General features: G+C 37.4%; 8 protein-coding genes across 8 annotated transcripts; 2 read left to right on the forward strand and 6 right to left on the reverse strand.

Annotated features, from left to right (window-relative positions):
• Positions 1-3,028: 3,028 nt before the first annotated feature.
• On the reverse strand, positions 3,029-3,970 carry LOC136668044 (olfactory receptor 4E1-like). The gene is made up of 2 exons (XM_066645289.1): positions 3,603-3,970; positions 3,029-3,485 (listed from the first exon to the last, which is right to left on the reverse strand). The coding sequence occupies exons 1-2, from the start codon at positions 3,968-3,970 to the stop codon at positions 3,029-3,031; spliced, it is 825 nt and encodes a 274-aa protein (XP_066501386.1).
• A 3,923-nt stretch (positions 3,971-7,893) lies between these two features.
• LOC136668045 (olfactory receptor 52D1-like) lies at positions 7,894-8,868 on the reverse strand. The gene is made up of 2 exons (XM_066645290.1): positions 8,487-8,868; positions 7,894-8,384 (listed from the first exon to the last, which is right to left on the reverse strand). Exons 1-2 carry the CDS (start codon positions 8,866-8,868, stop codon positions 7,894-7,896), a joined length of 873 nt encoding a protein of 290 aa, XP_066501387.1.
• Positions 8,869-10,392: 1,524 nt separating this feature from the next.
• Positions 10,393-13,058, reverse strand: LOC136668047 (olfactory receptor 52N2-like). The gene is made up of 3 exons (XM_066645291.1): positions 12,297-13,058; positions 10,596-10,647; positions 10,393-10,490 (listed from the first exon to the last, which is right to left on the reverse strand). Exons 1-3 carry the CDS (start codon positions 13,056-13,058, stop codon positions 10,393-10,395), a joined length of 912 nt encoding a protein of 303 aa, XP_066501388.1.
• Positions 13,059-15,838: 2,780 nt separating this feature from the next.
• On the reverse strand, positions 15,839-16,777 carry LOC136668449 (olfactory receptor 4E1-like). Its single transcript, XM_066645972.1, has one exon. The coding sequence runs from the start codon at positions 16,775-16,777 to the stop codon at positions 15,839-15,841; it is 939 nt and encodes a 312-aa protein (XP_066502069.1).
• A 6,758-nt stretch (positions 16,778-23,535) lies between these two features.
• LOC136668122 (olfactory receptor 8G17-like) lies at positions 23,536-24,765 on the forward strand. Its single transcript, XM_066645403.1, has one exon. The coding sequence runs from the start codon at positions 23,536-23,538 to the stop codon at positions 24,472-24,474; it is 939 nt and encodes a 312-aa protein (XP_066501500.1). The 3' UTR covers positions 24,475-24,765.
• Positions 24,766-28,812: 4,047 nt separating this feature from the next.
• Positions 28,813-29,754, reverse strand: LOC136668048 (olfactory receptor 5AP2-like). Its single transcript, XM_066645292.1, has 2 exons — positions 29,387-29,754; positions 28,813-29,269 (listed from the first exon to the last, which is right to left on the reverse strand). Exons 1-2 carry the CDS (start codon positions 29,752-29,754, stop codon positions 28,813-28,815), a joined length of 825 nt encoding a protein of 274 aa, XP_066501389.1.
• A 3,097-nt stretch (positions 29,755-32,851) lies between these two features.
• On the forward strand, positions 32,852-33,793 carry LOC136668049 (olfactory receptor 5AC1-like). Its single transcript, XM_066645293.1, has 2 exons — positions 32,852-33,203; positions 33,333-33,793. The coding sequence occupies exons 1-2, from the start codon at positions 32,852-32,854 to the stop codon at positions 33,791-33,793; spliced, it is 813 nt and encodes a 270-aa protein (XP_066501390.1).
• Positions 33,794-61,467: 27,674 nt separating this feature from the next.
• Positions 61,468-62,409, reverse strand: LOC136668050 (olfactory receptor 52N2-like). Its single transcript, XM_066645295.1, has 2 exons — positions 62,042-62,409; positions 61,468-61,924 (listed from the first exon to the last, which is right to left on the reverse strand). The coding sequence occupies exons 1-2, from the start codon at positions 62,407-62,409 to the stop codon at positions 61,468-61,470; spliced, it is 825 nt and encodes a 274-aa protein (XP_066501392.1).
• Positions 62,410-71,793: the final 9,384 nt, after the last annotated feature.

Genomic DNA, 71,793 nt, shown 5'->3' on the forward strand with positions numbered 1-71,793 from the left:
AAAACTCTACAGGATGCTTGTGATCTCCGGGCCCTTAAAAGTCACTGCACCTCAAACAGGAATGCCACTGTCAAGGAAATAACAGAATGGGCTCAGGAATACTTCCAAAAAGTGGTCAGATGAGTCACGATTTGAAGTTCTCAATGGAACACTGGGACGCCATGTCATCCGGACCAGAGAGGACAAGGATAACCCAAGTTGTTATCAACGCTCCGTTCAGAAGCCTGCATCACTGATGGTATGGGTTTGCATGAGTGCTTGTGGCATGGGCAGCTTGCATGTCTGGAAAGGCACCATTAATGCATAAATGCTCCCATCTAGACGTCATCTCTTTCAGGGAAGACCCTGCATTTTTCAACAAGATAATGCCAGACCACATTCTGCAACAATCACAACATCATGGCTACGTAGGAGAAGGATCAGGGTACTGAAATGGCCAGCCTGCAGTCCAGATCTTTCACCTATAGAGAACATTTGGCGCATCATAAAGAGGAAGGTGCCACAAAGAAGGCCCAAGACGATTGAACAGTTAGAGGCCTGTATTAGACATGAATGGGAGAGCATTCCTATTTCTAAACTTAAGAAACTGGTCTCCTCTGTCCCCAGACGTCTGTTGAGTGTTGTAAGAAGGAGGGGGGATGCCACACAGTGGTAAAAAATGGCCTTGTCCCAACATTTTTGGGATTTGTTGATGCCATGAAATTTTGAAACAATATATTTTTCCCTTAAAATGATAAAATGATTCTCTCAGTTTAAACTTTTGATCTGTGATTTGTGTTCTATTCTGAATAAAATATTAGATGTTGGCACCTCCACATCATTGCATTCAGTTTTTATTCACAATTTGTTTAGTGTCCCAAATTTTTTGGAATCTGGCTTGTGTGTGTGTGTATATATATATATATATATATATATATATATATATATATATATATATATGATAACAGTATTGTAAGTACAAACTGAATACCTTCTCCAAATTGGGGCTTTTTACCACTGCTACACTGCTGTATTGCCGACAGAGTGTGGCTTTTATCCCCGCTGCTACTTTGCTGTTCATGCCAGCCCAGTGTGGCCGCTATCTCCGCTGTACTTTCAACCGAGCGGGCCTGCCTTCCCCACTGTTACTCTGCTCTGCTTGCCTGCCAAGTGTGGCTGATATCTACGCTGTTAAACACCCCTACCGAATGTTGCTGTTACCACTGCTGTACTCAGACGTAATTCATTCTGTTCTGTTTTGTGTTCTGTTTGCTCTGTTTATGTCTACTCCCCGTAGCTTGGTGAATAACTGGAAAGTTAGCTCGTTTACTAATGGCTCCTAAGCTTTAGCTCAGCACTCTCTTTGACTCAGAGAGGAGTCATGGCAGCCTTGTGATTGGTCAGGGTAATAGTGACATAAGCATTACCCACTTCTTTAACTAAGAAGTAGTCATTATGAATGAAATTATAATCGATTAGAGATTTGATGGTATATGTCTTAGTGAAACCTGGGTCAGAAATTATGAATATTTAGCACTAAACCAAGCCACTCCTACAGGCTATAAATATATACACAGCCCCAGATTAACAGACAAAGTTGGTGGATTATGTGTAATTTACAAAAATTTTTATATATTAACCAAAAACATGGTTGCAACTTCACTTCCTTTGAAATGATGTACATTAATTAACATAACTAGCCAACCTACAAATAAGATCACCCTCCTTAATAAATTTTCACCTCCATCTACTGCTGCCAACCTCGGACCACTCACCACACAATCATCAATTACACTGAGGAAGAAATGGAATTGGAATCTTCCAACTATTGTGGACCCAGATTGACACAGATTATCACCATTAATATAATTATTACTGTTATTGCATTAATCCCCATTACTTAAATCACACTTACAGCAGTACTCTAATTAGTACACTATAGTATAATGACAGACTTGACTGGTGATACTGTTCATTTCTATCAGTATTTTGATCAGAGGAGGATGAGTCTCCCTTGTGAGTCTTGGTTCCTCCCAAGGTTTCTTCCTCCAGCCTCAAAGGAGTTTTTCCTTGCCACTGTCGCCTTTGGCTTGCTTGCATGGGGCTTTCTGATTTGTATTGCTACTCATTCTGATACAAATTCTGTAAAGCTGATTTGTGACAACATCAGTTGTAAAAAATGCTATATAAATAAAAGTTTGATTGATTGAGTTGATTACATTTTAGAGAGATTAATTAAGATGCAATATAAAAGATATGTTAACACAAAATAAAATAATTCAGACAAAATCATGTTTTACAGAATTCATAACAAAATAACACTCAAATAGTATCTTAGCAGATACAGATAGCTGCTATGTGAAAATGCTGATGGTTGGTGATTAAAATGATATAAACATATAATTATAATTCCCTCTTGATTGTCCAACTGGAATTAATTTTACACAGCCATATCCCATATGCAACTTGAGTTTATAAACAATGGGAATTAAGGTTTAATTCCATGGTTTGAAAGGCTTTTGATTAAGCAGTTTTACAGAAGGCATAGGTTGATCTTTGAATTCAATCTTGGTTGAGGAAAGTGGAGATGTCCCTGATGGTGACCAGTCAAAATTCCTAATATTAAAGTCACAAAAAGTCAAATTTTTTTATGAGATAAAGCACACTCATCTCATTATACTACAGTAACATGCTACTGGCATAGAGACCTTCACAAAAAAATCCACTCTAGTGTATGAGCACATTTTGGACAAGAGGGTTGACACATTTTACAGCTAACAGTGTGCAAAATGTATTTAATATTATAAACAAATAATTTAAATAAATAAATATTAAAATTATGAGCCAAACATTTTACTGAAAAAGATAATTAAATTGAAGTAACAATTTCAGTACATTAAAAAAAATTAAACTAAAGTATTCTCTCACCAAACTGTTATTGTCCACTGTTTACAGGTTACACCTTGACAGCACAACCAGGACTGTCGCCTATAAACAGTTAAAATTAGAAAAAAATTACTTGAGAATCCTTGATGTAACATGGAAATTTTTATCTTGGCATCAGCTTTTCTGAATGTAAGATCTTTAATATAACATGTCTGATTTCAGTACACTGCAGAGCATATATGAGAGGATTCAGAATGCCTGGGACAATATGGAAGAGAAGGGCTGCTGTTTTTCTGTACTCTGCAACACCAGAGAAACGATGGAGAATGAACATAGAACACCCACATGACCCCATGATCATATAAACAGTCAAGTGTGTGCTACAGGTTTTCAAAGCTTTGCTGTTCACAGATTTATTTTTGCTGAAGAAACAAACAGCTGCTATTTTTGAATAAGTAAGTCCAATAATTGCAATGGAACAGCCAGCTACAGCTGCGGTGTACACAAGGCCATAAATGTTATTAATTTCAGAACTTTCACATGAGAGTTTGTAGAGTGATACATTATCACAGAATGGGTTTGCTATGAATGTTCCACAGCGATTCAGCCTTAGTGTGAGACTTAACAAAATACAAACGAGCAGCAGTGGCACACCCCAGGCTGATGCAGTTAGTTTAGCCACCATCTTAGTAGTCATAATAGTTGTGTAGTTCAGTGGATTACAAATGGCAACATACCGGTCAAAGGCCATAACAATGAGTATGTAGTTAGTAGCACAAGTGAACAAATGATAACCAAAAGCTTGGGTAACACAATCTACATAACTAATGTAACGCTCTGAGTCTGGCTTCAATATGTCAATCATAAATCGAGGGACAACAACAGAGTTTCCAAACACATCATTAAAAGGAAGGTTACAGAAGAGAAGGTACATAGGTTCATGTAAACTTCTTTCCATTATTATTAGCAGGAGGATTCCAGTGTTTGATATTACAATGAATGCATAAACAAACAGTAAGAAAAGAAATGTAGGATAAATGTAAGGTTCAGAGACAACCAGTCCCTCCAGCTGCAAAACAGGGCTATTATATGTCAGGTTTTCCATTTAAAATGAATAAAGCAGTTGATGAAATAAGACAAAAAAGAAAAAAAAAACTACAAACACTGTCAACACAAAAGTATTGGCAGATATTGTAAGTCTTTCTTTAAATATTTTTCAGTTAACAGATACATTTATATGTGTTGTCACTTCTGCTTTTCCATTTTCTCCATTGACACTGCAACATTGAAATAGAAGATATTTTGCTAAATTAATAATCATTTTCATGTTTAAAATACACACATTTTCTCCTTGACTAACTAATCTGTCAAAAAAATAACATTAGCATACCCCAGCACTGTTATTCCGATTTCTTTTTATTTACTAAGGAACTTAATGTTTGGAGCAAAACAACAACTGCCAGGACAGACGGCCTTTTATTTACGGACTCTAAAGAGCTCATGGGACTTTGGATGGAGTGTCATTACAGTAAAGCATTTTGGTTGGAATGTGTACCAATATGGGGGCATTACAATTAGTTTAGTGTTTCAATACCTTGTTTTGAGGTTTTTATGAATTTTCCGTGCTCTGACACACCCAGATAGGCTCATTATATAATTTATTGATACTTTTTCATTATATAATTTTAAATCATTTTGCAAGTCACAGTGAGGGTGTGTTGGTGAGGGCTAAAGGGAGAGATGAGCTGGCAGTGTTTTTTAAAAATATCAAAGTGAAAATACATCCTCATATAAATAAGGAATTATTATAAATTATCTCAAGCACATTCAACATATTTTTGTCTGAGCCTCCAGTAAAAGACTAATGTTGAAAGGTTGTATATACCAGATGGTTAATTCAGTTGCTTGGCTATAGATTTACCAACTGAACAAAAAAAAAATTCCCTAAAAATGCATTTATGATTAAATAGTAACTAAAAACTGTCATCTATGTTCTATTATGAACAAATTATTGACATTTGCCATCTCCACATCATTGCATTCAGTTTTTATTCAGAATTTGTTTAGTGTCCCTACTTTTTTGTATATCCGGTTTGTATATACCAGGTGGTTTATTCAGTTGCTTGGCTATAGATCTACCCACTGAATGAAAAAGAAAAATCCCTAAAAATGCATTTATGATTAAATAGTAACTAAAATCTTAGTAAATATCTGATCATTTTTCTGTACAGAAAACACATATTGAGAAAAATCACATACATATTTGCCATTTTCTCCAGGGGAAGACGTAAAAGGTCACAATATGTGTCACATCTCGTAAATTTGTGTGCCATTTAGAATCCTGATTTTACCAATGGGAATTATGGCTTGGCCAGTTATTTGGATGTAATATATAAGTGGGGGCTGCACGGTGGCTCAGCAGGTGGTGTCGCAGTCACACAGCTCCGGGGACCTGGAGGTTGTGGGTTCGATTCCCGCTCCGGGTGACTGTCTGTGAGGAGTTGATGTGTTCTCCCCGTGTCCGCATGGGTTTCCTCCAGGTGTTCGGTTTCCTCCCACAGTCCAAAAACACACGTTGGTAGGTGGATTGGCAACTCAAAAGTGTGTAAATGTGTGAGTGTGTGTGTGTCTATGTTGCTCTGTGAAGGACTGGCGCCGCCTCAAGGGTGTGTTCCTGCCTTGCGCCCAATGATTCCAGGTAGGCTCTGGACCCACCGCGACCCTGAACTGGATAAGCGGTTACAGATAATGAATGAATGAATATACAAGTGGGAAAATTGATTATTTCTCAGATTCTGACGTCAGATTACTTCTTGAGAATCCCAGATGTTTAACCTCAGGCCTAGTATTTTTTGAGATCTGAATTTTTAAGACTTGAATTTATGGGTTTAAATTAAATTTTATATCTGAATATTTCACACCGTCTCAAGTTCCTAGTTAATCAAATGTTATATAATTCAAATATAAAACATTATTTGAACAAATATATTAACCCATTTTAAATATTCATAATTCAGATTCAAATACTATAGTGATTTAGATCATAAGTTTGTCCCCAAAGTCTTCTGGAGAAATATATCAAGGATCAGGAAAATGCTTTAAGGATGGAAGAGAGAAAGGATTGAATGACCAGAAATATATTTGATTCTGACTGAGACATGGCTGAACAGTAGCGTCCACAACAGAACACTTATAAAAGTTTAAACTACCAAAAATCCATATTACAGCACAAAGGGAAAGGTAGCAGATACATTAGAATAGGCTTTATTTATGCCACTTAGTTAAAAGGGACTTAGTAATACAAGCTCAACATCTGAGAAGATTTATACTGGTTCTATATTATTATTATTATGATGGCATGGTGGTGCAGCAGACAGTGTTGCCGTCACACAGCTCCATGGACTTGGAGGTTGTGGGTTCAAGTCCTGCTCTGTGTGATTGTCTGTGAGTTTGGTGTGTTCTTCCCGTGTTCGTGTGGGTTTCCTCCGGGTGCTCCGGTTTCCTCCCGCGGTCCAAAAAACACACACTAGTAGGTGGACTGGTGACTCAAAAGTATCCATAGGTGTGAGTTAATGTGTGAGTGTGTGTCGCCCTATGAAGGTCTGGCACCCCCTTCAAGGTGTGTTCCTGCCTTGTGCCCAGTGATTATATAAAAGTTTTGTGTTATTACTACCACACTAATGCTGCAAAAATGTACTACTTTTTATTAAAATACTATAAACTGACTTGAAGATGCCTATTGCCTAAGTGCCTATTTCCAGTAAATACCTGCACAAAACTCCACTTTCTTACAGGTACACAGGGCAATGTAGCACTAGGGCTGTCTCTTATTATTATTATTCTAATATTGCACTTACCAGCTAGGTGCCTGAGATTGGCCCCATTTAAATGAAAAATATGAAACACACAAACAGAGAGAGAGAAAGAAGAAGAGGAAGAGAGAAATCTGAAAATTGATGTTCAGCATCCAGTTTAAACTACATTTTTAAAAAGTCTGTATAAACTTGTATGTATAGCTATTTCTGTCTGTCACACAACCTAACAAAGAGTAAACAGATATTCACCTTGCAGTTAGCTGCTTTGCATTTAATGCTTTGCAACAGCTTAGTCTTAATACACAACCTTTGACAATACGTTTCAGAGTCTGGAGATTGAGGTACGGTCTCTACTTCAACTGCTTCAGACAAAATAAATTCAGGTTGAAAAGTGCAGTTTGAAAATGTAATGATGCCATATATTGCCATAATATTCGTTTTTTCAGTTTTTGATTTAAGGAAAGATAATTCACATTCGTATCAATTTGCATGTATATAATCTTGATTCTGACAGATATTAAAGGGGATAAACCTGAAAATTTTCGGGTCAAGAGAATACCGTCTCTCAAATTTTTAATCAAGACGTAATTTTTTGACAAGCAAGCCTTATTGGCCTCCACTGTAACCTTCAAACAAAGGTAGGCTGTAAGATGAAGTATCAACTTAGAACCTTGAAAAAATATTTCAAACTGTTGGTCATTATTTGTGTCTTGCTTCTTGCTTTTCATTACTTTTTTTTGCCTTGTGTCTTGCTAAAAAAAAAAAAAAAAAACATTTCCAAATGATTGGTTTTCATGTTATTTAATGTCTTCATGCAACAATATTAAAGTACATGCCAATATTTTATGACAGTACAAGAAAAGATTTTAAAAGATGTCAACTCAAAATACAAGCTAGTAAAATATTCTGTCATTAGTGAAATAATGACTCAGGTGTAAACAGTAAAACCTTCCTGTGTATGAATATAAAAGACAAATCCAGTTTGGTGTAACCTAAAACATTGCAATGGTCTGTGATATATAGACTTAAACACACACAAACTGTAGTTATATATGTGAAACTATTATTTGTTATATTAGTACTTGAAAACATTTCCAACAAATCCAATCAATCTTATGTACAACTTATTTTTCACCTTTAGGTGGGGCTAAGGGTTTAATTTAGAAAGCTTAAACGACACAAACATTTCCAACACAAAGTATAGTATGATGCATTATAAAGATGGTGAAAGGGGTCCTTTAAAATCCTCATCACAGTGCCATATTTTTGAGGGTAGAATTTTTAAAACAGCATGTCGTATCTCAGTAGTTTGCAAGACATATATGACAGGGTTGAGAATTCCTGGGCCAACATGGAACAACAGCGCCGCCCCTTTCCTATAGTCTTCAACACCAGAGAAACGATGGAGTATGATCATAGTAAAACCAGATATCCACATAATCAAATAGACAGTCAAGTGTGTGCTGCAGGTTTTCACAGCCTTGCTGTTCAGAGATTTGTTTTTAGTAGTGAGGCAGACAGCTGCTATTTTGGCATATGTAATTACAATGCACCCCATAGAAGAGCCAAGTAAAAGTGCTGTATACACAAGCCCATATATGTTATTAATATACGGATTCTGACATGACAGTTTGAAGAGTGAAGCATTATCACAGAACGGATTTGCTATTCGTGTTCCACAGTGATTCAGTCTTATTGTAAGAGCTAATAGTATACTCACACAGACCAGGGCCACACCCCAAGCAGATGCTGTCAGTTTGGTCACCATTTTCATAGTCATTATAGTTGTATAGCGCAATGGATTACAAATGGCAACATATCTGTCAAAGGCCATAACCATGAGAATAGTATGAGAAGCAGCAGCGTATGTGTGGTAGCAGAAAGCTTGCGTAACACAATCTATATAACTGATGTAACGTTCAGACACTGGCTGAAAAAGGTCCATCATTAACCGAGGGACAATAATGGTGTTTCCAAACACATCATTAAAGGGAAGGTTACAGAAGAGAAAATACATAGGTTCATGTAGACCACTTTTCATTGTTATTAGCAGAATGATTCCAATGTTAGACACCATAATGACCACATAAACAACCAGGAAAAATAGAAATGTAGGATAAATATAATGCTCAGAGACAACAAGTCCCTCCATATTTAAAAGAGGGCTATTAAATGTTAGGTTTTCCATATAGAATCAGCATAAAATCTAATTAAATTTTAAAACTAAAAAGGACATTGTACTTAGAAAATATTTAGAAATGTAAGTAAAGGTAACAGTTTAACATGGTAGCAGGAAGAAAAACATGTCTTATTCCAGTGTTGCTCCAGTACCTCCCATTATGATAAAATAAACAAACCACAAAATATTGCATACCAGTTATATATTGTAAAAGTCTAGTTAAATGACTACACCACAAGAACTGTATTAGCTACCTGGCCTGCCATCCTTTTATTGACATTCTTTTACTCGTGGGACACCAAAAGCAGTGTGCAAAACCATGTAGTTTACAATAACATGTGACACTTCACTCTATGTGCAGATTACAATGAAACAACAATAGCAGACAATCCATGGTATATTAAATATGATAAGCACACTGTAGTCACCATTTTTAAGACTCAGGAAAAAAATGACAACTGAAATACATTGAAATGTGTAGTGAAGCCAGCAAGGTTGATATCTCCTTATCTACCTTCATTGTCTGTAACAGCTTCATTTTCTTCAGGGTCTTGGTGGGTCCAGAGCCTACCTAAAATCAATGGACGCAAGGGAGGAACACACACAGGACAAGGCACCAGTCCAGAGGGCATCACATACTCACTCACACCAATGGACAATTTTGAATAGCAAACATATGTTTTTTTAATTGTGGGAGGAAACCAGAGCACCCAGAGTAAAAAAGTGCAGACACTGGGACAACAAACCAAATTCCTCACAGACAGTGAACCAAGGTGGGGTTTGGACCTGCAACCCAGGATCCTGGAGCTTTTTGACAGTGACACTTCCTGTTTTGCCCATGCTGCCTATTATTCCTTTTCTTTCAGTTTCTTTTGTTCATTGTTTATTTGTTAATTCATTCATTCATGCATTTATTCATTCATTCATTCATTAATTTGTATCCACTTGAATGCAACTGCTACACCATTTTAGGCCAAAGGGAATATTTCAAATTAAGAAGCATAAAAGCTGATTGTTTACAGTATAATAAATATTGAAATCAGAATATTGTGCAAAATGGAATTCATTGCTTTGCCTGAACATACTCTGTGGTTGGGCACGTTGAATTTAATGGAGTGTTGTCACATTTTGTCTCTCTTCTGTGCTTTCTGTTTTCTTTTTGTTCTTTTTTATGGATATTTGTTTTGGTCTCACCATGTGCTCATGTGTTCCTAAATTACATGCTGCTGGAGTCAATGCTTCAAGAGCCGCTACACACAGACGTATCCAGGACATGGGCTACAACTCCTTGTGTCAAGCCACTCATGATCCAGAGACAACACGAGAAGTGTCTTACCTGGACCAAAGAGAAAAAGGTCTGGACTGTTGCTCAGTGTCCAAAGTCTTGTTTTCAGATGAAAGTAAATTTTGCATTTCATTTGGAAATCAAGGTCACAGAGTCCTTGGAGGAAGAGTGGAGAGGCACACAATCCAAGTTGCTTGAGGTTGTGTTACATCAAGTCTAAAGTCAGCAAAGCAGTCTACCAGGAAATTTTAGAGGACTTCATGCTTCCCTTTGCTGGCAAGCTTTATGGAGATGTGGATTTCATTATCCAGCAGGACATGGCACCTGTCCACACTGCCAAAAATACCTGGTTTAAACACAGTATCATTGTGCTTAATTGACCAGCAAACCTGCCTGACCAAAACCGCATAGAGAATCTATGAGCTATTGTCAAGAGGAAGATGGGAGACACCGGACCCAGCAATGCAGTAGAGCTGAAGGCCACTGTAGAGGCTCAGAAGTAACTGAAAGAAAAAAAACACATATCAAAATATTGTTTTGTTATTTACCTATCTTCTTTTCAGTATAAATATTCAATTGGTTTCAGTTAACTCGAAAGGAGTAAAGGCTATTACCTATGTCTGCCAAAGGGGGGCGTATGATACGCAATTGATAGAGAATAGAACTGCGCACCACGGAGGAAGAATAAATCCTCTTGTTGAGAAGTTTACATCAGCTCAACACGTGTGCTCTCTTTATTCTTTATCTCAGGTTGGTAAAAACATGAAAATCAAGTGTACATGATGTTTTTTTTAAATACAAGATGTCACTAATTAGGTAGTTGCAGGTGGTGAAAGGTGAAAAGGTTTTGTGATAAATATCGTGTATGTAGTAAGTAAGTGTGAGCTAACCTTCTAATGCTAGCGGCAGTGCATAGGAATACATGGTGAGACAAGTTAGTCTAAACCAGTCAATGGATAAGGGACCTTTTGAGTATTAAATAATTAATCTATGAAACGTTTTCATCTAAAATGACATTTACTGAGTATAGTTACTAGATGTACATATTTTAGGTTATTTCCCATCACCAGAAAATGTTATTGGAGTCCAGTATATTCAATACTGTATATGGCAGCTAATTTGAAGTCATTTGGTAAGAGATGCCATTTAGAAAATACTTGTAATTCATGCGTTGATAAATATTATTTCATGGTTCATGATATGCATGTATATATATATATATAAATGTAAATATTTATACATGTTAGAAACAAAAACAAAAGAAAACTTTTAAGACATGTTATAGTCAGTTATTGATTTTATGTAGAAATGTAAAACCAAACATGAATCAAATGAAAACAGTTTGATGCATTGGGAGTACAAAACATGATTTAAAAGGGTGTTTTATTTGAGGTTCTATACAAGGCAAGAGAATATATAGGAAATATAAGATGTGTTAGTTGATCACTATACCTGATACATATTGCTTTGCTCTTGGAGTCATGACTATTACAGCTTATAAAAGCTCCGGCCATGCTTGTGCTGGACTGAACTGAGGCCGACTAACATGAATAGAATTTGAGATAAGTGCTAGATAATTGAAAGTTTAAACTCACGTTGGAAGAATAAATCCTCTTGTTGTGAAGTTTACATCAGCTCAACACATGTGCTCTCTTTATTCTTTATCTCAGATCACATGCTCCCTGAGGTGAGTCTTAGGGGGGCAACACCACTATCAACGCAACCTTCATAACAATGAGTGTTCATAACACTTCTTGTTATACACTCTATAACAAGAAAAGAGTGTAATAATGGAGAAATGAGGGAATAGAAAATTGTTAGACATAGGTGAATAACTGTTAAAATCCCTGATTTACCACAGCACCACTGGAAGACACTATCTGAGAGCAGTCAACCACATGCTCAGGTAGAGAGCCATGCATACAGAAAAGTGAAGTTATAAGAAATAAATCAACACAAATAACAGAAGTAAAATTAAAATCCAACTATTTTGGAGATTAACATCACCCATATTACTGGGAACAATCTAGAAACATGCTCTAGAACAGCGGTCCCCAACCACCGTCTAAATGTTAATGTTTTACTTTGAAAAGTGACTTCTGTGCGGAATGACTGCAAAAATGATCAAAATAATTAAAGTAAATGAACATGCCAAAACAATGAAATAAACACACAAATGAGTAGTGCATGTTTTCATAGCCTTCCTCTTCAGTCCACTGTTGTCACTGCTTAGACAGAGAATAGCTATCTTTATATAAGTGAATGCAATGCATGATATAGAAACAATCCAGAATATTGTTGTAGTAGACAAACCATAGATTTGGTTAATTATCACATTCTCACAAGATAGTTTAAAGAGGGATGGATTGTCACAGTAAGGGTAAGAAATGGTTGAATTGCAATGGGAGAGTTTAACTGAGAGGCTTATTAGAATTCCTGTTGGGATTATTGCCACTCCCCATGCGAATGCAGTGAGGGAAGCAACCGATTTATTGGTCATTATACTGTTGTATCTTAAGGGGTTGCATATGGCTACATACCTGTCAAATGCCATAGCCATTAATATAGTTTGATTAGATGTACCCAGAACATGAACCAAGTAAGCTTGAATTACACAAGCAATATAACTAATATACCTGTCAGATGCTTGTTTAAAAATATCTTTCACCATACCAGACACCACAACAGTAGCTCCCAGAGCATCACATATTGGGAGATTACAGAAAAGAAAATACATGGGTTTGTGAAGGATTTTATCCATCAAAATAAGGACAATAAGTCCAATGTTGGATACCATAATATATATATATATATATGCTAAAAAGAGAAAGATGAAAGCTGGATAAGATGAAAGGGGTGTAACCTTTAATCCTTCTATCATAAGTATTTGGTTTCTGTATGTTCCTTTTTCCATTTGAAGACTGTGGAAGAAAAGAAGTGAATATAATACATACATATGGCATTTAAATTTTAAGCAAGAACAATCAATGCTTACAATTAAGGGTCATTATTCACGTAAAAACAAGCATAACAAAAATTGTTTAAAGCTGAAACGGAAAACATTGCCATATACATATACTAGTATACTCAGTTAAGGTCCTTCACTACAGGTTTCCAAAGCTAGCCATTTAACATTATGAAATCTGTGTGTTTCATTTGCATTCAGAATTGCAGTATTTGTTTAGCTTATGTGGCCACTCATCAAGGTGGGTGCGTAAAAAGCACAGCTGTGCTCTGTGCCAGACAAGTCAAACTTATATTCTTTTTCTTTCCCCCAAACTTGTTTTTGTGTGCACTGAATGGTAATTTTAATTCAATTATTTGAATTTATATATAGTTTACACATTTATCTTTATCTGTCTTTCAAAGCCTTCAAAAATGTGTTTTTGCAGAGTGTTCTCTGAATATTAGATATGTGTCTGACACAAGTTTGTGGGGCAGCTGTGACCTAATGGTTAAAGAAGCAGGCTTCAACATTCATGGTTGGAGGAGACAGAGTAAAATCTTTTTACATTGATTTCCATTTAAAGTTATAAAGGTTTTTGTAAATGTAGATTTGTCTTAAAGGGTACCTCTACCATTGTGGACAGTAGCAGTACTCTCTTGTTGTTTACATTCCAAGTTTAAGCATCTTTTAAAGTGAAATGGTGTGTTTGAGGGGAAAAAATACTGTTGTTTGCACGTGAATGAGGTTTAAGTTGTCTGTACATTTTTATTCACTGTTTGAATTATCACAGAAACTCAGTTGTTTAGTTTTGAAGCACTTCCTTTAATGCAGTTAGCCGTCTCCCGAATTTGAAGGCATTCCACCTTAAGGGATCCAAAACCACAAGTCCATATCAGAATCAGATTTATTTTGGCCAAGTATGTTTTACACAGAAGGAATTTGGTTCCGGTTGATGGTGTCTTTATATGAGCGGAGAAAGACAGACAGAGAGAAAGAGAAAAACTGGCATACCAGAGCGAGCCTGTCTGTCTTTTCACTCATTTACAGACACTGGGGCTTAGTTAACACATCCAACTAGTTTCCAGCAAGCAAACAGACTGGAGAGCTAGCAAATGGTGAGGAAACAAGTTCTGAATTTTATAAAAAGTGTTTTTGTTCATAAACATGAATTACATCTTTAAGGGCTTTGGGGGTGGGGCTTAACAACAGAAGCTGGATTCCACTACACTGACATTCTGCACTTTGAGCAGATTAAAGATTAAAATTTTATTAGCCTGGTATGTCTGAGGATTGAAAATAACTTTATTTTAAATGTCTACTGTGGTCCAGCTAATGAACTTATTATATTTATATTTATTATATGAACAAATTATATTTATGTGTTTCTATTATTTTACCATAGGTGCTAATACCACAATATGCTGGAAAAATAAGTGATTTAATGGTCAGCATGAAATACAAGCCAATCAGGGTAAAAAATTTAATCAATAAAAAAATTGACATTTATGTAAACAGACAGACATTTTATTCTTTCTTACCCCTGTACCTTATTTTCACCTCAAATGACTGTGATAGTGCAATGGCTAACAGGTCAAACTCTATTGTAAATAACAAATACGACAGAGGTCAGCCTTGTCTTGTCCCTCTTAGCAAAGGGAAATATTCTGAGTGGTCATTATTTAAAAGCCATATCTATTAAAGTGATTCCCAACAACAATGGGAAGATGACGATAAACATGTACCACTTCTGAGGCATGAAATGCCACTCAGGCTTTTTTTCACACCACCCCTACCGCAATGCCCCCCAGGTTCTAAGGTACTAGAGGAGAGTGCTGACCGCCCAGTTTGGTTAAATGAGCTGACATACTACATCCGTGCTGGCTGGCAGTGTGCCATGTGTGACCAGATCAGTCACAGAACAGTGGTAACGGGTTAACTTGCTAAATGCATTTTAAACTGCTACAGGGCCTTGCTGAACAGCAGGAGAGGATTTGTTTGGCCTTTATTATATATGATGACTCAATGAGAGTCACAACTGTTCTGGTCAGCAATTCTACTCTAGTTTTATTTTTTGAGCTTGCCCCTACAGACTTAGCATGCTTTGCCTCACGTCTCTAACCTTAAGGCCACGGCTGCCCCAACGCATAACACAGCATGTGTAATGGATTTTCTCTATAGTATATATGGAGAACAACAGCCAGAGTATATATGTAAAATAATCATAAGAGAAAGTGACAATCCTCTTTTTCAGATGCCTTTTTGCCAGGATAACCTGACATGTAGAATTCAAACTCTCACGTTACATTCAAATATTTGTAAAATTTTAACAATCTGTGTCAGGTTTAAACATTAATTATGCAAAGGAATTATGTGTTAAAAAAAATATTGGGCATTTTAAAATTGACATTTTCCAAGGATTTATTATTTTTATGAAAAATGACCACGGATTTTGACTTTAAAACATATATATATAATTATTATAATTACTAAACATTCCCTATTATACAAGTGTGAGTAGGCAGTATATTTTGAAAACAACTGAGTCACTTCTAATGTACAGGGAAATTAAAAATAAAACAAAAAATACTCAAACAGTTCCTTTCCTTGCAAATACATTTTTATAATTTGAACATACTCTGAAACAAATTACATAGAACCAAGGAAATGTGACTAGTTACGTTTGATTTTCAAACCTACAACTAAACTACAGACAGAAATCTATATTTTGCAATGCATGTATTCTCTGGTCATGGCATCACCTTTTTTGAACGTACAATTTTCATCATAGCATATCTTAGCTCAGTAGACTGCAGGACATATATGACAGGGTTGAGAATTCCTGGGCCGACATGGAAAAGCAGTGCAGCCCCTTTCCTGTAGTCTGCAACACCAGAAAAACGATGGAGTATTATCATGGTAAATCCAGATATCCACATGATCAAATAGACAGTCAAGTGTGTGCTGCAAGTTTTCAAAGCCTTCTTGTTCAGAGTTTTATTTTTAGTAGTGAGGCAAACAGCTGTTATTTTGGCATATGTAATTACAATATATCCCAAAGATGAGCCAAGTAAAAGTGCGGTGTACGTCAAACCATATACGTTATTAATGTATGGACTCTCACATGAAAGTTTGAAAAGTGATGCATTATCACAGAATGGATTTATTATCAATGTTCCACAGTGATTCAGTCTTATTGTAAGAGCTAACAGTATGCTCACACAGACCAGGGCCACACCCCAAGCTGCTGCAGTCAGTTTAGCCACCATTTTAGAAGTCATAATAGTTGTGTAGTGCAGTGGATTACAAATGGCAACATACCTGTCAAAGGCCATAACCATGAGTACAGTGTGAGAAGCAGCAACATACATGTGGAAACAGAAAGCTTGAGTAACACAATCAGTGTAACTGATGTAGCGTTCAGATGTTGGTTTTAAAAGGTCCCCCAGCAATCGTGGTACAATGACAGAGTTTCCAAATGCATCATTAAAGGGAAGATTACAGAACAGAAGGTACATGGGTTCATGTAGACTTCTTTCCATTGTTATTAGTAGAATGATTCCAATGTTGCATACCATAATGAGCACATAGAATATCAAAAAGAATAGAAATATAGGATACCAGCTTTTTTCTGAGACGAGCAGTCCTTCCAACTGCAAAACAGGGCTATTAAATGTAAGGTTTTCCATTAAGAAATTATAAGAGAGCTGTTGAAAATAAGAAGGTGAAGCAGATGAATGTTACAAAATTTGTATCAGCCAACATTACAATCAATAATCATTATATATGCCATTGTATATATTACTCTTGTATGTTAATACATTTTAATTCCCCATTCTTCAAGATCTACTTTATAATTAACAATATCTTGTATTCATTTACATGTAATATACATAGGAATATATCAGTAGAAATGTTAAGGAACAAAATCACAGAAATTGTCTAGTTTGAGCTCTTCTGGATCAGAACATATATATTAGATGCTTGGCCACTCATCCTTTTATTAACATAGTGGTTGGCCCCAGGTGAGCCCGGGGGACCCTGAAGCAGTGTCACAAAAACAGGTAGTTGTTCAAAGGTTGTTCAGTCTCAATTACAGTTTATACAATTTATATTTTGTATAATTTTATTTTTAATATACAGAACTGAAATAATGTATGGCTGATTAGAATATTTTCATCAAAATGCAACCATTATTATAGAGTTTGTGGGGAATACAGCTGCTTTTATTAGTATCCAGTGGTCTCATTATATTACTATTATATTAAATGTGGTTTATCACATTTTCCCTGAGTGCGAGTAAATGCATACAATTATACCTACTCTTGACCTTGTGAAAATAGAAATGAAGTTGGAAAAAACAATTAATAATCATTTACAATTGAAGATTAATTTGTAACATTTTATAATAGAACTCCATTGTTAATAGGGAACTACCAAAGGACTAATCAGGAACAAATAAATAGTGCTGTGTTATCATTTTAATCAGTACTACAAATGAGGACCTTCAATAAATTTAGTAAGCTAAAATTTACAGTAATGCTTCATTAAATTGACAATACTTAGGTATGAGTCTTATGTAGTTCCTAGATAAATACTTATGGCTTCGTTACAAGGACAATGAGTTTATTACTGTTCACATCTATGTGATTTAATAATTTAATGACTTTTACATTCTGTCTGGGGAACTGATTTAATTAAAATAGCTTATTCCAACATCAACAGTTCAGTGACAGGTTAAAAATGTTTACCTTCTCAAATTAAATTGGTGAGTGGTACTGAAATTAATTAAGGTATATTTTGTTTGCTATAACATTTTTAAGAAAGGGCGGCACCGTGGCGCAGAAGTTAGTGTCACTGTCACACAGCTCCAGTATCCTGGGTTTGTGGGTTTGAGCCCCACTCAGAGTGACTGTCTTTGAAGGGTTTGGTGTGTCCTTCCTGTGTCCGTGTTGATTTCCATAGCAGGGATTTCTATTAGTGCTGTATTTATCTGAAGTAGAATGACTTGATACCAGGTATCCTTTTAAATTAAAACATTTGCAAACATTTGGGAGACTGGGGATGTGAGACTACAATGGCAGACAAAGGTAACCATAAATACTGGGATCTGTATGAAAACTGAATTAGTAATGGAATCAAACTGGACCTGACTTGGAGAGAAAACAATGGATAGCCTCTTGTGGATATGTGATATACCTGTGACAGTGTCAGAACCATGTTTCAATTGTGTTTAACCTTTATAATTTGAGTTGTAGCAACAAGAAACAGCCAAACCTGGAAAATACCAGAAGAGACAAAATAATCACAGTCAAGATGAAATAGAAACAAATACATGACTAGGACTGCAAAGCAATTCCAGTTCCAGGTGATAAACAAGTTGAAGCCTGTGGTGAGTGCTATGCCTGCCCAACCCTGCCTGACATGGCCAACCAAGCAAAGGGTTGACCAATGATGATGGCAGTGACCTGTAAAGATAAAACTAAAGATACTATACATTTGGATGGTCTCAGATCCTGGTTCCTTGTACAGCGCTTTCCATAATTATTGGCACCCCTAGTTAAAATGTGTTTAAAAGCCTTAATATAAATTAATGTTTTATTGCAGAAGCATAATCTCACTCTGAAAACAAAATTAGAAAAAACAACCTTCAACTCAAGTGAAAAAAACAAAAACAATTCCACAGAAGTTCCAAAAAGTTCCACAATTATTGGCATCCTTAACAATTTCTTGGAAATAAATGTATTTGAACCATTTATGTCATTTCTGCTGTAGTGTAAAAAGTGGATCAAAATATCTAGGGACCTTTAATTAGTAATTCATCACTTCCTGTTTCCTTGGGATATAAATATGGCGTTACACAGAGGCCTATTTCTCTTACTCACTTTTAAACATGGGAAAGACAAGAGAACACACTATTCAAGTAAGGCAGATGTGTGTCGACCTTCATAAATCAGGCAATGGCTACAAGAAAATAGCCACTCAACTGCAAATGCCCTTATCTACAGTAAGAGCAATAATCAATAAGTACAAAACATCTGGAACTGTGACGAACAAGTGAATTGAATCAAATGGTAGCATCTTGGGGTTACGAGGTCTCCCAAACAATCATCAGGCGCTATCTAAATGTCAACAAGCTGTTTGGGAGGCATGCACGGAGAAAGCCTTTTCTGAGTTATACTCATAAACGTAAACGGGTGGAGTTTGCCAAGCGGTACTTGGATTTTAACTGGGACTGTTTGCTTTGGTCAGATGAGACCAAGATAGAGCTTTTTGGCAACAAACACTCTAAGTGAGTCTGGCGTAACACCTAGGATGAGTACGCAAAAAAACACCTCATGCCCACTGTTAAGTTTGTGGGAGGATCGGCGATGCTGTTTCTCCGTTTCCCTGTTTCTCCTCCAAAGGACCTGGGAACATTGTAAAGATACATGGGATCATGAACTCTTTGAAATATCAGGACATTTTGAATCAGAATCGGGTGGCCTCTGCCCGAAAGCTGAAGATTGTCACTGGGTCTTTCAGCAAGATAATTACCCTAAACATGTGGCCAAATCTATTCAAAAATTGTTCACAAGGCACAAAATCAAGCTCCTCTCATAGCCATCTCAGTCCTCACACCTCAACCCAATATAAAACCTGTGGGGTGAGCTGAAGAAGAGAGTGCATAGGAGAAGACCCAGGACTCTGGACAATTTACAGAGGTTGTGCACAAAGGAATGGTCGAAGATCCCTCTTTTTGTATTGTCCCATCTTGTGAAGAGTTATAGGAAAAGTGCTGTCTTTTGGTAAAAAGGAGGTTGTACAAAGTACTAACACCAGGGGTGCCAATAATTGTGGAACACATTTCATTCAAAAGATTTATTTCTTAATTTGTGATTTTTTTTCCCACTACATAAAGGCACTTGAATTAAAGCTTAGATTTTTCTCTTTTTTTGCATTTTTGTCCTATATTATTACAAAAAAAAAGAATTTATTAGAAGACAAAGAACAATTCTTAACCAGGGGCACCAATAATTATGGAGGGCGCTGTACAGAGGCCTTGTAGACTGTGCATGGCCTTACAAGTTTGTAGTACTTTGAAATTTTGAAGAAGCTGTGGCAGCATTTACTAGTAAGCTGAAACACCTGCACAGAAAACAAAAAATGGCGAATTTACAGTCACCAATGTATAACGTTTTGGCTACTGTCAAAAACAAGGCTGTGACCTAAGTCACAGGGTTTTGGGACCACATGGAAGTTGTGCACTAGCACACTTGCCTGGGGCAATGGACAGTGTTGGCCCAACAGGACTGGCTAATCCTGTACTCAGGAGTTAGCAGGACAGAGCAACTGGTGTCATTTGTTTATGTTTGTTTGGGTGTAATATATTGTATCTGTGTTTAATTATTTGTGCTTATGCATTAGTTGTGTTATTCACCTGCATTCTATGTTGCATTCCCTGTGATTAAACTCCTTCTAGTGTGCGCATTTTAGCTTGCACTGTTAAGAAGCCAGTGCAGTGAAAAACGTGTTGCCTTCTTTGGTATCTTCTTTGGGAGCATCACAATATGATAAACACTTAATAGCTTTTAAATTGGATCCAGGGGGATTAATTATTATCTGACACCTATTGTCGGACGTAATTTTTGGCACTGTTACAGTTCTCTGTCTCTGTGGACATAGTCAGCCCCCAGTGTATCAATAAGGGCTGATTCATTACGATATTATTTGCTTGGACAATGTGCATTGTGATTAGTATTAGGAAACGATGGTACAAATGTGATGTAAGCACACAAAACACACACTCAGTGCATATGCCTTTGCTCTATTTTCATAAAACAGGTCATGATTTTTCAGTAAAGAAAAATGAACTAAACTAACATAAGACAACAGCTGAACAGATGCCTCAAACAAAAATAATAATAAGTTTATTAATTTAACGTATTATAAATGATTGTGATTTTATTGAACATGTGCAAATAAGACACAGCCATACAGTGACAAATATCCTTCACTGAAGTACATTTACAATGGCACTAGGAAGAAAGGAGCAGGGGAACAGTCAATTGGTTTATGGTAGGACCACAGTGTATGGTAGGACAGTGGGTAGTGCTCTGCCTGTGTCAGTGTCTGACATACACACACACACATACTTACAAAACACAAAATTACAATATGAACCCTCTAAATAGCTCACAACCAACCCCCAAAAAAGAAAGTGTGCCGCTGCCAAGCATGCTGGGAACGCTTTCTGAGAGGTCCCCAGCCTCTCCCATACACTGACACATACACTGTGACAATATGCTCTACAAAAACAAGCCTAAATATAAAGCAAAGCTCAAATTACTTATATGTATGTCTCTAATGAAAAAAGGCTCTCAATTTTGTCAGCAATCAGTAACCCAGTTATTAGTTATTAGGCCAAGTATGTTATATATATACAATGAATTAATTCTTGGTGAGTGCACATAGAAGTACATAAAGTGCTCAGACTATTAACAAAATGCATAAAAAAATTAAATACTATATTAATTATTCTAATAAAGTTGGATTAAATTATGAATAGAAATTAAATGAAAAAAAAAAATGTGGTGGTGGCGCATAAAGTGCCATCTTCACCGCGCTGATTACAGGACACCTGCTGAAGTTTGGCCAGGCTACAGTTCCAATGTTCGTGAAACAGCAGGTGAAAAAACTGCAATGTGGTAAAGATAAAACTAAACAGTATGGTGTATCAAGCTTAAAACAATGCTGAAGACAGCATTAGGTAGCAAGCTATACACATTAGCCACGTGAAAGGGGTGCAGACTCTCTCATGAGTATGTAGTGGGAATATTGGCCTTTTGATAGTGGTCCTGCTAGGAATGCTCCCTGGCATGGTGGGGGGCACAGTGAGGGATGGAGAATGACATACAGAGCCATTTGGTGATGGACACAGACACAACACTGCAGCGTGTGCACAAAAATAGATCCCCTAGTGTAATGTTCTCACAACCCACCCCTGATGTGATATAGGTTACAACAAAGTAAGTCCAGAAGAACTTCTTATGGGTCAAAAAAGAGAAAAATATTACTTATGAATTCCTAATCAGGACATCATGGAGAAAAGTTCCTACCAGACCTGCAGCCAGACTGAATCAGCAGAAAGCCTGAGTGAAGCCTGGTTACCATTCATTTTATGTAACTGATTCATCCACCTTCAGATGGTCTTTACCACCTTGTCAGCTGTCTGTGTGATTGTCCCAAGGAGTATGTCACATTTTTGTGAGTCTAGTGAGTCTGTTGTTCAGTACTCCACAAAATTCTCTGAGCCAGACATTAATGCCTGACATTCTGGGTATTATTTGTATAATGAGAGATTTTGGCTCTAATTCATTAAACAGTTATTAACATACATGTTGTTAAATTCTGTTTTACATCTGTATATTTGGACATGACCCAAAACTGAAAAAATTATGCTTTATTCTTTATTACAATCTTGACAAATTTTACATATCGTCACTGTAAAAAATGAAGAAAATATGTCTCCATTTTTGTCAGTGTTTTAGTTTTCTAAACCATTTGAACACAGAATGTTTCATATCATGTGAATATTTAATTATGAATGAACCAACAGAAATGGTCAAAACATTATGTGTAATAAATTTACGTATACATTTATGTATAATAAATATTTACATTGACTTTCCTTTAAACTGGAGGTTGTGGGTTCGAGTCCTGCTCCGGGTGACTGTCTGTGAGGAGTTTGGTGTGTTCTCCCTGTGTCCGCGTGGGTTTTCTCTGGGTGCTCCGGTTTCCTCCCACAGTCCAAAAACACACGTTGGTAGGTGGATTGGCGACTCAAGTGTCCGTAGGGGTGAGTGTGTGAGTGAATGTGTGAGTGTGTGTGTTGCCCTGTGAAGGACTGGCGCCTCATCAAGGGTGTATCCTCGCCTTGCACTCAATGATTCCAGGTAGGCGCTGGACCCACCGCGACCCTGAACTGGATTAGCGGTTACAGATAATGAATGAATGAATGAATGTATTTAATTGGACAGTGATGATTTATAAAACGTATTTATTTTACATTTATTAAGAATATATTAAAATGACTAAATTATTATATTTGTGACTGACAACGATTGGGCTAGATGTGGTTGATTTACTGGTTGGTAAACACTGCACAAAAACACACTTCTGTCACAACACTGAGAAGTCCCAAGACTTCTTGTCAGAAATCCCATGACATGATATTACCCTTTTGAGTCAGTACAGAAATAAATAAAAGGATAGCTGGCCTAGCATAAAATTATCTATGATGCATCAGTTCCTAAGTCTTTTTACCAGAAAAATATGAATGACAGAGCTGAGGCTGAGGACAGGGATGTTCTCATAAGACTTTTTATGGTTCATATTTGTGCTGAACTGATCATATTAACACAATTTGCATCCTTATTTCAACAGTTGTCAATATTATTGTTTTTCAATGGAAAACCTAACATACAACAGTCCTGTTTTGCAATTGGAATCACTAATTGTATCTGAGCAAAGCTTGTATCCTACATTTCTGTTCTTCCTGATTGTTTATGTGCTCATTATGGTATCTAACATTGGAATTATGCTGCTCATAACAATGGAAAGAAGCCTACATGAACCTATGTACTTTCTTTTCTGTAACCTTCCCTTTAATGATGTGTTTGGAAATTCTGTTGTTGTCCCTCGATTAATGATGGACATGATAAGACCTGCATCTGAACACTACATAAGTTATATTGAGTGTATTACACAAGCTTTCTGTTACCACATATACACTTGTGCCTCTCACACTATTCTAATGGCTATGGCCTTTGACAGGTATGTTGCCATTTGTAATCCATTGCACTACACAACTATTATGACTAATAGAATGGTGGCAAAATTGACTGCATCTGCCTGGGGGGTGGCACTGCTTCTTGTGGTTATATTGTTAGGTCTCATAATAAGGCTCAACCGCTGTGGAACATTAATAGCAAATTTGTTCTGCGATAATGCATCACTTTACAAACTCTCATGTGAAATTGCTTACATTAATAATGTATATGGCCTTGTGTACACAGGAGCAGTAACTGGCTCTTCCCTTGGAACTATTGGATTTACTTATTCCAGAATAGCAGCTGTCTGTGTCACCAACAAAAGCAAAACTCTCAACAGCAAGGCTTTGAAAACCTGCAGCACACATTTGACTGTATATGTGTTTATGTGGTTATCAGGGTTTTTCCTGACCATTTTCCATCGATTCACTGGTGTTGCAGACTACAGGAAAGGGGCTGCCCTGCTTTTGCACATTGGCCCAGGCATTCTGAATCCTCTCATATATGCCCTGCAGTGTACTGAAATCAGACATGGTATATTAAAAATTTTGCATTCAAAAAAGGTGATGCCATGAAAAGAAAGTTAAATCAAGATTTCCCCTCTCCAGTTTCACTAGATACTGTAATAACAATCAAATTAGTTTTAATGTTTTAACTGTTAAAATGTGACGCTGATTATGCTGTTTATATATAGTCCTAAGTTACTGGTAGTAACTAGTTGCATTTAATCAGTAATATGTACTCTGGTAAAAAGAAGTAAAAACAAAAATAGCTTGTACACAAACATATTTGTGAAGAGGCAATGTTTACTCTTTTGCATGATTCTTTTGTTTAAATTCATTCACTCCTATAGTTGACATACATCACTACAAAAATATATTTATAAGAGTAATTTTAAGTTAGGATGCTATTATTACACTTATTTTATTTGACTCTTTTAGCAATGGTACACATTTATATTGTACACACATTAATATTGTCACAAATCTGTTTCAAAAATGTTGCTTGAAATGCTGCAATTAAAAAATATTAAAATACATAATATATGTCATGGGAGTACTCATTATTTAACTCATTCTGTGCATGAAATGTCATATTATGCTTACTTGCAATGTAATTTCTTATTTAATTTTTAAAGCCTATTATTGAAACCACAATTACTGTTATTTATTGACTTATCATTTCTAACAAAGCCATTAAACCAGATTTTTTTACATACTAGATTATAGTTTGTTGGATATTTACTTCGATATTTTACATGTTCAGATATTTTTATGTTAGCCATTTAGACATTTGTCTAGGTTGTAAATAAAGAAAACTTAATCATTTGTAGATGTTTATGCAGTTTTGTTTCCGATATGTTGTGGCAACTGAGGACATACTTAGATTTGCTTTGCCAGTATTGGAGCTAAATCATTACTGTATCCATGCAAACATATTCATTTAAATTTCTATTAAATCTTAAAAAATATGGTGTGTTAGAGAAAGTCATAACTGGTAGAATTTTACTCTGCAATGTTCAGCTAAATGAATATGACTATTTATTATTTATACCCAAACTTTTAGATAATCATAATTGTGATCATTAATGGATTTCATCAGTTAAAAATAAATTTCTCTTTTTCTTATAGAAAGGTTTATGTCTATTCACATTCTTTTGATTTCTTGATATGTGAAATTATTTCTATTGGTGAAAGGTCTGGACTGCAAATGGCCAGTTCATATACCTGCATGTCACATAGTGCCAGAGTGTCCACATTTCTTCATGTTCAAAGTTTTCACATTACCCCATGTTATCACAGTAGGACAAAGGAAAGCCCCTGTATAAACACACATGTATCACATGCACTGTCTATATGATACATAATAAAGTAATAATCTAGTAAACCTGCGGCACGGTGGCGCAGCAGGTAGTGTCGCAGTCACACAGCTCCAGGGGCCTGGAGGTCGTGGGTTCGATTCCCGCTCCGGGTGACTGTCTGTGAGGAGTTGGTGTGTTGTCCGCGTGGGTTTCCTCCGGGTGCTCCGGTTTCCTCCCACAGTCCAAAAACACACGTTGCAGGTGGATTGGCGACTCGAAAGTGTCCGTAGGTGTGAGTGTGTGAGTGAATGTGTGTGTGTCTGTGTTGCCCTGTGAAGGACTGGCGTCCCCTCCAGGGTCAATTCCCGCCTTGCGCCCGATGATTCCAGGTAGGACCCTAAATTGGATAAGCGGTTACAGATAATGGATGGAGTTGGTCAAATGTGTTTATGCATATAAAAAAAACAACATGAATGTCTTCAGTAAAAATCGAAGGAACTTTATCATCTGCTGGCTTTGTGTCATGGCAAGAAACAGTCATTCCTATTAATACATTTGTGCTTTTATTTTTGCAGTTAAATTGGTTAATAATTTATCACAAAATAACTTAAAGTTAGAAAAAGTAAAAAATAAAAAAACAGTCAAGAAAGTTTTAAGAGAAAGATACTTTCCTTGGACCCACTCCTTTTTCCCACCTCCTGAAAAACATTTTTTTTACCCGGCTTTTGATGTGGTATAGTGCGTCAGGTATAGCTCACACACCCGACAGTTACAGCCACAATGTCACAACGCCTTTACACCCCTTGGCATGTCCACGTCCAAATTAATTATGAACCAGCCTTGACTTTTCTTCTGCAAAGCCATGCTGTTGAGATGGATACTGTGTATAGTTTGGCATTGTCTTGCTAAAATATGCAAGGCCTTCCATGAAAGAGAAGTTATCTAGATGGGAGCAAATGTTTTTCTACAACCTCCATATATTCTTCAGCAATTACAAACGGCACTAATGCAGTCCCATACCATAAGAGATGAAGGATTTTGATCTGTGTGTTGATAACAAGCTGTATGGTCCCTCTCTTCTTGAGGTGGCAGAACATGGGACGTATGTATCATAGATGGTAGAATATTCAAAGTCTTTGTAATTTTAAATTGAGGAACACATTTTTTTAATTGTTCCACAATTTTAGTTGCTGCCTCTCTAAAATGCTTTTTTATACCAGTCATGTGACTTGCTCTTACAGCTGTTTGTTTCATTAGTACCACTTACTTTTCTTTCTGTCGCCCCTGTTCCACCTTTTTGAGATGTGATGATGCCATCACTTTCTAAATGAGTTACTATTGTTCATAACATAAGGGACTATGAGATTTGCAAATCATTGCTTTCTGTTTTTATTTACATTTATATACATTATACACAGCATCCCAACTTTTTTTGGAATGGGGGTATAAATAGATATAAATAGACACACACAGTTCAACAATTTTATTTACATTGTTAATGAGAAGCAGGGAGTGTAAGGCGTCTCATAATAATTATCATAAGTCAGCCTGATAAATAAATGGAGAACAAGTGGTTTTCGGATGGTTTCTTGTGCTTATTTTTTGTGTGCAACACAGCACAGACTAATATTACACTCTGTGAATATGGTGAAAGTATGCAGCAAAAAGAAGGTGGGTAACCTGAGGGAGCTTGCAAGATGGTCAAGATATATTATAGGTACTAACATTTAATTGCAGAATAACTTTGTTTGAGCAGTAAAATGCTTAAAGAGCTGATCAGTGTATTCCTACATCATTTAAGCTTTCCAAGAATCTAGTGCAGAGTGCAGAGACAGTGGGCTCAGATTATTAACCCTGTAAACGGGGGGAATGAATGAAACAAAAGAATACGTGGCTTGTGCATGTAGTCTCTTATGCGTTAAAAAACAAAATATCCTAAGCTTGTATAATTTGTGTGCAAATAACACACCCAGGTTTAATCCCAAGCAGAGAAATGCATTGGAGTTTAACATGCTAAACATGCTTCCATCGGATCCCATAAAAAAATACTAATATAGCTAGCACAGGACTAACAGTCTTTCTCCTCATTATGCTCTCTTGAAGCTAACTGTGGGCAACTGTGCCCCAGGTGTTATAGGAATCCAACGACGGAAGAGAAATTGAGCATGAAATAAATGTATCCATCTTTCCCATTTGTGTACATTATTGCTGCACTCTGAGACCAGACAACCGGTACTCAATATGGTGTCCACGGCAAAAAAACAAAAAAATTAAAACGTGTGACTGCAACCAATGGTTTGGTTGTGTTATTGTTGTTATTTCTTTAAGATATAGAAAAATATAAAGTGTAGAAAATGGAAATGCCATAGCTACAGCACAATTTACAAGAATTTGCAAAAAAGTTTAATGATGTTTTTAGTTGATGTGGTCTGTTGCGTTATTGGTCTTAGATAAATAATAATAAGTGAGAAGAAGAAATAGTTATTGGATTCCAATGCAGTTCTTTGCAAGTAATTATTGTACAAATGAACAAAAACAGACCACCTTTCACCACGATTCATTAAACAGCCACATTTATACATGACAAAGTAAATACTGACAATGTTTAGGCTTAAGACCTAAACACAAGCAGTAAAAAGTAAACATTGTGTTTTAATATTGCTTTATGGTGTTCAATGGACTTCCTCATGCATCAACATTGAAAAATCTGTCTTGTTACAATATTATGATGAATGTGGGTAAAATAAATTTGCATAAAACTGCGATAATATTAATCTCATATTGTAATTGTAAATTGCCTAACTTAAAATGAAAGAAAAATAAACAATGAAAGTAATTGTGAAAAAAAAATGTGCTCAATTATATTTGAGCATGAAATATTGTATTGTATTGAAACCCAGAAAAACACAGGTCCATCAGCATGTTACTGGAATACATATAAGTAAGTAAATGCAACTAGACACTAGCTATAATTTAGCTCTATACATAGATAATACGTACATCTATACATAATCAGCATCATCATCACACAAATAAAGTAAAACCATTTGACTGTTATTATTGCAATGTGTGGTGAAACTGGAGAGAAAAAGAAAACCCTGATTTATCTTCCTCACCATGGCCTCACATTTTTTGAATGTAATATCTTTACTATAGCATGTCTGATTTCAGTACACTGCAGGGCATATATGAGAGGATTTAGAATGCCAGGGCCAATGTGCATGAGCAGTGCAGCCCCTTTTCTGTAATCTGAAACGCCAGAGAAGCGATGGAGTATGGTCATAATACACCCAGATAGCCACATAATCATATAGACAGTCAAGTGTGTGCTGCAGGTTTTCAAAGCCTTGCTGTTCAGAGATTTATTTTTGCTGGTAAGACAGACAACTGCTATTCTAAAATATGTAAGTGCAATACATGCCATGGAAGAACCAAGCAAAACTGCTGTATACACAAGGCCATATATGTTATTAATGTAAGTATTCTCACATGAGAGCTTGAAGAGTGATGCATTGTCACAGAACGGATTTGCTATGAATGTTCTACAACGACTCAGTCGTATTGTGAGACTTAACAAAATACCCACAAGGATCAATGCTGCCCCCCAAGCTGATGCAGTCAATTTGGTCACCATTCCTGTAGTCATAATAGTTGTGTAGTGCAATGGATTACAAATGGCTACATACCGGTCAAAGGCCATAACCATTAGAATAGTGTGAGAGGCACAGCCTGATAGGTGGTAACTGAAAGCTTGTGTAACACAATCAGTGTAACTGATGTAGCGTTCAGATCCAGGCCTAAACATATCCACCATTAATCGAGGGACAACAGCAGAGTTTCCAAGTACATCATTAAAGGGAAGATTACAAAAGAGAATGTACATAGGTTCATGTAGACATCTTTCCTTTGTTATGAGCAGCATAATTCCAATGTTGGATACTATAATGAGTACATAAACAATCAGGAAGAACAGAAATATAGGATACGTATTTTGCTCAGATGAAACAAGTGCCTCCAATTGCAAAACAGGGCTGTTGTATGTAAGGTTTTCCATTGAGAAAGAATAATAGCTGTCAAAATTTGAACATTAACTAAAAAATTAGTTCAGCATTAAACACATCTTTAAAAATGCTTTTGTATATATAACAAGCGATTTGTCTTCAGCCTAAGATCTGTCATTTAGTTTTTGATAAAACAAAATAATAAATAAATGAGACCTGTCACATAAGTGCTGTACTAGTTGGTTTGCCTCCTATCCTTATATTTACTTCTGCACTGAAATCAAAGTGCTAGCATCATGTCATGGGAATTCTGTCAAGGAAGTCATGTGAGTATTTTGAAAGCAGGGTGTTGCTTGCAGTGAGTATTAAACTGTATAGCAACCATATTTAGTTCACTTTTTCTTTGTCCACACTCCTGTCCTTCAGAGTTGAGAAATCTGTCTTCAACTCTTCAATTTAATTTTTTAAAAAGTTGTCATATAAATGACCATTTGAAAAAAGCATTAAGAGATGGGAAAAGCATTAATCAAAGAAATTGTGTTACAGTATAATCCCTGAACACTTTGAACCTCATGTTTAACCAAATGTTTTGATTATCGGCCAAAATATTACACACGTACAACACATTTTAGAAGGCAAGGCAAGTTTAATTATAGAACATTTTTAATACAAGGGCAATTCAAAGTGCTTTAAAGAGTCAAAAGATACAGTAAAAAGCAGTTAAATTAAGAGCAAGAATAATATAAATAAGCAATTAAAATAAAATAAAATTAAATATATTAAATGTGTAAAAGAAAGCATGATTCAAATAATTCAAACAATTAAAATGATACAAAAATAAATAAATAAATAAAGTGCAATTACTGAATGTTTAAAATTTTTTAAACTGAGCTGTAAGCCTGCTCAAAAAGGAATGTTTTAAGTCTTGATTTAAGTGTGTCTAAAGTCAGAGCTCTTCTAATTTTCTCAGTCAGCTGGTTCAATTTAAGAGCAGCAAAGTAGCTAAACCCTGCTTCTCCATGTTTAGTTTTCACCTGAGGCAGGACTAACTGACTAGTTCCTAAAGATCTGAGATCACTGCACAGCTCATATCTCTGTAGCAGATCTGATAAATATGCTGGTCCTACACCATTAAGACAATGATAACATTAACAACACCTTAAAATCTATTCTGTAAAAGAATGGTGTAGTTGAAATAGTTTTGCACATGTTGTGGTGGCATAAGCACTACATAGCGGAGTCAATGATAATTAATTATTATTTTATTAATAATTAATTATTTAATTAATTTTGCTAAGCACCATGTTTGGGAGCCATTAAATAATATGTAGTGTCTTTACCTGTCCAATTTTAGCTTAGACAAGTAGGTCATCATGTTAGATGACTTTACATATTATATAGCAGAATTAGCTAGAATTAATTATTATTAATGAATTATGCTCATTGACCCGCCGTAGGTTCTTGACTCTGAAATTGAATCTGAACTAGAAGTAATAATTCTATACAAGAAAGGTGCACACCCAAACAAATAACCAAGGTTTGGTTTTATCACACAACTGGTTTATTAATTGCAATATCAAATAATGAATATTGATTATACATTCATATAATTAAATGGATTACAGCGAAACTTGAGGGAACAGGTTGCAGTGTGAGGAGAAGCAGAAGAGAGCAGAGGCCGCGCATGGATCCAGCAGGAAAGACTGGAACGGACCACAGAGTTTAGAGCAGTCAGAGCAGGAAGCAGGTGTGACAATGGCTGAACGAATCCTCAAATACAGGGCAGTCCCATAGATATTTAGCTGGAAAAGGGGAAATTGGAGGCTCTGTGGGCTTGATGGCAGCTGAACGTGGCTTCACATCTGAGTCAAAGGATCAGCAGAAATTAACCCAGAGTGGAGGAGTGAGCTGACATTGCGAAGTGGTCAAATCAAGGTCTGTGAGTCAAATGCAGCAAGTTTGTCCAACACGGAAATGACGTGAGTTTGGGTATATATAGGGCTGAAGGGGAGGAGTTTGGGCATGGGCTTACTTCTGAAATTATGCTATTACATAACTTCACTTCTCACGTGTTCTGAACTGACACTAATGGGCCATTATCATTGACAGTGGCAGAAGGATTTCTCACCTGTGTGTTCATCTCATGAGTTGTCAGTGTGTGAGCCACAGGAGTTGAGCAAATGTCATATCAGATTTGTAACAATTTAGAAGTAAAACTACATAAAATGTCAGAAAGCTGTTCACACCAGTATGTAGCCAACAAAGGAAACTGTATACATGTTTACAATGTGTTTTTCATGTATATTGACACCTTTGAAAATAGTTTTTTGAAACTTCCATGTTTCCATGAAAAACAAAGGTATGACATACATACTTCTCTCACAGTATTGTTGCTGGATTTGTCCTTAAGCATGTGTAAGTTTTTGGGAACAAAGTCTTTTAGGTAGATGAAAATTGTAACATGTCAAAATACATCAGACATGGCTGAAAGACGTCAGACTCCACAGGGTTGAAATAAATAAATAAATAAATAAATAAATAAATAAATTCATAGTTATAGAAACTGATAAGGATTTAGTCAGAAAAATTGTTGAACACAACCAACGTCCTACAACATTAAAGATTTGAATAACCTTAATTAACAAACATTTCCTTATTTAAACTGAGCATGTGAGAAGAAAAAATACTAAACTATACAAAAAAGTGCTGAACAAGAAAACTGTGACTGAGAACAACTGATTGTTGATATACAGCTTGGCACACACTGCAAACAAAATCCTCCAGTCCCACGAGCTTTTTGGAGTCAACACAGGATTAAATAAAAGGAAGGCTGGCCAGACATTGAATACAATTGTTATGCATAAATCTTGAAGTTCATTATCCAGAATAAAATTTAATGGTAGAGCTTATGTTTGATTTAGTAGCTGTTATTAAAAAAACTAAGCTAATCTTGTTTCCACTTTATTTTCTAATAACATTTCCTAATCACCCAAGGAAATGTAGGATAATTGCTTTTTAAAGTAGTTTATATATAATATAAATATGTAAAAAAATCTTTAAGAAAAATGTAAATAGCAATGTTTTATATTTATACTGGACTGATCTTTCTACCTTGTCTATTTCAACAGCTGTCAATTTTATTGATTCTGGATGGAAAACCTGACATACAACAGCCCTGTTTTGCAACTGGAGGCACTGGTTGTATCTGAGCAAAATTTGTATCCTACATTTATTTTTTTCTTCATTATTTATGTGCTTATAATGGTATCTAACATTGGAATTATGCTGCTCATAACAATGGAAAGAAGTCTACATGAACCTATGTACCTTCTCTTCTGTAGCCTTCCCTTTAATGATGTGTTTGGAAATTCTGTTGTTGTTCCTCGCGTAATGGTGGACATGATAAGACCTGCATCTGAACACTACATCAGTTACATTGATTGTGTTACACAGGCTTTTGGTTACCACCTGCATATTTGTGCCTCTCACACTATTCTCATGGTTATGGCCTTTGACCGGTATGTAGCCATTTGTAATCCATTGCACTACACAACTATTATGACTACAGGAATGGTGGCAAAATTGACTGCATCAGCTTGGGGGGTAGCACTGATCCTTGTGGGTATTTTGTTAGGTCTCACAATAAGACTGAGTCGTTGTAGAACATTCATAGCAAATCCGTTCTGTGACAATGCATCACTCTTCAAACTCTCATGTGAGAATACTTACATTAATAACATATATGGCCTTGTATATGCAACAGCTGTACTCAGCATTTCCATGGGATGTATTGCACTTACTTATTCAAGAATAGCAGTTGTCTGCCTCACTAGCAAAAACAAATCACTGAACAGCAAGGCTTTGAAAACCTGCAGCACGCATTTGGCTGTCTATTTGATCATGTGGCTATCTGGGTTTTTTATGACCATGCTCCATCGATTCACTGGTGTTGCAGATTATAGGAAAGGGGCAGCACTGCTTTTGCACATTGGACCAGGCATTCTGAATCCTCTCATATATGCCCTGCAGTGTACTGAAATCAGACGTGTTTTATTAAAAATTTTACATTCAAAAAAGTTAATGCCAAGATGAACATCTTCGTGTAACATTAATTTTTCTCCTCTCCAGGAGACATTGTAATAATAACAGTCTAAGTGATTGTAGTTGTGATTGAGATGATGACTGTTGATAGGCAAATTCAGCTACTGATATTACTGTTTAAGAATATTTTGCAATTGTACACACTTTTACTTAACCATACTTCTATAATATTGTCACACAACAGATATTTCAAAAAATTGTTTTGCATTAAAAACTTTATGGAACATCATGAACCAATATTCAAATATGAATTATTTTTGTATTTGAAAAATAAATTCTGTTATTATGCTGTCAGGTTACAATCTGTTTTGATGGTTAAAAAAATTAGGTTCATTCATTTTCTTTAACTTACTAATTCTGTTCCAGGTGTCTGTGTGTCCAGAGCCTACCCGGAATCATTGGGTGCAAGGCAGGAACACAACCTGGATGGGGCACAAGTCAATGTAGCTAATTTAATCATTTTACTAAAGGCAAAGCTAAATTCATCAGTTATAGAAGCAAAATTTTATATATTATACTAGCTAGCAAAGCACAAGCTTGTTGCTTTGTTTTTTTTCTCAGAAATGCTGTAGCAACCTGGTTTGACTAGAGACTAAAATGAAAATATTGGGATGAAAGGAACAGTTTATTAGTTTTGTTAATGTTTGTGTTTTGTTTAACAACTTGAAGTAAAATCAGACATGTTTCTGTAATGGAAATTATTGCACAGGCTTACAAATACGTCACAAGACAGGAAGTTGCTGCATCCACAAATGTAAGTTAATATTCACAAATCTATAGATAAAACCATATATAAACTTACTAGGTTTGATGTTAGTTTGTAGCACTTTCAGTATATGTTTATGTTCATGTAAAGTGAGTGATTGGAGTCAGTTCCACCTTATATTAAGTAATACATCTTAAACAGCAAAAATATTTTAATAATACCCACGTATGTCACACAGAGTCACTAGACATTTAGACATTTGTTACATTTTTTTAAATTCCAATTTACCAAGCTAGGGCTTTTTATAAACACTGGACAATTTTCCAATTGAAAACAGACCAGAGAACTAGCAAACAGTAATGAAACATTCATAGAATTTTATAAAATATCTATTGGACTAAAATAGCAAACATCGCCTTTAGATATTCTTTGCTTATTCTGACAAGTATATAGAAAATTCTAAGTATATTTGGAATACTTGTACTTAATATTTTGATGTAGACATGCCTTAAAGTTAGGCATGTTTGGGTGGTAGTTAGGGGTAGAATAGCAAATAGTACATGGGTGGAAGTGTACTGTTGAAGTAAAAATCTAAACATGAACCAATCACCAATAATCAATTGCTTTAAGAATGGGAATGAAACTAAATTCTGCTTGCGGGACAAACGCACATCGGCTCACTCTCCCCGTAGCAGTGACACTTTCAGGTTTATATAGTTTCTTAAAGCCAATTTGTTTCCCATATGTGCAGTTCTATCATTCATCTATAACTTAGGGTTGCTGTAGATCCCATATATTGAAATCATACATTTCAAAGGGTTGTTAACACACATTGTCTCCCGAACCCCTACAGTTATATTATACATTTCCAAGGGTTGTAAACACATGCTGTCTCTGGATCCCTTACAGCTATACATTTCAAAGGTTGCATTGTCTCCAGAACCCCCTGTATACATATACAAATACAGCAGTTTCTCACACATAGAATCCATACAATGTTTGATAAACAAATATAAAATAATATTTGATAAACAAAAATAAAATAATAGCAAAGGAAAAAATTTAATAACAATTTCCACCACAGTACCCCTTGATAACCAATACAGAAAAAGATAAACATTTGGCTGGTTATATCGACAATATCCTTCCAACTCCAAGCAACAAAATTTATGAAAACTGTGTGTGTATGTAATTAATTAATTAATTAATTTATTTATTTTTTTAAGTTGGGTCCAACAAATCAAAAGTTGAAATTATTTTTGGAAGTTATGGGTTCCACATCTGTAAGTGGAGTGGGACCATTCAGCTTGTTACAAGTGTACAGTTCTAAAGCCAGCACTGTGATTACTGTGTTACTATTTTGCGAGATGCATATTTTTAATTGGACATTGACAATGTGCAAATGGCAAGGCCTACAACTGGTTCTGGCTGGCTGGGTCTTTGATGGTACTAATTTACACAGATGGCACAAAATTAACAGACAGATTTCTGGCTCAGAAACATGTAACCAACCTGGTCACTAACTGTGGTATACCTCCTCCTATCCTCTAGGGGGCAGGAAGGAGGTTAACATGTTTAGGGGTATAAATAGGGGACTCCATATGAATATATGAATATATGAATGACCTACAGGCACATGTACTCTCTGTTTGGAAGACCTGCTGCTTCCACCTGCTGCTCATCCTTTCTGGACTACATTACAACTGGTGGGACTAATTATCTCCTTTTCCATTAAGGATCTACCCAAATCTAAGCCCATGCTCCTATAGGATAAAAAGAAAAAAGGAAGGACAAAGAGAACGGATTGTGTTTTGATGGGTTATTTGTTTGTGGGTTTTTTTTTTGTTTGTTTGTTTGATTGATTTGTTGGTTTTGTATAGGTTTTTTGGTTGTATGTTTATGCTATATGAATATATATATTTTTTTGCTTATTATTAATGTTGTTAATATCATGAGTATAATAATTAGTAAACACTATAGTAGATAAAAGGTCTCCTTTCAGCTACCTTGTCTTCATTTAACACTGTAGCATTTATGCAGTCCCATGTGGTATCCCCCTCATATTTTTTGTAGCAAACATTCTATCAATATTGTTTAGGGTAATTGTTACAAACAATTTACAAAACTACTGTTGGTGAACAAAGTGTATTATGCAGTGTTTTATTATCTTTCTACTGTGTTCAGCTAAATATAGGGTTTAAATAATTTGCAAATATTGCATTTTGTTTGTATTTACATTTTGCTCAGCACCCCGACTATATAGACCTTCTGTAATGATATACAGGTGAAGGTCATAGAACTAGAATATCATCCCAGTAAACATTTAGCCGTTGATTCAACGTTGAAATAATGTAATGACTGCCGTCTAATCAACGTTCTCTTAAGGTTGAAAATTAAAGTTGAAAAGACGTCCAAGCACAGACATTGAAAAGACGATTATTAGACGTATTTTGGACGTCCATTGACGTTATTAATTGGTCCCGACATAAATTACTTGTTCCCGCTCCGGGTGACTGTCTGTGAGGAGTTGGTGTGTTCTCCCCGTGTCCGAGTGGGTTTCCTCCGGGTGCTCTGGTTTCCTCCCACAGTCCAAAAACACACGTTGCAGGTGGATTGGCGACTCCAAAAAGTGTCCGTAGGTGTGAGTGAATGTGTGTGTGTGTCTCTGTGTTGCCCTGTGAGGGACTGGCGCCCCCTCCAGGGTGTAGTCCCGCCTTGCGCCCCCTCCAGGGTGTATTCCCGCCTTGCGCCCAATGATTCCAGGTAGGCTCTGGACCCACTGCGACCCTGAACTGGATAAGCGGTTACAGAGAATGAATGAATGAATGAATAAATTACTTGTGTAATAACTAACTTATTAAGATGAAATTTGGACATCCACTGACGTTTATAATATGTCCTTGACGGACAGACTACTGTTAGACCTATTTTGAACGTCCAGGGACGTTCCTTGTTTACTGGGATGTTTATTTATTTCAGTAATTCTATTCAAAAACTGAAACTTGTGTAATATACTCATTCATTACACACAGACTGACATATTTCAAGTGTTTATTTCTTTAAATTTGATGATTATAACTGACAACTAATGAAAACCTCAAATTCAATATCTCAGAAAATTTGAATATTGGGAAAAGGTTCAATATTGAAGACACCTGGTGCCACACTCATCAGTTAATTAACTCAAAACACCTGCAAAGGTCTTTAAATGGTCTCTGTCTAGTTCACAATCATGGGGAGGACTGTTGACAGTCCATTGCCATCTTACACAAGCAGGGCAAGACACAAAAAATCATTGCTAAAGAGGCTGGCTGTTCACAGAGCTCTGTGCCTAAATACATTAATAGAGAGGCAGAGGAAAGGAAAAGATGTGGTAATCAGACATGCCTTGACACATTTACAAATTTCTTCTACCTAAAAATGATTGTTCCCAAATATTAACAACACACTCAACACAATCCCAGCAACAATAATGTGAGAGAAATATGTATGTCATTCATTTGTTTATGTTTTAATTAACTCTAAACATGGATCAAAACATAAATAGTGAAAAAGCACATTGTGAATATTTATCAATTTTTTTTAGCTCTGAACTTAGTAGACATGGGGGTTGGCTACACACTGGTGTTTACAGCTATGTAGTTTTACTTCTATATTGCTCGAAATCTGATGTGACACATTTTGTCTCAATACCTGTGGCACACACATAGACTATTCATGAGATTAGGTGTGAAAAGACAGGTGGGAAATCCCCTTCCCCTCTGTCAAAGGTAATGGCTCATTAGCCCCCAACCATCAGTGAGACAACAGCTCAGACTGAATCATTTGGTTGTAACTTGTGGCATTTTAGTTAATTAGCAATGACACAGACTGCTTTGGAGCAATAAATCCATTGATGAGAGCTAAACTTTACAATTTTCTGCACAACCTACTAACCAGACTTTGGCTAATGCAAACTAGAAAAGCCATACACTTTCTGGAGTGATATGGTCAAAAACAGTGCTGTTAAAATTTTTAACAACTGCATCTCTTGAGAAAACACTCAGTTGCTGATCACTCACTTGAAGACAGATCTTTAGGTAAGAGTATTTTTAAATAAACCTCTCTAACATTTTTTCTCCAGCTCATCTCTTGTTTCTTATTTTTTCTCTCCCTCTCTCACTTTCTCTAGCACCACCCCCAAACAATCAGGAACAAGATTCAGGGAAGGTTGGAAACAAAAATACCCAATGACCAATAAATCAACAAGTGAGCTCCAAATGTACCACATTACATGCCTTGACCAGTACTAGGAGGCAATTAAGGCCTGCAATCAGTTTTTCCTCTTAATAACATCTCCTAAAGAACACATTTATTATCTTACACTGTTAAACCAAAATTACCTTTTCCTTATGCCTACACAAATTCTGGCTCTAAACTGAGCAATGTACAATGTTATACACCCTGGGCTACAATTATCACAAGCCTGCTTAAGGACCTACCTCTCAAAAATGTGTGGATGCAATTGATGGCAATTTTGGAGCAAGGAAATGATTTTTAATTTAAAATATATAAATATTTTTTTGGAAATCAAATTACATTAGTTGCTTTCCAATACTTTAGCTTGTATAACTGTCAGAAAGGCAACAGAAGAAATATTACAGGTCTTTTGTTTACATTGTTTGTCATTTTAGATTACATTTTGTTCTTTTCGGTTGTTTTTAAATTGGCTGATTTCATACCTCAGTGGTAAAAGTGACAGAAATATAGGATACCAAATGCTAAATTTAAATTTCAAAACATAGGACAATGTGTTAATGTCCTATGTGCTAGCACATACAAGAGCTAAGTGAATAATTAACTATGAATGAGAGAGGTTGGAATTTTGGGATGCATCATCAGTAGTGTTCCTTTGGTTCATGGGGTGTTTTGGCCTTTCACACTGTACACTGTCACCAGAGACATCCAGTTACAGGGTGATCAGTCCTGAGCTTGCATCCTATGCCCTTGTTATTTTGGGGGTCAGCAGGGGTCCTTCCTCTTTATTCAAAGATACTGGCTGCTTCTCTCTGCTGCCCCGGAAGAAACTTTATAGCCTGAGCACTGGCTGTGGCCCCCGATTCCCAAGCAGTTCCCTCTGCAGTTTGGTGGTAGATGTTCCCACAAATCCTCTGTTCCAGTGCCCTGTACAGTGAAAACCGCAATTCATCAATGAAGAGAACAAACTGCAGTCAGGTGGGGATTATTGATGAGGATGACAAACATGCATATGAGCTTCCCTGAGACGGTTTCTGACAGTTTGTGCAAACCAAAAAATCCTTTGGTTATTCAAATTGATTGTCACAGCAGCTGTCTGCGAGGCTGGTATCAGATGATTTTGGTGGTGAAAATGCTGGATGGGGAGGTCCTGGGCTGGTGTGGTTACACATGGTCTGTGGTTGTGAGGCTGTTTAGATGTACTGCCAAATTTTCTGAAACGCCTTTGGAGATTTATGATAGAGAAATGACCATTTAAATAATGGGCAACAGCTCTAGTAGACATTCCTGCAGTCAGCACGCCAATTGCACGTTCCCTCAAAACTTGCAACATCCGTGGCATTGTGCTGTGTGATAAACCTGCTTATTTTAGAGTGGCATTTTTATTGTGGCCAACCTAAGGCACAGCTGTGCAATAATCATGCTGTCTAATCAGCATCTTGATATGTCACACCTGTGAGGTGGCTGGATTATCTCCGCAAATGATAAGTGCTCGCTAAAATAGACAAATTTAGACAAATCTGTGAACAATATTTGAGAGATAAATTTTGTTTTGTGTACATAGAAAAAATGTACTTAGACCTTTGAGGTCAGCTTTGGGATTGCATTTATATTTTTGTTCAGTAAAGTAATATTTTTTTCTTAATATATTTTCTTTTGATAAAAAACAGTAAATATTTATATTCTTAATTATTTTCTCACAGCAGCCTAATACACTTCTTAAGCTAAGTGTTTACAATATAACTCTCTAAAAAACGTAACTGTTTTTTACACGACCATGACCTCATATGCCAAAAAAAAAAGTTTAAATTCTGTATTCCACAATTTAACTATCCTCATGCACCATATCCATCTGTCCTATTTTATGTCAGTGCTCAAAATCTGTAGTTTTAGAAAAAAAATTTCATTCAGTCCCAGGTAACGTTTTTCTGTCTGTCTCTCTACAGGTATCAACATTGTCATTGTGTGGGGGTAAATAATGAACAAAACAATATAGAGGATTTATGAAAATTTTTTATCCCCCCATCTGACAGTCTCTTTCAACTGGTGTGACAGAGGAGAGAAAACAGGAATTGGACTCATTCAAATCAAGGATGTTATAGTCCGTAAGTATCAAAATAAGGCCATATATAAGTATACCAAGCAGGACCAAATTGGCACCACATCTTTAGAACAGCTATGAACAATCTTACCCAGTGTGGCTTCAGGTATTCACTCCATACTCCAGGAACATACATTCTTCCACTTCTTTAATTAGTTGGTCTGAGTCTTCAACAAACGATCATGTGTGCTTCTGCAGCTAAAATGGCTCTTTGTGGATAAGACTGGACACCACTGAGTAAATAACTCCAACATTGTGAGGAGTAAAGACAGCTTATCTTGGGAATTATCTGTACCATTTATTACATGAAACATTGCTGGTGTACAGTTAAAGGCTGTAGCTTAATAATTCCTCCTGATACAATATTTAGATATAATATCCCCTGATAAGATATTTATTTTTAAATAACACTTTATTTTAATGTATTATAGGCTATGTAAATATCCTTGTTTTAATGCTGATTAAGGCTATCAGTTTCCTACCTTAGTATAAGTGCTGTTAGCAACCATTCCACTCTTAAATTGTTGTTTGCTCTATGGAGAACCTTTCTGAAAATCGTTCAGTATAGCACAAAATAAGGATTTTCCTGTTGTTACAGACTTAATAGCTGAAACCTCTTTGGTGCTATATAGAATAATTCTTGATCATCTGAAAAACTACTACACCATGTAAAGAACCTAAAATAAATAGTTTAGGCATGCACTTACCAAAAACCCAATATTATAATCAATGGAATGTTTCACTGGGAAGTAATAAAAGCCTGGATCAAATTATGTACCGTTATAAAAAGGTATCATCCTTGTATACATGTGGTTTATCTCTACTCATTACATTTATGTTCCCAATCTTCTGGATAAAATTATCCCTCTGTTTCAGTATTGCTAAAGTTGCTAAACTAATCTGCATTTCATAACAATGCTACAGGTAACGTTAAACATTCTCAGCTAACCCCTATTTTAAGCATAAAGCAGACATCCATGTCCTTATTATATTTGGACCATAATTTTCTATGCTATGTGTTCAACAAGACAGACTCACATCATAAATTAACCCCTTCATGTCCACGATCATGATCACAGTTCTGTTTTTTTGCAATGTTTTGATGCAAGTTTCATAATTCATGAGTATTTAATATTTTATGATTCATTTGTAGTGAAGATTTGTTCATGTAAACTAGTTCTAAAATACAAATTGTGAATGTAGTAATAATATTTCATGAACAGATTAAATTTATTACTAATTTGTTGTGTTTTTGTTTGTTTTTATTTATTTTGAACAACATTTCAATATTGTGACTTGGCCATCTCTTTATATCCATTCTCTATAGAGTTTAAAATCATACTCTGAAACACAATAAAACAAATATTGACTGTAACTCTCGAGTACTGTTTCTACACCCTGTTATGTGAGCTCAGTTTTTTTTTCCGAACACATGACCCCATACATTACTTATTACAAAATATACAGTTATGATAAACTAAAATTTCCAAGTTTAATAATTAAGTTAAAAGCACACTGACACACTTGTCACTTCTTGACACACTGGCACATTAATCAAAGTAAAAACAACATTTTGCATTATATATAAGTAAAAATAAAGCAGCATCAGCAAAATGAAAATATTTTACCAAATGTGGCATGGTGAATCTAACATTATTTCTGTTTACTAGTTTACATCATAGCTGCATTATGCTATGATTGTGGACTTGGCAAACCCGGTGGGTTGGGACCGTAATGTGATTGAACAGAGGGTGGGATCTCAAGCTGAAATTCCAGTAGCGCTCTGGGGCCTCATTTATAAAATGTGTGGATTCTGGAGTGAAAGCATGCATGGGAGCAAAAGCCAGAAAATAGCATGAGGCCAAAAAAAGTCAGATTTAAAAAATCATGCACACACCCGAATGCTGTTTTCTCTTATAAATCACAATCTTCTTTAAAATGTGCGCAAGTGAACAAGCCTCATGTTCTGCCTCTGTAATGCCCACATATACCAGTAAATGGTCAATGCTGATAACTGAAATTTTTAATATAGGCTTCCCCATACATTTTCACGAGACTTGTGATTTTGTATTATATGCTACTTTTATTTTACAAAACAATTATATAATAATTACTACTACCAGCTCAGAACGATTTACTATATACAAACCGGATTCCCAAAAAGTTGGGACATTAAACAAATTGTGAATAAAAACTGAATGCTATGATGTGGAGGTGCCAACATCTAATGTTTTATTCAGAATAGAACACAGATCAAAAGTTTAAACTAAGAGAATGTATAATTTTAAGGGAAAAATATGTACTTTCAAAATTTCATGGCGTCAACAAATCCCAAAAAAGGTGGGACAAGGCCATATTTTACCACTGTGTGGCATCCTCCCTTCTTACAACACTCAGACGTCAGGGGACAGAGGAGACCAGTTTCTCAAGTTTCGAAATAGGAATGCTCTCCCATTCATGTCTAATACAGGCCTCTAACTGTTCAATCGTCTTGGGCCTTCTTTGTCGCACCTTCCTCTTTATGATGCGCCAGATGTTCTCTACAGGTGAAAGATCTGGACTGCAGGCTGGCCATTTCAGTACCCTGATCCTTCTCCTATGTAGCCATGATGTTGTGATTGCTGCAGAATGTGGTCTGGCATTATCTTGTTGAAAAATGCAGGGTCTTCCCTGAAAGAGATGATGTCTAGATGGGAGCATATGTTGTTCTAGAACCTGAATATAATTCTCTGCATTAATGGTGCCTTTCCAGACATGCAAGATGCCCATGACACAAGCACTCATGCAACCCCATACCATCAGTGATGCAGGCTTCTGAACTGAGCGTTGATAACAACTTGGGTTATCCTTGTCCTCTCTGGTCCGGATGACATGGTGTCCCAGTGTTCCATAAAGAACTTCAAATCTCATCTGACCACAGAACAGTCTTCAATTTTGCCACACTCCATTTTAAAAGACCCCTGGCCCAGTGCAAACGTCTGAGCTTGTGGAGATTGCTTAGAAATGGCTTCCTCTTTGCACTGTAGAGTTTCAGTTGGCAATGGCGGATGGCAAGGTGGATTGTGTTCACTGACAATGCTTTCTGTAAGTATTCCTGAGCTCATTCTGTTATTTCCTTGACAGTGGCATTCCTGTTTGAGGTGCAGTGGCATTTAAGGGCCCGGAAATCACGAGCATCCAGTAGAGTTTTATGGCCTTGACCCTTACGCACAGATTATCTGAATCTTTTGATGATGTTATGCACGTTATGATGTTATGATGATGTTGCTGCACCCTCTCTCTTTGAATTGGTGATCCTCTTACCATCTTGGCTTCAAAGAGACACTGACACTCTGAGAAGCTCTTTTTATACCCAATCATGTTGTCAATTGACCTAATTAGTGTTAATTGGTCTTCCAGCTGTTCATTATATGCTCAAGTTCCTTTTTTCAGCCACTTATTGCTACTTGTCCCAACTTTTTTGGGATTTGTTGACACTTTGAAATTTTGAATCAACATATTTTTCCTTTAAAATGTTACATTTACTCAGATTAAACCTTTGATCTGTCATCTATGTTCTACTACAGATAAAATATTGACATTTGCTATCTCCACATCATTGCATTCAGTTTTTATTCACAATTTGTTTAGTGTCCCAACTTTTGTTTGTATTTATTATGTTCATTCATTCATTCATTCATTCATCATCTGTAACCGCTTCCAGTTCAGGGTCACGGTGGGTCCAGAGCCTACCTGGAATCATTGGGCACAAGGCAGGAATACACCCTGGAGGGGGCGCCAGTCCTTCACAGGGCAACACAGACACACACATTCACTCACACCTACGGACACTTTTGAGTCACCAATCCAGCTACCAACATGTGTTTTTGGACTGTGGGAGGAAACCGGAGCATTTATTATGTTTATTATTATTATTATTATTATTATTAAAGTTTAATTGCTTTGAAATGTGCCATATAGGCATATTGTTATTATTATAATTATTTTTATTATAAAATGAGCTTTTCAAATACAGAGAGATTAAATATAGAGTATCACAATTAAAAATACAAATTTTAATAAAATGCAGGATTAATTAAAACAAGCTATATTGAAAATGAAGTAGAATAAGACAACACGCTTTGACACTTGTAACCTATAAAAACATTATCAATACATATATCACTATATTTCAAACAAATGTGTTACTCTTCCTTCCTAAATTCCTACATCTTATACTATGGATTGATGTGCAAGGAAGGTTTGCACATTTACTTGCAATTTTCTGTTTTACCACATGATGCCACCAATTCCCGCTCTACATCTATGCAATATTTTGTGTGTGCAAGCATGGGTCTGTGAAGATGTAGTGTAGTTTTGAGCAGATGTGCAGAGAAGTTTCACGCCAAGGAGACTGCACTGACTCTCCAAGTAATTTCCAGTGATATTTCTTTTAAGTTAAAAAGTGGAAAAAACACCCAAGAAAAGTATCTATATTTTCTAAAGTTAATTCAAAACGCATGAGAAGAACAGTGACTCCTGCTGACATCTGCAGTCAGCCTCAGGCAGTCACCAGGAAGCTACAAGGCCATCAGCAACATTAAATCACGGGTTGCACAGACAAACAGCCAGAAGAAATAAAGAACAGTTATATCTCCCATTTAGCTGGGACATACTGCTTTTCAGGTACTAATACTAGAGGTAATAAGAGAATGACATAACAGTCAATATAAAGAGCAAAAAAAAAAAACCCCTCTGATATGATCATAGCCAAATTATAATTACAATCATGACCATTTATAACTTTCAGACTTTCTATATTTTATGTACATGTAGGCCTACAGTATAGAAACACTGTGGTTTCTATTGAACTGGATATTTTGAAATCACTTAAAATAGATAGTGAAAATAGCTAATATTCCTTCTCTTCTAACACATACTAACATTGTCCATGCATTTTAACCTATCCTACCTTACGTGGAGTCCCAACATTTTATTGTTTGTGCCAGGTGAATAAAACTGATGTATGGTCCCATGTCTCCTTGATCTTTGAGTGAAAACCATGAAGCAGACAAACGAGGGGTTACATATTGCAAGCCTGTTGTAGCAAATGATCAATTCCACTTACTCCACTTGCATGAAAAAGAAGTCTATGTTCCCCAGCCTTTCCCTTTTGTGCATTCTAATATTTCATGAAAAAAATGAGAACTAATTTTTCAAAATAGAGTCCCTGTCTCAGTATCCCTGTCTAGGTCTCTTTGTCTCAATATCCCTATCTAGGTCTCTTTGTCTCAGTATCCCTGTCTAGGTCTCTCTGTCTCAGTATCCCTGTCTAGGTCTCTTTGTCTCAGTATCCCTGTCTAGGTCTCTCTGTCTCAGTATCCCTGTCTAGGTCTCTCTGTCTCAGTATCCCTGTCTAGGTCTCTCTGTCTCAGTATCCCTGTCTAGGTCTCTTTGTCTCAGTATCCCTGTCTAGGTCTCTCTGCCTCAGTATGCCAGTCTGTCTCAGACTGATCGACTTCATGCCACACAGCATTGCTGCAGTAATTCAGGCAAAAGGAGCCTAAGTATTGAGTGCTGTACATGTTCATACTTTTCGTGTTCATACTTTTCAGTTGGTCAGCATTTCTAAAAATCCCTTTTTTATATTAGTCTTAAGTAATATTCTAATTTTCTGAGATAAATTAAAAGAAATAAACACTTGAAATATATCAGTCTGTTTGTTATGAATGAGTATAATATGCAAGTTTCACTTTTTAAATGGAATTACTGAAATAAATAAACTTTTTCCTGATATTTTAATTTTATTACCAGCACCTGTACATTTATACACAGGCAAACCTGACCATTTTTCAGCATTACATTAATGATTTTTCAAAATGCAGGAATATTTTTTTCTGGTTAAATTAGCCAGTGAAAAAATCCAGAGATTGGCCCTGTTTTGGTGTAAAATTAAACAGAGATGCTGTGTAAATTGGTGAGAGGTTCAGTCAGTATAAACATTGTGATCAATCTCTTTGTGGAAGTTTACTTTTTCCTGGGAAGCTCGCTCAAACAACTTACTCTTTGCGTAATTGTAGTCAGCATTTTGGTGTCTGGAGCGTGTAGTGGAGTATGGATCAAATAAAGAAATGGAAAGTTCTGAATCAAAAGACTCTCCACTCTGAATAAGGATTTTTTGGAACACAACCCCACATTCCACAAAATTGCGTGTGTGCGCAAAGACTCTGCACCCCTCCCCCCCCCACACACACACAAACTCACGCACATAGACCAACAGTGCCCCCAAGTGGACGTTTGCGAAATCATGTTTCGCCCTGCTGCCTTCTAAATGCATAACGCACGCACCGAGTGTTTATAAACATGTTTATGCAATATGTATGCATGTTACTCCCTGTTATTCTCAAGTGAATGTCTACTAACTAATGAAGTGACGTGTATTACTGTTTCAATCATGAAGGAAAATTTCTGTCTCTGATTGGGAAAATAAATTAGTTTCTAACTTTTAGCATAATATTGTAGTGGGATGTAATCGTAAAATACCCAAGATATATATACATAGATATTTGATATTAATAATCCAGGACACTCATTGTGCTATACCACAAGTATGTATAAGTATTTTTTACTTTATTCAGTTTTCTATGTATACGTGATTCTCTTCCCTCTCTGAAATGTGAAACAAGTCACGTGAGCCTCAGACCCAGGATCCAATCAAAGATTGGAGACCTCCCAAATGGGCGTGACCGCGCCACATCTGAAAAGGGAGTGCCCAGCCTCAAGCTCGTCCTGTTCAGCACTCTGTTCTACTCTTTCCGCTTCGCTTTTTATGCTACACTCATCTACGCTCTTCACGTCGCCCTCTCTTCACTTCACTTGCGACGCTCTACTTCTTACGCCGACGAAACTACTCTCCAACAGAACTTTATAGAGGACCTCACTCAACTTCCAAGGGACGCCTTGTGCCAGTTAGCAGTGTGATACAGAAACTGCAGAGTAACGTCGAGCAATTTTCAGTAATCTTTTCTTTGTTTATTTGTGTTCATGTTTGTAGCCCATCCAAGTTTAATCTCATGACTTATTAAAGCAGGTGAAACTTATTCGTGGCCAGAGTAAGAGACACCGCCGAGATAGAGGAAAATCGTAAAATAAGTATAGGCTTATTAATTCGATTTTTAGTTCTGGAAACTGCAAGGACAAGCAAACTTCTGTTCCAAGGCTTCCATATGGATGGAACATCCCACTCAGGACAGTGAGCCAGAGGAAATCCCTTCATCTGCGTCACCACGCTCTGAGCACGCCCGAGGCGGCCTGACTCGAGAGTGACCAAGTCTATGCTGACCCAGCCTGAAAAGCTCCCACGGAAGAACTGCGGGAACCAAGCAAGACTCCGCTCTCCCATAACCTCAAAGCGCTTCTGTACCCATCGAGTGGTTGAAATCAACAGAAAAGTAGGCTAAGATTCATCATTTCCAGAGCTGAAATTTGAATTAAATCTCTTAGTAACATAATCTTAATCAGACCATAGCAACATATTTTTTCAAGTCATATCGCCTAGTCTGTCTTTAAATTCGAAACCGTTTTGACCTGCGTTGATCCCGTGAGAATTTTTATGATTGTGCTATGTTTATTAAATATTCTATTTTCTCTTAATAAAATATTTCCATTATTTAAAATATCCGTGTGTAGAGTTTGTTCATTAAGAGTCTGAAAATCCGGAAGAACACACGTAGCGATGACAGTATTCACTCTCCAATTACTTGTTAATGTTTTTGTCATTTAAGTCAATCATAATAATAACAATTATTATCATTAGTTAAAACGTCATTAATCAGAACGAGTTCGAATAAGGTCAAAACGCTACAAGCGACATTTTTTTTAAAAGATTACAGCAGCTCACCAGTATATTACTGACACTGTATGATATCTTTTTTATCTAAAAATGTTACCATAAAATAAGTCTTCAATTTGGCTTTTAATTGCTGTTTGTATTTGCTACATACATTTGTCCATTTCCATATGGACCTATAATATATAAAGACCATTACATACCACCTGTTGTTTTTGAGGAAAAAACATGTTGTCATGTGTTCTCCCTGTGTCCGCATGGGTTTCCTCCTGGTGCTCCAGTTTCTTGCCATGGTCCAAAAACACGTTGGCATGGAACTGGATAAGTGGTTACAGATAATGAATGAATCAATGAATGAATATGTTAAAAAACTGAGTCTAGTCAAGCCCATGATCTAAAACAGAAGTAAAGAAACACCAGATGCTTTCCTTTCCATTGAAAGGTCATCAATCCCTAATTTTTAATTCTAACTTTTATATTAAGCTGGGGAGCCGGCTCTTTTGGGTCAACTCTTCATAAAGAGCCGGCTCTTTCGGCTCCTAAATGTCTCTTTGTTTTACCACTTATTACCACTGGAACAGAACAATATTACCTACATTTTACATGACTATATGGACAAAATATTATTGTTCAGTATTAAAAATAATAAATAGTGTTGCAATGGCCAATTGTTTTTATGGTTGTCTTGTAATAACTCACTGATTGCACTCACACATTCAATTGTTTAAATAACTGGATTTTTATTCAAACACCTTAATAAAAAATCACTTGTAAACTCTGAAATATAGCCAATGGAACCCAAAAGGTAGGTATTACAAAATAGCTTATTAAATTAAATAATCATCCATTTCTGGGTAATAAAATAAACAAATACAATGCAAAGTGCAAAACACCAGCATTCAACTGTAGTGATTAAAACAACCACAACTGTCAACAAACATTTAACTGATTCAACATTTTCTTCAACTATTTTTAAAGCTGTGTACTGCTTTTTCCACCCAGTTTTTCTGCCCGTTTTATATATATATATATATATATATATATATATATATATATATATATATATGTATAAAATTTCTCTTGCCTGTTCTGTTCCACTCCCTGACTCCTTGGCATTTGGGTCCACTCAGTTACACTGGTAGCTCACCCAGTAGGATTTCTGAATAATATCCAGGAATCAAAAGTTGCAACCTCACTGGGGGCTACCATTACAGAACTATGTTCATAAATGATATTTTGTGAGTGTTTCTGAGCCCATGCAGTGATTTTCCACTACAATTTTTTTTTATTTCACTGAACATCTCAGCCAGCCAATATATATATATATATATATATATATATGTATCATTTTAAATATTTTCATTGTAACATTTTGAACTAAAATTAAACCTTATATAAATAGCACAACTGCATTCTGTTCATATTTACATCTTGCTAGGCATCCCAAAAGTGAAGTTATGTAATAACATAATTTTGGGAGTAAAGACCATGGCTGAACTCCTCCCCTCAGCTAATATATATAGATAGATAGATAGATAGATCTATATCTCCTGCCATTTCACATTTACAAACTTGCTGCATTTGGCTAACGGGATGGACTTATTTGGGGCTTTGTTCAGCTGTTGTCATGCTTCCTTCCAGCTGTAAACCCTGCAGTGCAGTCCCAGACAATGAGCATACATCGGTCCACTGGCATAAAAAGGCTGGCACACCACTGCTGATTCACAATCGGACCGCTCAGATTACTGTCCTGCGTACAGGATAGGATTTTAATTTATTAGACTTTTATTCTGGGAAAACAAACTAATACAAATTACCAACAACTATGAGAGATGTGAGTATAAGCCTGATATAAAATGATTATGCTGAAAATGTTGACACTGTGCCGGATTAAAATTTACTAATCTCATTTATAAAAGACACCGCAACTCTGAAATGGAGAAGCGGAAAAGAAAATGATGATGATGATGATGATTTATAAAAGATAACAAAGAACCTAATGAAGGAAAAATTGTAAATTGGACTGTGAATGGAAAAGTGCTAAAATGTGGACTTTTGTCAAATACTGTTTAATCACCAGTGGTCCACTGAGAAAACACTGTGCAAAGCACTAGTGGACCTCCAACTTTGCCCTCAGTGGGCCAACAGTAGTCTGCCATCTCCTTGCTATCAGGGGTCTTTCCCACTCCAGATCCACTCTCAGCCTCTGCTCTCCTGTTTCTGTTCCCACTGCGCTGCACACGGCTTCTAGCCTCCACCTACTTCCAACTCCGGCTACATTGCTAAAAAGCCCGTGTTTGGGGAATGTGAATCTGCCGTCATGGCTGCTTCCCCAGTCCTCCAACGTTTACAAGCTCTGCAGTGCAGACCCAGCTCCTCCTACTGCTACGAACAGCGTTCAGAGTGAAACTCAGAGTGTTTCTTCTTTCTCTGGCAGACCAGCCTCGGCTTTCCAGTAACGTTCTCCAAAACAACGGCGTCCCTTTCGCTAATTCAACTAAAGAGAGTGTAGTGGAATTAGTATGCACACGTTGCGGTGACATTAGCACTACATAGCGGAGTCAATGATTATTTTATTAATAATTAATTATTTAATTTTGCTAAGCTCCATGTTTGGGAGCCATTAACTTATATGTAGTGTATTTACCTGTCTTAATTTCAGCTTAGACAAGAAAGCCATCTTAACATATTATACAGCAGAATTAGCTAGAATTAACTATTATTAATGAATTATGCTCATTGACCCGCTGTGGGTTGTTGACTCTGAAATGGAATCTGAACTAAAAGTTAATTCCATACAAGAAAGGTGCACACAAACAAACAACCAAGGATTGGTTTTATCACCCAACTAGTTTATTAATTGTAATATCAAATAATGAATATTGATTAGACATTCATATAATAAAATGGATTACAGCAATATATGAGGGAACAGGGAGATTAATGAGGGAATTTCACTATGATAATGAATGCCCTAAGAGCATGATGGGCAGGGAGCATGTCGCTGACGGTGCTTTCCGGCACGACTTCCTGGAGAATTGCAGATGTGAGCCTTGTATATTGCAGCCGCAGGCGTTCCTTTTCTCCCGAGGCTTTCAGGCGCAGCCGTCGAAGCTGGTGCCGTTCTGAAGGTCTCTGTGGGGCCCGCGCTTTAAAGGCCCAAGACTGTTTAAGAAAGCCATGAGTCTGACGCCTGCAGAGTCATTTAAAAAAACTCAGGTCATTTTACCCTTTAGCCTTGAAGTGAAGAGTCCAATAGCGGAGAAAAAGGGGAAGAAGCCTGTGTCGTTTGGCGCCACAGGTTTTAACCAGAGTTTAGAAAACCCGCCCCGGCTACCTGATTCATCCTCTATGAGGGAGAATTGGAGCATTTCTTGCTCCTGATTGGCTGTTTCCTGTACCCTGGTAGTGGCATCACATAGAATTTATGACACTTGACAAGACAAAGACTTGATCATCCCTGGTGAGTGAATATCCCAGGATTCTGAATCATACTTATATGAAAGATTGTTAACACAAAGTAATATCACTAGGACAACTATGTGCTACATAATTATTAAGCAACTACACACATAGTATGTGGCTACCTTGGTTCTACATAAATTCATATAAACAAAAATGACTTTAAGCACATGTAAATTAATCTCACCCATTTTGATTGTCCAAATAGAATTAATTTCAAACAGTTGTGCCCATATACAACTTGTTTTCCATGTAAGAACTTTGGGATGTTCGAGTCTTTTTTAGAGTTAACAGTCTTTAAGAAGGTGTAAGAGGCCATGGAATAAAGGTGGGTTTGTGTGTCTCTCTGCATTTTGCAAAGATTCTTTTCTTGACCCAGGGGGGTCCTGGGGTCATAAAGGGTCTTTGTCTTTGGAGAGGTTTACAAGCCTGCTCTCTGTAATCTGAAATTCCATCTGGCTTGTGTGGAGGATATGTCTCTGAGATGAGCTGAAGTTTGGGTATTTAAAATAAAACTCTCAAAGTCAAATTTCGTATTAGGAATTAAAACACATTCATCATATTATACTACAAGAGGAACCTTTCTTGTCTCTCACCTCCACTGCAAGTGTATGGAGCCCCTGCACAGCAATGCAATAATGTCATAAAATCTTCTCTCCCAACTCAATGCCTCTGCTGGAGCGTTCCTCATCCTATTACTCGTCCTGGTTGTGTCTGAGCTGGAAGGCATTAGCCTCAATGTCTTTTTGTCTTTGCTGCTTCCCAAGCTAATATTTTTACCTAAGCTGCATTAGAAAATGACTTAGAACCTGCAATATCTCAACTCAACACCATCTCCGCACTGCACAGCTTTCTTGTTGTGGATTTGCTTTCATCTTATCATCCCACCCTCCTCCTTGTGGCCGTGCCATACCCAGCCTCTAACCCTCTCATTCTCTTTTCAGGTGCTGCTGCGGACCCTCATCTGAACCCCTCTGCTGCCATGCTTCTCCCACCCTCAAGCTTCCAGCTTCTCTCTTCAGGCTGTTGCGAATCATTGTCCCAACCCCTCCCCTGTGCTGCTCAAACTCTCCAGCTTTCGACCTCATTCTCTGTTCAGGTGCTGCCATGAATCTTTGTCCTAATCCCCCTTGCATTTTCACTGCACCCTGCCTCTTTACAGCCTGTCCTCTCGCATGCTGTGGACCTTTGTCCTGAACACTCATGTTGTGGCTTTGCAGGTCGGAAACTGCTCTGGACCATCGTCCCTATGCCCTCTCCTCACACAGTGCCCCGTGTCCACTGTTCAGGTCACACTCTCTCCTGCTAGTTCTTCCTGCTCTCAGCTATGCTGCTCCCAGCCCTAGCTTTGTAGCTTGCGCTTTCTCCTACCACAGACCGTCAGCCCAACCTCTCTCCATTCCGGCTATGGCGCTCCCAACCTATACTTTTTCAGGCCTCACTCTGTTCCAGGTACTGCTGTTTTTCTTCGTCCTGTCCTCTCCACTCAGCAGCCATGTTGCTCCCATTTTCTGACTTCCCAGCGTATGCCTCTGAGGACCTTCATCCATAGCTCTCCTTCAGACCATCACACCACACCCTCCTATGGTTCAGTTTGCACTGTTTCCTCCAGCTACCTTTACAAACTCTGTGCCTAGCCCCAAACCCATCTCATGCACTTTCGTTAAGTGATGCCTTGGACCAGCCTCCCTGCCTGGCACTCCAGGTACCTGATGCCAACTCAAATTCAATTCACCCTCTCACATGCTACCTCTCCTCTGGCACCTGCTTTTCACCATTGGGGCATCTCTGATGTACTTGAGTCAACTTTCTACCTTGCCACCATGCTTGAGATGCTTCAGATGTGACAAGCTGCCTTCTCTCTGTCTCGCTGTTCCTGCAGTGCTGACTAGCAGCAGCCCTTTTGGGGCTTCTTATTTAGCCTTATCTGTCAAATTTGGTTTCCGCTGGAGCGATGATCAGCTCTGACTCCATTACATAACGCAACCACTACTCCTTTATTGCTGCGGCAATTTGAGTAATCGAATTCCAGTCATGCCATAGAATTTCTTTCAGTATAATCAATAAAGGACGTTCAATTTACTCAACTTAATTCTATTCTTCTCCCATCTCACACAGAGCTCAGTCATGCACCATTTTATTTAAGGCAATACTTTTGCTGACTTACTAACCCCTTTAATTCACCTACTCACAATCCTGGACACCAACCAAATCCTTGGCTAGAGTACCTCAACTTGTCCATTCTGGAGCACTTAATGTAATTTTTGGTGTCTGGCTTCATACGCAATCAGAAGCTACCCTGAACTCCTCCCCAAAGACTTGAGTTCTCCTCCCCATTCCAGCCTTTATGAGCATGGTCTGTACTAGCAAATTACATGAATTGACATTTATTGACTGGAAAATGACCAAGTATTGAAATTAACCCATCTTTGCTGTTGATCTTGAATGTGAAATTTTACAAAGTATATTAGTGCTCTCCCACAAAAGAGCGTCGATGCAATGCACAGTGGAGTGGAGGCAAATGGTCTGCTGGCGTCAGCTTGGCAGCAGAAACTGGTTCTTGGCACATGGAACATAACCTCACTGTGAGGTTGAGCTGGAGCTGGTGCAGGAGGTTGAGAGAGACCAGCTAGATATAGTTGGGCTCACATCTACACACAATGTGGGCTCCAGGACCAAACTCCTCGATAAGGGTTGGTCTCTCTTACTCAAGAGTTGTACAGGGTGAGAGGTGTCTTGTGGGTGTGTGGATACTCACAAGTCCCCAGCTGGCAGCTATACAGTTGGAGTTTGCCCCAGTAAACGAGAGGGTCACCTCAATGAGGCTTTGGCTTGCGGAGAGGAAAGCTTTAACTTTAGTGTGTGCATATCAGCAGCTCAGAGTAGTCAACCTTCTTGGAGGTAGTCAGTGGAGTTCTAGAGAGGATTCCATGTTTGGTTGGGGGAAGTTAATGCTCATGTTGACAATGACTGGGAAACCTGGACAGAAGTAATTGGGAGGAATGGCCTGCCTGATTTTAACCTTAGTGGGGTGGTGATATTGGACTTCTGTGCTAGTCATGGTTGGTCCATAATGAACACCATGTTTGAATACAAGTTTGCTCATATGTTTATTTGGTACCAGAGCAGCTTGGAACAAACATCAATGATCGACCTTGCGGTCATGTCTTCTGATCTGAGACCATATGTTTTGGACACTCTGGTAAAGAGAGGGGCTGAGCTGTCAACTGATCACCATTTGGTGGTGAGTTGTATCCGATGGTGGGGAAAGCTGCTGGACAGACCTGGTAGGCCCAAGCATATAGGGATGGTGTGCTGGGAAATCAGGCAGAGGACTCCAACCAGATAATTTTCAACTATGACCTTTGAGAGAACTTCTCACATGTTCCGAAGGAGGTAGGGGGAATGGAGTGTGAAGGGACCCTGTTCAGTACTTCCATTGTGTACGCAGCTGCACAGAGCTGTGGTCAAAAGATATTGGTGCCTGTTATGATGGCAACCCAAGAACCCATTTGTGGACACCAGGGGTGAGGGAAGCTGACAAGCAGAAGGAGAAGGCTTTTCAACCCATCTGTGGATGGGTGGCTGCAGAAGCAAAATCCAGAGCATGGGAGGAGTTTGGAGGGGCTGTGGAGAATGACTTCTGGGCAACCTCAAAGAGTTCGGGGGCGGGGAGGACACTGTCCAAGCTGTGCTCAGTAAAGAAAAGTCACTGAGGAGGTTAAAATGCTTTGCAGTGGCAAATCCCAGGGAGTGGATGAGATTCGTCCAGAGTTACTGAAAGCACTCTACTATGGGGCAATCTTTGCTGACACACTATTTTATGGACCTTGAGAACAGTGCCTTTGGATTGGCAGATAGAGAGGTGGGTTACAATTTTCTGTTTTATTTAAGTAACGTCAACTTTTATTTCTAAATCCGTAGCTTAACACTATAAAACCAGATACAACATTAACACCAACGTTCAAAAATACAGAAAATTGGCCTACTAATTAAATCTTCAGTTTTTCACTTTTTAATCAGGGCAAAACATGAGTGAAGGCCGGTGCAGGTCCAAAATTTGACATTTTGGAGGGGTAGGGGGGCATATGTGCTGAATCAAAGCCCATGCCATATCCAAAATATTACATAGCTATAAGCTGATTCCTATGTAGATAAGGCAATAAAATACTGCACTTATAATAATGTGGAACAGCATTTGATTAACATTAGAGAGTGAGGCTGTGTTCCAAACAACACACTATGCAACATCACATACTACACTACAGAAAGCACCCCTGATAATTTTCAAGATTTTTATATATATATATATATATATATATATATATATATATATATATATATATATATATATATATATATATATAAATCATTGGTTGTTCGGATCAGCAATTTCACTTAAATATATCATATAGCAGATGAACATAATGATATTTGAGATGTGAAATGAAGTTTATAATATTTACAGAAAGTTCAATTTTTTAAACGAAATTAGGCAGGTGTATAAATTTGGGCACCCCAACATAAAAAATTACATGAATATTTAGTAGATCCTCCTTTCGCAGAAATAACAGCCTCTAAATGCTTCCTATAGCCTCCAATGAGAGTCTGGATTCTGGTTGAAGGTATTTGGACCACTCGTTTACAATACATCTCCAGTTCAGTTAGTTTTGATGGTTTCCAAGCATGGATATCACACCACACATTTTCAATAATATTCAGATCTGGGGACTGAGATTGCATTTTGCATGAATGCCTTAGTAGATTTTGAGCAGTGTTCAAACTTCAACTTTGTCACTGATTCTAGAACATTGTTCTCAAGAATCTGATGATATTAACTGGAATCCATGCAACCCTCATCTTTAACAAAATTCTCATTACCTGCATTGGGCACACAGCCCCACAGCATGATGGAACCACCACCAAAGTTTACTGTGGGTAGCAAGTGTTTGTCTTGGAATGCTATGTTCTTTTTCTGCCATGCATACCGCCCCTTGTTTTGTCCAAATAACGGAATTTTAATTTTAATTCTTGAGAGGGCGGCACGGTGGCGCAGCAGGTAGTGTCGCAGTCACCCAGCTCCAGGGGCCTGGAGGTTGTGGGTTCGACTCCCGCTCCGAGTGACTGTATGTGAGGAGTTGGTGTGTTATCCCTGTGTCCGCGTGGGTTTCCTCCGGGTGCTCCGGTTTCCTCCCACAGTCCAAAAACACACGATGCAGGTGGATTGGCGACTCGAAAGTGTCCATAGGTGTGAGTGAATGTGTGTGTGTCTGTGTTGCCCTGTGAAGGACTGGCGTCCCCTCCAGGGTGTATTCCTGCCTTGCGCCCAATGATTCCAGGTAGGCTCTGGACCCCCCGCGACCCTAAATTGGATAAGCGGTTACAGATAATGGATGGATGGATAATTTCTTGAGTCCACAGCACCTTAATCCAAAATTAAGCTGACTTGTCCAAATCTGCTTTAGGATACCTCAAGCCACTCTTTGTGGCATGTGCACAGAAAAGGCTTCTTCTGCATTACCCTCCCATACAGCCTCTCCTTGTGCAAAGTGTGCTGAACAGTTGAATGATGCACAGTAACACCTTCTGCATCAAGATGATGATGTAGGTCTTTGGAGCTGGTCTGTGTGTTGACTATGACTGTTCTCACCATCCTTCGCCTCTGCTTATCTGAGATTTTTCTTGGTCTGCCACTATATGCAATATTTGTTATTGCATGTCACAACCTGAACACAGCAAATGTTAGCAAACTCTCAGATCCTCTTCTGTTACCCTAATAGTTATATACAAGCCGCTTTCAGAACTGTAATTAGCTGTCATTGTTATCTGTTGGGCTCTAGTTTACTGACCTCAAGCCCACAGCTGGTATAAAACTAATCCAGACCCTGACAGTGAATCAAAGGCCAGGGAAGCTGCTGATTAGAGCAGACTTATTTTTGAACAGGCACCTTAACCAAGGCAAGGCAAGCTTATTTATAGAGCACCTTTCGTACACAATGACAATTCAAAGTGCTTTACAGAGCGATACAAAAGAATTACTGTAGAATGTAAAAAATAGAAAGAATTAAAAAAATTATTAAAATAGAATTAAAACAGAATATATAAACAAAATTAAAATAGAAATGATTAAAAATCTATTCAGTAAAATGTAAACAGCTTAAAATAAAAGACAATAAAACAGTAATAATAAAGGACAGTTATTAAAATTGCACTAGAAATAAAATAAATAGATCTACATTTTTAATTCAATCTAAGTGCAGCGCTACTCAAAGGCACAGGAGAACAGGAAGGTCTTTAGTCTAGATTTGAAGATATTAATATTTCGGGCAAATCTGATGTCTTCCGGGAGTCCGTTCCAGGTGCAGGCAGCGTAGTGACTGAAAGCTGCTTCCCCCTGTGTGGTTCTGACCCGGGGCACCATTAGCTGACCAGTCCCGAGTGGTCTGAGGGGCCACTGGGTTCATACACTTCTAGCAGATCTGAAATATATTTTGGTCAGAGGAGGTTTATTTGTTTATAAACAGTTAATAGCACTTTAAAATCAATCCTGTGTTTAATTGGGAACCAGTGCAATGACCTGAGGACAGGAGTGTTATGCTCAGGTCTCTTGATTCTGGTAAGAGTTCTAGATGATGCATTTTGAATAAGCTGCAGCTGCCTAACTGTGGACTTGGGAAGTCCAGTAAAGAGACAATTGCAGTAGTCCAGCCTGCTAGAGATGAATGCATAATAAGTTTGGTTGTGACACATACCCTTTGAATTTAATATGTTCTTGGTGATAAAACAGATTTTGTTATTGACTTTATTTGAGAGGAGTCAGTTCAGGCATCTGATGAGGATGTGGCCTGGACGCCTTCCACTGGATGTATACCAGGCGCATCCTATTCAGCCCCGAGGGCCCGGGGTAGACCCAGGACAAGCTGGAGGGATTATATCTCCTGGCTGGCCTGGGAATCCCCAGGAGGAGCTGGTGGAAGTTGAAGGGGACAGAGATGCCTGGGCTTCTTTGCTCACCCTGTTTCCATCTCGACCCTGAAATGGATTATTGATGACGATATCCATCAGCTGGACAAACTAATTTAATTTCCCTATGTTCATATTTTTCATGGACATGCGACAATATTAAAACACCTGTCATTGTTCAAACATGGTACAATAGAAGTGAATACAATTGTTTAAACAAATTTCTCTTATAAAGTAAGAATTTCAGTTCTTTTAACTAAAAATAAAACTGTTATAATATTAATGTTCCATATTCTGGTTTCTCTCACACAAACGTAATTATCTATTAAAGTGTACTACTGTGACAGGACTGTCACGTATGAACTGTTAAAATTAGAACCTTTGCCTAATTAATTTGCATAGAATTCTCTTCATGGCATCAGCTTTTCTGAATGTAAAATCTTTAATATAACATCTCTGATTTCAGTACACTTTAGAACATGAGGATTTAAAATACCTAGAACATATGAGGATTTAAAATACCTGGAACAATATGGAAAAGAGGGGTGCTGCATTCCCATTCTCTGCAACCCCAGAGAAACAAATATAAACATGATACACCCACATGACCACATGATCAAAAAGACAGTAAAGTGTATGCTACAGGTTTTCAAAAACTTTCTGTTTAGACATTTATTTTGGCTGGATAGAAAGACAGTGGCTATTTTTGAATAAGTAATTCTAATAGTTGTGATCGAACAGCCAGTAACAGATGCTGTGAAAACAAGACCACAAATGTTATTAACTTCTGAACTTTCACATAAGAGTGATGCATTATCACAGAATGGATTTGCTATAAATGTTCCACATTCCAAAAGTTTCAACATTTGAAATATTGCCATTGTACTATACTGAATTAAATATAGAGCTTTAAATAAATAGCACATCATTGCATTCTGTTCATATTTATGTTTTGCTAGGCATAGGTGCATTTGACAGCATCATATCATCTTAAAATATTATCATGATTATGGTATAACCATGTAATGGGGCAGAGGGGATGCACTGCTGGGCTGTGTGAGTCTCATGAATGAAAAGGTTTTGCGCTCTGCAGCTTCAGCTCAGCACAGCCCAAAAGTGCACAGACACATGTTAAGAGAAAAAAAACATCTCAGAGAAAGCAAATTTCAGCAACTGGTGCTGGAAAAAAAATGTTTAAAAATAAGCAAAATAAGATGGGCTATATACGCTTTTTAGAAGTGTAGCTGGACAGAAAACAGGCGCTTGTGGTTTATCACACTACAGCAAATGATTTTCCAGCGAACAGAGGCTCATAAATTTTTCAGAGGACAAAGCCTCATACCTGTGAGCATGAAGTTGAGTGAAGTGTCTGATGTTTATTTGGTCTTTTTACACCTTCATTCCTCTCTTTAAAAACCAAACTCAGTGCTTAACTCACAACTGTAGTGGGGTACTCTGCTTGTGATTTTTCTCCACCCATTTTCAGTGTGTGGCATCAACTGTGAGTTCCTATGGCTTTCTTAAATGCACGTCATGAATACTGACCTCATTTTTAAAAACCATCCACATTTTTAAATACAGCGGTATACAGTATCACTGTTAAACCGACCAACCATAGCTAGGCATCCCAAATTTTCTGGAAAAGGGGTCTGTAGAGTGGAAAATGACACAAAGTGTGATAAAGAGTAAACAAGCTTTGCAACATATCTGCATCAAAATGCAGCTGTTGCATCACTGAGGAGAGCTGTGTATGTACAGCAATCAACAGATTATGTTCCAGACAAGTGGTATTACATAACTGTTCAAACTTAAATTTCACATTCAAGATTCAACAGCAAAGTATATTAGTGCTCTACCACTAACTACTTTCAGCATTAACTGCCATAATTTTGGAACATTTCAACATGCATATCCTCACTAATAAATACACTATAGTGGATGAGCACATTTAAGACAAGAGGTTTGATATTAGACAATTTACAGTGTGCAAAATTTAATAGGATAAATACACTGAAAAGCACACACACAAATTTGGAATCATCTATCCAAACAAATTTTATTTTTTTCATGTTTTAAATGTTCATGTTTTTCATGTGACAATATTACAACCTCTGTCACTGTTCAAATATGGCACAGTAGAAAGCATACAGTTTTGCCTTTGGTACCTTAAACTAAAAATGTTAAAAAATTTATGCTCAGTATTTTATGTTCTCTCACAAAAAAGATAACTATCCATCATTATTAAACAGTTATACATTGACAACATAACCAGGATTGTCATGTGTAAACAGTTAAAATTAGAACCATCATCTGTTAGTACTATACCTAATGAAACTGAAAAGGAGAATCCTTGATGTCACAAGAAATTTTCATCTTGTCATCAGCTTTTCTGAATGTAAAATCTTTAATATAACATGTCTAATTTCAGTACACTTCAGAGCATATATGAGAGGATTCAGAATACCTGGGACAATATGGAAAAGCAGGGCTGTTGCTTTCCTGTATTCTGCAACACCAGAGAAACGATGCAGTATAAACGTGGTACACCCACATGACCACATGATCATATAGACAGTCAAGTGTGTGCTACAGGTTTTCAAAGCCTTGCTGTTTAGAGATTTATTTTTGCTGGATAGACAAACAGCTGCTATTTTTGAATAAGTAAGTCCAATAGTTGCAATGGAACAGCCAGCTACAGCTGCAGTGTACACAAGGCCATATATGTTATTAATGTAGGAACTTTCACATGAGAGTTTGAAGAGTGATGCATTATCACAAAATGGGTTTGCTATGAATGTTCCACAGCGATTCAACCTTAGTGTGAGACTTAACAAAATACAAACGAGCAGCAGTGTCGCAGCCCAGGTTGATGCAGTTAGTTTAGCCACCATCTTAGTAGTCATAATAGTTGGGTAGTGCAGTGGATTACAAATGGCAACATACCGGTCAAAGGCCATAACCATGAGTATAGCGTGGGAAGCGCAACTGAACATATGATAACCGAAAGCTTGGGTAACACAATCTTCATAACTAATGTAACGCTCTGAGTCTGGTTTCAACATGTCAATCATTAATCGAGGGACAACAACAGAGTTTCCAAACACATCATTAAAAGGAAGGTTGCAGAAGAGAAGGTACATAGGTTCATGTAAACTTCTTTCAGTTATTATTAGCAGGATGATTCCAGTGTTAGATATTACAATGAGCACATAAACAAACAGCAAGGAAAGAAATGTAGGATAAATATAATGCTCAGAAATGACCAGTCCCTCCAACAGCAAAACAGGGCTATTATATGTGAAGTTTTCCATTGAAATATCACAAAGCTGGTCAGCACAAAAATATAAATCTATCTTTTATATATTGTTCATTTAAAAAAACCTATGACTGTCACATATTTTTCCACACTTAACCATTGCCATCACAAACCTGAAATTCAAAATATTTTGCTGCATTGATATCATTAATTTAGTGTTCATATAATAGTGGAAAAAAATAGGATTAAAGAAAAGCATATCCCAGTTTGGTTTTAATGTAAACTTTCAAACATTAGCAAATCCCAACACTGCTATTTAGTCTTTTCATTTATAAGGAACTTCATGTTTGAAGCAAAACAAATTGCAGGCCAGGCATCTTTTTATTTACTGACTTCAAATAGCTCATGGGATTTCTGATGGTGTGTCATTACAGTAGTATTTTGGTTGCAATGTGTACAAACATGAATATGTAACATTTAGTGACACACCCAGACATATTAAAGAAATCAAAGCATTTCTTGATCTTCATTAATTCTGTTCTTTAATCATGCAAATAAAGCTTATGGTCAAATTTACACTTATCATAGATTTGTTTGTGTTAGGGAAGTATTTAGCCTTCACCTGTTCTGTTTCATTGGTAGCAAGTTTGAAGAATTTACTTTTATGAAAAAACATTCACAAACTTGATTTCCCTAGCTTCCTCCGGGTGCTCCGGTTTCCTCCCACAGTCCAAAAACACACGTTGCAGGTGGATTGGCGACTCGAAAATGTCCGTAGGTGTGAGTGAATGTGTGTGTGTCTGTGTTGCCCTGTGAAGGACTGGCGTCCCCTCCAGGGGGTATTCCCGCCTTGCGCCCGATGATTCCAGGTAGGCTCTGGACCGCCCGCGACCCTAAATTGGATAAGCGGTTACAGATAATGGATGGATGGATGGATTTCCCTAGCAAAAAACACAAGATGAAATGCATACATACAGGGTTATAATTATACATACAGTTATTAAATAAACACATTTCCATTAAAAGCTCCAAAATGACTTTCAACCTGGTGATGTTGCCCAATACTTATTATATAATAATACAAACACAATAAAAAGGGAGTCCAAAGAGCACAGTGCACATTTGAACTAACAATTGTAAACTTAGATAGGTTAATAATGTAATTTGGAGCCAAGACGGTTCTAAAAGAAGCAGTCAAAGGAAACCATGTGGAAGGTCTGTAACAAAGATTTGAGGCTATCCAGTTTTTTTACATGCCTGGTTTGTAGAACACCAGAGTTTCCAAGAGAGAGAGAATATTTTGAACATGTTGGCCATCACCTTAAAAGTAATGAGACTGTTGAATGTATGTTTAAAGGATGCAATTTTCAAACCAATTTTTATGGAACATTTAAAACATACAAAAACATAAAGCACACACCTCATACAGTTAGTGTTTTTAAAGGAACTGTTCTTCTGGAAAATGATGAACCAACTGTTGGACCTGATAACTCTGAAGTTGGAATTTGTGAGAATATTGATGATGATGGTGATGGTAGTGTGGAAGGAACAAGCTCAGATGCACATTCCTTGGAAAAGGATGACAGGCACTTAATTGTAGACCATATTGCTTCCTGCTTAAACTGGAAAGTGTGCATAATGTTTCTAAAAGGTGTATTGATGAATTGATGAGCTACAGTTTGTGTCATCAGCATCCATGCCAATTATCAGAGACACTGTTGAATCACACTTAAAAAAGAAGAGTCTTGCCATTGATGACACCATCGTCACAAAGCTGGTCCTCTGTCATCAACTTTCAAGAGAAGACAGTATTTCATACAAAGGTTTGACATTGTGGAGCCAGTTGAATATGTTCTTGATCCAAATGAAGAGAGATTTTTCATTATGTTCAAATTCTTGAATCTTTAAAACAAATTATGAGCAATGATAATATCAGGGAAAAGTTCCTCATAGATGATGGATGCATAAGTATTCCCACACAGCGCAGATCCTTCCATGATGGTGCCATTTACAGAGAGAGTGACTTTTATTCTGAAGTCCGTAGAATCTCTATTCCTATATGTAGATTTTTTTGTGGTATTTAAGCCCTGAGAAACATCTAGAAAAAGATTTTTAAAAAAGGTAACGTCTGTGTACTGTATATTGGCAGATGTCCCATCCTGTTTTTGGTCATCCCTCACTTCAGTGTATCTTGCACTTTAAGTGCAAATCTAAAGATATTAAAAAATTTGGCTACACAGAAGTTCTTAAGCCACTCTTAGATGACTTAGCTAAACTGGAATAAGATGATTCCTGGCTTTGGGGAAACTATCAAAGGGACTTTTTTTCATGTAGTTGCTGATAACCTTGATTCACATTCAGTTGCTGGCCTTGTTGAAAATTTCTCAGGACAATACATATGTAGGTTCTGTCTTGAGGAGTGCTCTGAATTTCAAGAAAAGGAAGTGAGATTAGATGCTTTCCACATGTAAACAAAGGATTATTCTGTTAATGTTCAGACCATACAGGAAAGCCCTGCACCAACTCATTGAAATGTGAAAAGGCCTTGCCAATTGACAGAGTCATTTTCACATGGTTGAAGGATATCCACCTGATATCTTGCATGGCCTTTTTGGGGGGATTATTCCCATGGAATTGGCACTGTGCCTTAATGATTTCATTGCCAAAAAAATATCACACGTGAAGAGCTTAAAAACACAATCAAATTGTTTTCCTACAGGTGGGGAGATAAGACAGACTGTTCACAGGCCATTCCCATCACATTCTCCACACGAAAGACTATTGGAGGAAATTCCCATGAAAATGGACCCTCAATAAGCTGTTCCCACTAATGACAGGCCACAGAATACCATTGAATGATCCAGGATGGAATGTAAGCATTTGTCTTAAAGACATAGTTGAACTTGTGGTAGCTCCAATCCATACTTAAGCAAATATGTCATATTTTGACAAAAAAGCTTTCTGAGCACCGACTCAGGCTACCCAGACTTTGTTGAAATACATCAGATCGTAATTCTGAGAGAAAAGGTTCATTTTAAGTATTCATTTCCTTGTATGTTGAACATGTTGAGGATTTGAGCTGGAGAGTGCAGAGCTTGTAGTTTTTGTGCAACAAAAGGATCTCAGTGATGTATGTCCACTGTCAGACTACAAAGTTGCAGGAAGGTGTATAGTGGTGCTGAAGCATCATATTTGTCTGGAATAGTAGTTAAATGTTTGTGTCACGCCCTCGTCTCGTCAAGTCTGTTTTTCCGGCCATGTGCTCTTTTAGCACATGGCTATGTTTGTTGTTATTCTAGTCCCGCCTTTGTTCCGCCTCCTCGTCTGTCATTTGTTAACCTGCCCCCTTGTTATCTGTCCAGGTGTGTCTCGTATGTGTCAAGCATTTAAGCCCCCTTGTCTCACGTCCTCTTGTCGAAAATTTCACCTTTGTCCTATGTCAAATCGGTTATGTAATCTGTCTCCGAAGTTTTCCCCGTCATTGGTTTCCACGTTGTCGTTTCATTTCCTCTGTCGTTTCGTTCTTTAGTCTGTCTGTCCCATTTGCCCTGTTTAGCTCCCCGTGTCCCGTTTAGCCTGCTTGGCTCCCGGTTGCTTGTCTTTCTGTTAAAGTCTCTTTGTTTTGTTATCTTTTGTAAATTAAAGTTTATCTGTGCTTTAGTGTGTGCGTCCGCCTCAGTCAGTCCGCCCCCCGTGATCCTGACAGTTTGTTGTACTAATTCAAGTGGTATTGATGTACATCTTCTTTCAATTCTCTTTAATTCTCTTCTTCAAAGCTGAATACAATTTCACAAACACAAAGGACAGATAACACTAAACAATGCATGACAAAAATAACTAATAAAAACAATTATAATAATAGTTTTCTCATTTTGTAAAAATACATAGTTAAAATGGATGCATCTGTGAAGTTTAGAGTTAAGTTAGAGTCTTATATCATGAAATAAAGAAACTTTATCGTCTTGAAATACCACATGAAATGCAAAGTTGGAAGCTGCGGTAAAGCAAGCATTTGGGATCTCAGTGGACATAAGCCTTCAGCACAAAGATTTTTATAACTTTATTTCATTAAGCTCAACTAATGACCTGAAAGATAAGGACACACTGAATATAGTGTAGTATAGTGTTTACTGACCTCTCAACAGCAGATTGCTCTGTCTCCAGATCAGTGTCAGAAATTGATCAATAAATCATAATTTGAAACATATACAGACATTTAGATTAAATGTTCTCCTGCTGTGTTTACTGCTATAACACCGTTTTGGCTCTATATGCTTGCTTTCATTCTACAGCTCTCTCTCCCTTCAGTATCTGCTACAAGGCTCTCTCTCTCTCTCTCTCTCTGATGTATTCTCTCTTTTCTTTCTGAGTGTACTGAAGCTTGAATCTTGGGTCAATGAGACATGCCAGATCAAGTATATCAACCATGGCTGGGTTATCATAGATAGATAGATAGCCTTTATTGTCATTGCACATGTACAATAAAATTGAGCAGCAACCCTTAAAGTGCTTAAACAAACAAACAAAAAAAAACAGTAGAAACATGCCGTTTTTTTACAATATAAATAACAAATTATTGCACTATCCCTGAGTAGTAGAAGAGATTAATGTGCGTATGTTTGCTGTGTATTGCACAGGTCCTGAGTGGCTTAAGAGGTTTGTGTGTTCAGTTCCCGTACAGTTTTTCAGTCTGTTTGTCCTGGATGTGATGGACCTGAAGCGTTTTCCTGAGGGCAACTGTTGAAAAAGCTGTCCAGGGTGAGAGGAGCCTTTCAGTATACTGGCTGCCCTGCTGAGGCAGCGGAAACTGAACAGATCCTCCAGCCTGGGCAGTGGACAGCCGATGATCTTCTGGGCCATGCTGATCACTCTCTGTAGTGCTCTCCTTTCTGCCACTGAGCAGCTGCTGTACCATGTTGAGATGCAGTAGGTCAGCACACTCTCGATGGCGCAGCGGTAGTAGGACACCAGCAGCTTCTCCTGAAGGTTGTTTTTCCTGAGAATTCTCAGGAAATAGAGTCTCTGCTGTGCCTTTCTAACCACAGCTGTGGTGTTGGTGGTCCAGGAGAGATCTTCAGAGATGTGCATACCCAGAAATCTGAAGGAAGGGACTCCTTCCACACAGTCCCCATTTATGATGAGTGGTGTGGGGTCTATGCGTTTCCTCCGGAAGTCTATGACCAGTTCTTTTGTTTTGGTGGAATTCAGGGAGAGATTGTTCTCTGCACACCACTCCGCCAGTCCCAGGACTTCATCCCTGTAGGCGGTGTGTGGAGCTCCAGTGCTGACTGTTACCCTGGAGGACTGATGGCGGCCTAATCTAACAGACTGGGTGTGGTTTGTTAAAAAGTCCTTAATCCAGATGCATGTGGATTGAGAAAGTTCAGGATCTATGAGTTTGGTCACCAGTCTGCTGGGGATCACCGTATTAAAGGCAGAGCTAAAGTCTATAAATAGTATTCTTACATAGTTTCCCTGGTGTTCAGGTGTGTGAGTGCTGTGTGAAGGGTAGTGTTGATGGCATCCTCAGTGGACCTGTTTGCTTTGTAAGCAAACTGATGTGGATCGAAGCTGGGAGGGAGAGTGGCTCTGATGTGCTGTAGTCTTTGTGAGTGCGACTGGACAGTAGTCATTTTCATAGTAGTCATAGACGGTAGTTCTTTTTGGGCAGCGGGATGATGGACTTCAGACATGGTGGTATGATGGATTTTGATAGGGACAGGTTGAAGATTTTTGTGAAAATGCCACAGAGCTGGTCTGCGCATATTTTCAGCACCTTTCCTGTCACACCATCCGGACCAGCAGCTTCCCTGGGGTTCACTGCTTTAAGTACATGTCTCACCTTGTGTTCTTTGTTATTGGAGCCTGGTGGAGGTCTTGTGTTTGTCTCCACTGCTCCCACTTCATACCAAGCAAAGAAACATTTAAGTTATTTTAACAGTTATTTTAAATCAGCATGATTAAAATCACCAGCTATTATGTGGACCGCTTCAGGGTAACTGTTTTGCTGTGAATTGATGGCACTGAGCAGATAGCTTAGTGCTATGTTGGCATTAGCATCAGGAGGTATGTACACAGCGGTTACCAGGACAATGGTAAACTCTCGGGGAAGATAGAATGGCCTGCATTTCACTGTCATATACTCCAAATCAGGAGAACAGTGTCTGTCAGTGATGTTGGCATTACTAGACCAGCTGTTGTGTTTGTGTAAATGCATAGCCCCCCTCCTTTTGTTTTACCTGAGTCTTTGTTTCTGTTCCAATGGAATGCTGTGCAGCCTGCTAGCTCGATGGCTACATCCGGGACGAGCGAGTGCAGAGACATCTCCGTGATTACCAAAATGCATCAGTCCTCAATTAGTTGGTTGGTAGAAATCAGCAGACTAAGATTATCCAGCTTGTTCGTGATTGTTCTGGCGTTGGTGAGAAAGACGCTGGGTAGCGCTGGCTTGTGTGGTTGTTTCTTAAGCCTCGCCGCTATGCCGGACCGACAGCCACGCTTTTGCTTCCTTTGTCTCCTCTGCCTCCTCCAACTTCCGGAGCCGATCACCACCCACGGAGCGCCCGGTGTTCTGGCTATCTCCTCCAGTATACTGTGTGAGTGCAGATATTCCTTTGTAATGACCTGGTTTTGCTGTAATCCTATACTTAGGAGATCCTGCCGGCTGTATATGGGATTCGTGGTACTAAACGTGACTTTTCCGAGCAAACATACAAATGAAAACACAAAAAAACAGCACCTAATCGGAGAGCGTTGAGCCGCTGCGTCTGTGCGCACCGCCATCTTGCCAAGGTCTTCACTGAGGTATCCCATCACTGTTGTCTTTATGGTCTGGGTGAGCTCTTTGTCACCCTTTGCTTCCTTCAAAATGGAGGTGTTGAAGAGATGCATCACTGGTCGTAGAAATGACACACTGACAAAGGACTCACTGGACAAGACAACAGTGAATTCCTGAAGAGGGCTCAGAACTGCATCTATAGACCCTTAAACACCTACCTCTTGCCATGTGGAAACCAGCAGATGGGAGTTTTAGTCACACAAACTTGTTCTGAGGGCAGAAAAAAATGATTGGTTCCGAGAGATAACCAATTAAATTGTAGTGGGGGTGGGGCAAAATAGGCGGAACCAAAATTTGAAAGACAAAAAAAAAAACAACAAAAAAAAAAAAAACACTCACCCGCAATGCAAGATTGTGGTTGTGCAGATGAGAAAATCGAAGCATACTTTCACAAAAGGTAATAACTTTTCAGTCTTATTTGTTTTATGTGGTTGAGTTTATATTATTTAGCAACCTTCAACTAAGTGAGTGCAAGTTAGCTGATTTACCTCATAGTTAACAGTAGTTTCACTGATGTCAGCCAGCAGGTTGAATTATGTTCCTTTGGTAACATTTCACAGACAAATATAACTTTACTTGATTTTATGGAGACAAATGATTGTGAAATATCACAATGTTGACTGGTAGCTATGTTAACTACATGTTTACATGCAACCCCATGCTAGGAATCCTTATATATTAGGGATTGAATTATTTGAGATTAACTGAGTAACCCAGTTAGCTAAGTTAGCTAAATTAACTCATAGCCCATATCATACTACAAGGTGTGGGGTGGGTGCTGCTTTTGGGGCAGGAGTGCTGCCTATTAGAAGGATACATAGAGAGAAATGTGAAAGATATGTTGTTCTTGGGGCCGGAGTACTTTTTTTGTTTGGAGTAAATTATGCTTACTTAATGTTTTAATGACTATTTTATTGCTTAATCTTGCACTTAAGGCAAAAATGTACTGTGTAGTGTAACAATGGTACTCTAATGGCAGGGGAAATGTACTGCTCTAAGGGCAGGAAGAATGTAACTAGTGTAGAGTGGTAATGCTCTGAGGGCAGGGGGAATGTAGCTAATGTAGAGTGTTACTGCTCTAACAGGAGGACAGGAGAAACTGAATATATGCGTATATGTACACTTCATGGAAAATATTTTGAGCTGTGGTCACACAGTACATATCAGTTTATAGACATAAGGTTGATATCACAGTATGTTTAAACATTAAAGTAAAGGGAATACTTACAAGGCTACGATAGCTGATTTCAGTTGTTTCATTGTTTATCATATTGAAATATTTCAAATGGATGTACTGCATGGGTATGCACACTCTTATAGCATAACATTACTAATGAGTGCTAAAAATGAAAATGTCACAATGCAAATTATATTTGTCTAAAATGCATTAAATGTTTTAATGGTTTAAAATAAATTTTTCTTTTTGCATGAACTTTTAAAACATATTAAGGTATTATGAGTATTGTGCTTCCTTTAGAATATATATATATATATTTATTTAGTCTGAGTTTCTGTGTTTTGTTTCAAAACAGTACTTTCATTCTCCATACATTCCTGAAGCTGCTGCCTGTACTGCTGAAAATAAGGAATGGTTTGCTGCTATATGGGTCTGATATCATGGGCAAATATTCAAAAACCTGGCTGATGGAGATTCTCAATTGGAGGTGACTTTAAGGAACCTTATGAAAGACTTACTCTAGCAACTGCAGAAACTTTATATATGTGCGTGTGTTCGATTTTTTTGTTTGTTTGTTTTTATTTGTTTTTTATTTATAAACAGATTTTATCTATTAAATTGGCTTGGTCAAATCAGTTATTGAAGATATTGTAAATATGTACTGAAATATTTCTCATTGTCTCATAAGTTATGTAAAGTCTACATTTAATGTTGCTGAAAAAGACATGACACGAATCAGTTTGTTCATTCTAATTAGTAGAAAACAGTTGTAGAAAGTGTTTGTTCAGAAAAAGTCTCTTTAGTTATGTTGTGTTTAACATAGATTTATGCATATATTATGATCTGCTGCCCATTGTACCAAGAACATTCCTTCAGTGAGAGAAAGAGCAGTTACACATTCCTATTTGGCACAGGAGAAGGCAAATATGAGAATAGCATTTAATATTGATCACCACTGTAACACAAATTTAACACAGGGTATGTTATCCAACTGTGGCAGCAAGATTCAGCACAGCTAAACACATTTTAATTAACAAAACACTCACAGTTAAAAAATTTTAAATTTTAATTAATTTACAAACACTGGTCATGATGGAATCATATAAGATAGTTTAACTACAAAAGCATATTTTGCTATCAGAGCATGTATAAAAGTAGTCAGATTAATCACTGGACTAGGCATGTTCCCCTTTCCATGTTCAGGGAAAAATAATTGTTCAATAGAAAAATAAGAGAAATGCAATGGTCATTGTGGAGATAGTGATGAATCACTTAATGCACAAGGAATTGCAGTTTTCAAATACATTATTTAAACACAAAATGTATCCATTCAATATAATGTCATTCAGCCTAAAATATACAGTATATAACATAATATTCTAGACTGTTAATAAAATACTAACCCTCTTGAAAAGCAATTAATG

This window comes from Hoplias malabaricus, chromosome 15 (assembly GCF_029633855.1).
Source record: "Hoplias malabaricus isolate fHopMal1 chromosome 15, fHopMal1.hap1, whole genome shotgun sequence".
Classification (NCBI taxonomy): domain Eukaryota; kingdom Metazoa; phylum Chordata; class Actinopteri; order Characiformes; family Erythrinidae; genus Hoplias; species Hoplias malabaricus.

What these genes read in the sequence shown, in the direction of transcription:
- LOC136668044 (XM_066645289.1), bottom strand. Translation starts at nt 3,970, where the DNA reads ATGGAAAACCTGACATATAATAGCCCTGTTTTGCAGCTGGAGGGACTG. An exon ending in ATTGTTATGGCCTTTGACCG is followed by an intron (nt 3,486 to 3,602) that starts GTATGTTGCCAT and finishes TATTTTGTTAAG; the next exon opens with TCTCACACTAAGGCTGAATC.
- LOC136668045 (XM_066645290.1), bottom strand. Translation starts at nt 8,868, where the DNA reads ATGGAAAACCTAACATTTAATAGCCCTCTTTTAAATATGGAGGGACTT. An exon ending in TGACAGATATGTTGCCATTT is followed by an intron (nt 8,385 to 8,486) that starts GTAATCCATTGC and finishes GTATACTATTAG; the next exon opens with CTCTTACAATAAGACTGAAT.
- LOC136668047 (XM_066645291.1), bottom strand. Translation starts at nt 13,058, where the DNA reads ATGGAAAAAGGAACATACAGAAACCAAATACTTATGATAGAAGGATTA. An exon ending in GTGTTTATTTCATTGTTTTG is followed by an intron (nt 10,648 to 12,296) that starts GCATGTTCATTT and finishes TTTTTCTTTCAG; the next exon opens with TTACTTCTGAGCCTCTACAG. An exon ending in CTACTGCATTGCTGGGTCCG is followed by an intron (nt 10,491 to 10,595) that starts GTGTCTCCCATC and finishes TGTTTAAACCAG; the next exon opens with GTATTTTTGGCAGTGTGGAC.
- LOC136668449 (XM_066645972.1), bottom strand. Translation starts at nt 16,777, where the DNA reads ATGGAAAACCTTACATTTAATAGCCCTGTTTTGCAGTTGGAAGGACTG.
- LOC136668122 (XM_066645403.1), top strand. Translation starts at nt 23,536, where the DNA reads ATGGAAAACCTAACATACAACAGTCCTGTTTTGCAATTGGAATCACTA.
- LOC136668048 (XM_066645292.1), bottom strand. Translation starts at nt 29,754, where the DNA reads ATGGAAAACCTTACATACAACAGCCCTGTTTTGCAATTGGAGGCACTT. An exon ending in ATGGTTATGGCCTTTGACCG is followed by an intron (nt 29,270 to 29,386) that starts GTATGTAGCCAT and finishes TATTTTGTTAAG; the next exon opens with TCTCACAATACGACTGAGTC.
- LOC136668049 (XM_066645293.1), top strand. Translation starts at nt 32,852, where the DNA reads ATGGAAAACCTGACATACAACAGCCCTGTTTTGCAACTGGAGGCACTG. An exon ending in CTCTCACACTATTCTCATGG is followed by an intron (nt 33,204 to 33,332) that starts TTATGGCCTTTG and finishes TGGGTATTTTGT; the next exon opens with TAGGTCTCACAATAAGACTG.
- LOC136668050 (XM_066645295.1), bottom strand. Translation starts at nt 62,409, where the DNA reads ATGGAAAACTTCACATATAATAGCCCTGTTTTGCTGTTGGAGGGACTG. An exon ending in ATGGTTATGGCCTTTGACCG is followed by an intron (nt 61,925 to 62,041) that starts GTATGTTGCCAT and finishes TATTTTGTTAAG; the next exon opens with TCTCACACTAAGGTTGAATC.